The 60,948-nt window shown below is 45.4% G+C and overlaps 1 protein-coding gene and 1 pseudogene across 1 annotated transcript; both read left to right on the top strand.

Annotated features, from left to right (window-relative positions):
- The first annotated feature begins 17,953 nt into the window (after positions 1 to 17,953).
- On the top strand, positions 17,954 to 27,747 carry RIPPLY3 (ripply transcriptional repressor 3). The gene is made up of 4 exons (XM_045902479.2): positions 17,954 to 18,116; positions 19,015 to 19,081; positions 23,337 to 23,404; positions 27,314 to 27,747. The coding sequence occupies exons 1-4, from the start codon at positions 18,013 to 18,015 to the stop codon at positions 27,621 to 27,623; spliced, it is 549 nt and encodes a 182-aa protein (XP_045758435.2). The 5' UTR covers positions 17,954 to 18,012; the 3' UTR covers positions 27,624 to 27,747.
- A 28,363-nt stretch (positions 27,748 to 56,110) lies between these two features.
- LOC123842161 (splicing factor, proline- and glutamine-rich-like) overlaps positions 56,111 to 60,948 on the top strand; it is a 5,142-nt pseudogene continuing 304 nt past the window's right edge.

Here is a 60,948-nt window from a genome sequence, read left to right as displayed (position 1 = left end):
TTTTACACAAACAGTAGCATAATATATGTATTTTGTATTTAACTTTTTTCACTTATTAATATATCCTAGAAATCACTCCATATCAGCTCATAGATATCTTCCTCACGCTCTTTAACAACCACATAGTATTTCATTGTATGAACGTGCCAGTTTATTCAACCCCTTGTCTATGTATTGGCACAAAAATTGTCTCCAAGATTTTGTCATTGCAAGTAATGCTGCAATAGGTAACTTTGTACATATATATACTTTCATGTTGGCGTGTTTCTCGAGGGAGAGTTTCTAGCTGTGAAACTGCTGGGTCAAAGGATAAATACACACCAACTTTTGTTAGATGTTGCCAAATTCCCCTGTGCGGGAGTTGTACCGTCTTGCATTCCCACCAGCAATGTATGAGTGCCTGCGTCCCCACAGCCTGTCCTCTCGCTTTTGACTTTTGCAAACTGGATCAAGTTAGAAATCGTATCTCAGAATAATGTGCTTTTCTCTTACTATAAGAACCTAACTAACATCTTTTCGTTTAAGGACCAGTTTCATACTTTTTTTTTTTTTTTTGCAGATTATCCATTCATGTCTCTCGCCTTCTTTAAAATTGGAATTCTGATCTTTGGTCCCCTCAGTCTTATTTACTTATGTGGGATATTAACCTTGTGTCCGTGATATACGTTGCAGATCTATTTTCCCCATCTTTTACTTTCTTTATGGTAGGTTTTTGTTTGCCTCCGAACCGATTTTTGTTTTTCAAGGTGGGTACACCTATCAATCCTTTCCCCCTTGCCCCTGGACTTGGGTCACTAGCAAGCCGCGGGCGCACCGACGCTGCGGAGAATTCACGCGTATCTTCCGGCCGCGCGTGGGCCCGTCCTGCTTGCTCCCGCTCCCGCTCGCACCTGGCACACACGTGCGTCTGGGACGGCGCCCGGGGGCGGGGGGGGCGGGGGGGGGGGGAGGAACCCAAGAATGTGGTTGGCCAGGCTGCGGAAGGCGGGCCGCGCCTGCGCACTGACAAGCGGGCCGAGCCGGCGGGGTCCCCGCGGGGAGGAGCGCGAGTGCGGTGGCGCTGACATGCGCGAGGTTTCCTCGCGGCCCTTCCGGAAGCGCCGCCCCGCCCCCTCCGTGGTGGGCCCGGGAGGGTCTCCCGCCTTCCCCAGCGGAGGCCTGCGGCCCGGCCTGCGACCCCGCCCTCCCCCGGCGGCGGCCGGCCTGCCCGCCCCGCCTCGCTGCGTCCCCCACCGCCTCCGGAGGGGACGCGCGCCGCGGGGTTTGGGGCCGCGGGAGGGCGTGCGAGCGCCGGGGATGTGGCGGCGGCGCCTGGCGCTTCTCTAACGCTAGTCGCGGGAAACGAAACCGTTCGATGCTTCCCTTCCAGCCTTCTCTCCCCCGCGTTGTCCGCTGCTGACCTTGTTTTTTTTAACCCTCCTTTATGCAGTCCTCCAGTCTGTCACCCCCTTATAACTGCCTTATAGATCCTATCTCAAGGCGCCCAGCAAAAAGAGGGGCTCTCCGCTGGCCTCCTCCGGTCATCCCCTTTACTAAGATGTATCCGGGTCCCAAACACGGGGTGTCTTTTCCAACACCCAAACAAGCGGGTCTCGGGTTCTCTGCCCCCACTTCAGACGCCACCCACATTTCTGCCACGCAGACTACAAATTCGTGGGTGGGTTCCCACCTGCACGCCTCCAGTTTGATGATTCCTGGAACACCCAGAACTCAGGAAGGGGCTTTCCTTACCCGTATTCGGTGAAGGGTACAACTCACCAGGAGCGGGACGATGGAAGAGAAGCACCGAAGGGAGGTCCAGAGCGTCTGTGCCTTTTGCCCGGCCCCACCCTGGCAGCGCCCAGCCCTGAGCCCTTCTCTCTGATGGTTTTTATGATTTCACTGGGTAGGTGGAGGCTGAGTTAACAAGTGAAGTTTACAACCTTCTCATCGCTTGGTTGTTTCCCCAGCTCCCAGCCATGTGGGAGCCCACAGTTACCACCTCATTACCTTAACCTCAGCTGTGGTTGCCCTTACCAGGAGCTTCCAAGGGTTTGGGAGCTATGTGCCAGGCCCTGGGGACAAAGACCAAATATGTTTTTTACTGTGCCACGCTCCCCCAAACCCGTAACTGCATGTAATCATGAGAAAAACATCTGACAAATTCCAACAGAGGATCATTCTACAAAATACTTGACCTGACCTTAGAACTGTCTAGGTCATGAAAGACAAGGAGAAGCGGAAAGGTTTTTCACAACCATAAAGAGCCTAAATTGATGGTTAAATGTAATGTGGTATGCGGATGGGTTCCTGGGACAGAGAAAGAACATTAGGGAAAAACAGAAAATCTGAATAAAGTACAGACAACAGATAATATCTATATAGGTTTATTAACTGTAAGAAATATACTGTAGTAATGTGATATAGTAACAGGAAACTGGTTTATGGGAACTCCACTGTCTTGCAAATTTTCTGTAAAATTATTCTAAAAATAAAGTTTATTAAAAAAAACTTCTGAGGGCGCCTGAGTGGCTCAGTCGTTAAGCGTCTGCCTTCAGCTCAGATCATGATCCCAGGACCCTGGGATCAAGCCCTGCATTGGGCTCCCTGCTCAGCGGGAAGCCTGTTTCTCCCTCTCCCACTCCCCCTGCTTGTGTTTCCTCTCTCGTTGTATCTCTCTCTGTCAAATAAATAAAATCTTTAAAAAAAAAAAAAAAAGAAAATCATTTTAGGGGCGCCTTGGTGACTCAGTCGTTAAGCGTCTGCCTTCGGCTCAGGTCGTGATCCCAGGGTCTTGGGATCGAGCCCCGCATCGGGCTCCCTGCTTGGCGGGAAGCCTGCTTCTCCCTCTCCTACTCCCCCTGCTTGAGTTCCCTCTCTCACTGTGTCTCTCTCAGTCAAATAAATAAATAAAATCTTTTTAAAAATTTTTTTTAAAGATTAAAAAAAACCTTTTGAAACACCCTTCAGTTTTCAGGACACACGTTCTTTAAAAGACAGGGAAAAAATTTGTAAATCACTCTCTTGTCGTATTTATGGTCAGTATGCTGGCAGGTAGGAAGAGAATACTAGAACGGGATCTTCTTTGAGACACCGTGATGCCTGTGTATCAGACACAAAGAGAGGGTGAGGAAGACCCCCACCGGCCAGAGCTGCAAAGGAAGCGATGCTTCCCTGGTCCCCCAGTGCCTCAACCTAAACAAGGAAATACAAGGGGTCAGAGAGGAGGAGTGGGGTGAGAGCCCTGGGCCTGCTGTGAGGTGTCTTCTCCTGGCCCTTCCTTCTACCAGGAATAGCCCAGAGTGTGTTAGTCTGTGTCCCTGCATTTGGAGGACCCGGTGGACATGTGTCTGACATCCCCTAGGAAATCCAGTTGGACTGACCAACTGCTTTGGTGGCAAGGCTGGGAGCATGCAGCTGTCTGCAATTCTTATAGGGGTCCTTGAATCACATGTGGGCCATGGGAGAAAGTAGGGGGCTGGCAATGAATCACTGAGGGTCCTGCCCCTAAAGGGCTGCCTAGGAGCAGAGGGAGGAATGCTGGATTTCTAGGGCTGAAAAAGAAGTTGCAAGTTAATTCCCCAAATCAAGGTGGATGTGCCAGAATTCTCCAAGTTGGAAATCTCCGAAGAAATTCCAAAAATACCCATGAGAGGAAAAGGAGCTGAAGAACAGCCCCTGAGAGTATGGAGCCTCCCAGTGGGTGAAACCTGTCTCATCCTCCCACTTCTCCCATCCTGGCTGGAGACTGAGCCCATGGGTGGTGGGGAGCTAATGGGCAGGGCACCAAGGAAGTCAAAAGAAAGCGGTAACGTCCAACCACACCCCCTCCTGCAGGCAGGCAGTTGCCAACCCCTGACCTGCAGCTGGCCTTGGAATGGATCTTGAAGGACTGATCGATAGCTAGTACTGGAAATACTAGTTTCTGAATTGAGAATGAACTTGTGGCTTAAAGTATCCCCTAACATTGTGTCCTACCTGAAATGAGCAGAAAAGTTTTGGGCCTACATTAGGGGTTGAATTATGCCCTCCCGCGCGAAGATATGTTGAAGTCCTACCCTCCAATACCTTAGAATGTGACCTTATTTGGAAATGCGGTCACTGCAGATGTCATTAGTTAAGACAAGGTCATACTGACAGGAAGGATGGGCATGATGACCAAGGCAGAGACTGGAGGGACCCAGCTAGCCACCAAAGCGGGGAAGTGGCAAGAAGGATTGGGGGGCATGGCCCTGCCAAGACCTGGATTTTGGACTTTTAGCTTTCAGAATTGAAAGACAATAAAATTATTGTTTTCAGCCATCCAGTTTGTGGTACTTTGTTACAAAAGCCTGGGAAACTAATACAGCCTCCTAGAGTTTTCATCTGGGGCGGGCAAGATCATTTCCACTGGATGCATTAAAGAGATGGTAAAAGGTAAAAGGTTGCGCTCATCATGTTCCATGAGTCATGCATACGGTATACCCGTTCCTCCAACTGTCCTGCGGAATAAATCTCTCCCAGGGCCCAAGAGAGTGTGGCGGGCTGCTGGCACAGAGCCAAGGCCCATAGGAGGTACCAAAGGAAAGAGGACCTGGTTTAGTGGTGATCAACTCAGGCACCTCTAACAAGAACGTAGCCTTTGAAAGAGTCACGAATGTCAATAATGGCGTGCATCTGTGTGAGGTTAGTTGTGAGGCATTGCTTTGTAACAGCAGAAGGTTGGAAACCACCTAAATGTCCATCAGGTAGGGATAGTTAAATAAATGTTGGTACTCCACACACTGGCACACTGTACAACTCTTAAACAAAAGATGAGGCAGCTCTCTGTGCATTGATATGGAAATAGAAATATCTGGAATATGGTAATCTACCTTTTATGTAAAGGCAGAGGGGCTGATAAACTGTAAGTGTATTTTGCTTATATTTGCATAAAGAACCCTAAAGCCTTCACAAGAAGCTATGAAAAGTGGGGGACAGGGGAATGGAGTGGAAAGGCGCAGGGGTGGGAAGGAGACTTTCTTACTCTGCCACTTTTTATGCTGGGTTGTTTTTGAGCCATGTGAACACAAGATCTGCTAATGAAATGAAATGAAAAATGAATAGGGAGAACGTCAAGAAAACTGGTTTTCTAGAGTGAGGAGTAAATTGGATATGCAGTTGACCTTTGATAAACACAGGTTCAAACTGCATAGGGGCCCACTTACACACAGATTTTTGTGGATTTTTCTCCATAAATACAGTACAACACTGAACTATATTTTTTCATACAATTTTCCTTTTTTTTTCTTTTAAGATTTTATTTATTTATTTGAGAGAGAGGGAGAGCAGAAGCAGGGGCGTATGCAGAGGGAGAAGGAGAAGCAGACTTCCCACTGATCGGGAGCCCGAAGTAGGGCTCGATCCCAGGACCCTGAGATCACGACCTGAGCCGAAGGCAGACGCTTAACTGACTGAGTCACCCAGGTGCCCCTCTTACTATTTTTTTAGTAACATTTTCCTTTCTCTAGCTTACTTAACTGTAAGAATACAATGTATAATATATAACACAAAATATGTGTTAACCAACTGCTTACGTTCTCAGTAAGGCTTCTGGTCAACAGTAGGCTATTAGTAGTTAAGTTTGGGGGGAATCAAAAGTTATATGCAGATTTTTGACTGGATGGGGCTATGGCACCCCTAACCCCCAAGTTGTTCAATGGTCAACTTGTATTGAATATCAAATAACTATGGAGATTCAGAATATTCAGTCAAAAGTTTAGGAATAACCAGAGAATCATAAAATGTTTGAACCAGTACTTAGCATCAGGAAATTCCCTCAAGGCAGTGTATAGTCTAGATCAAAGGGAGGAGGGACCCACATGGGGAAGGTGTAAAATAATGACCAGGGCCAGTAGGGGCAAAAGGACGGGAGATAGAGGTTTTTTCAGGAAAGATCTAGAAAGATAAATTCCAGCTGAACTTCTTACATAGCAAACACTGCTTGAAATAAATGGGTCATAGTCATAGAAGTTATTTCTGCCATGTGAGTATATTTATGCTAATTTTTCTGGCGTACAAAATACTGCTTAAGTCTGCCTATGCATTAGACCTTTATTTTGAACTAGATTTGGAATATATATTGACACCATCATGTAAATTTCAACTTCCTAAGCTATATGCTAGTTAGTTTGAGGGTTTTTTTCTTTACACCCTTATGTTTAGGTACGCTTTTTTTGAGTTGTTTCCTCAGGTTACAGAATCTGACAATATTTAATGTTGTGTTCAGTGAAAATCTCTGGCTCTCTATGTGGTAAATATTCCAACTTACATTAATCAGAACTTACCTCGTTCTGGTGCATTTTTTTAAAGATTTATTTATTTTAGAGAGAGAGAAAGACGGGGAGGGGTGCGTGTGGAGTGAGAGAGAGTCTTAAGCAGACTCCACACTGAGTGTGGAGCCCGATACAGGGCTCGATCTCACAACCCTGAGATCACGACCTGAGCCAAAACCAAGAGTCAGACACTTAACCAACTGAGCCACCCAGGCACCCCGGTTCTGGTGTATTTTTAAAATTAAAGATCCTCATTGCCCCCTGGAGCATTATTATCACATCCATATATTCTTTTTTTTTTTTTAGGTGAGTTTTATTTTATTTATTTATTTATTTATTTATTTATTTATTTATTTATTTATGATGTAGTGTTCCATGATTCATTGTTTGTGTATAACACCCAGTGCTCCATTCAATATGTGCCCTCTTTAATACCCATCACCAGGCTAATCCCTCCCCCCAACTCCCTCCCCTCTAGAACCCTCATTTTGTTTCTCAGAATCCATAGTCTTTCATTGTTCGTCTCCCCCTCCAATTTCCCCCCTTCATTTTTCCCTTCCTACATCTTTTTTTTTTTTAACATATAATGTATTATTTGTTTCAGAGGTACAGGTCTGTGATTCATCAGCCTTACACAATTCACAGTGCTCACCATAGCACATACCCTTTTCAATGTCTATCACCCAGCCACCTCATCCCTCCCACCCCCCATCACTCCAGCAATAATATTTCATTAATTCAAATATTTATTGAGCATCTATTATGAGACACGGTATAGCAAAGATTTCCAGTTGTCTCTTAGTACCTATTTTCTTCTTCCTCCACAATAACAGAATTTTCAGCTGGATGCCTGGTAGTCCGGAATAATTACTATACTTCCCAGCCTCTCTTGCATTTAGTGGGGCCCTGTGGCCAGGTTCACAATAGGATGTGAGTAGAAGCAATGTGTGCACCATTTGGGTGTTATCCTGAGAGAGAGGAGCAATGCCCTTCCCTGCTCTCTCCATCCTGCTACTCTGAACATGGACGGAGTGACAAGCCCTCTTGGATGGTGAGGATGCTGGCAGCACCTGGGGAAGGTGGAGTAACAAGACAGAAGGAGCCTGGACCCTGCACAAGCTAATGAAGCTGGGCTCCCTCCTAGATCCGGCCCACCTCTGTCCAGACTCTTATGTGAGAAACAGACTTCTATCTTGTGGAAGTCATTATTACTTGGGGTCTCTAAAGCACAGCCAAATATATCCATGCTAATACACGGAGACTGTTCCGGGTTTGCGGAATACAGAGTGAAGAATACAGTCCCACTCTACCTGGGAAGATAGATGCTTTAAAAAGTAATACAATTTGTTCATTTAAAAGTCATGTATTGAGTGTCAGTAATGGACCATGCACCTGTTCCAGCTAAAGGTAAAATAAGGCTGTGAGCAGGAAATGAGACAAAATCAAGAGTCTGCTGCTTAACCGACTGAGCCACCCAGGCACCCCCTAATCTCCTCTTCTTATAAGAACACTGGTCATGGCGCCTGGCTGGCTCAGTTGGAAGAGCATGTGAATCTTGATCTCGGGGTTGCGAGTTCGAGCCCCACATTGGGTGTAGAGATTAAAAAATAAAAAATAAAAACATATTTAAAAAAAAGAGGGGGTGACTGAGTGGCTCAGTTAGTTAAGCCTCTGCCTTCAGCTCAGGTCATGATCTCGGGGTCCTGGGATTGAGCCCCATGTCAGGCTTCCTGCTCAGTGGGGAGTCTGCTTCTCCCCCTCTTTCTGCCCCTCCCCCCATTAGTGCTCTCTCTCTCTTTCAAATAAATAAATAAAATCTTTAAAAAAGGAGAGAGAGAGAGAACAGTCATATTAGAGTGGGGCCCACCCATATGACCTCATTTGGCCTTAATAACTTCTTTAAAAACCCTATCTCCAGGAAAGGAGAACCCCCTTACACTGTTGATGGGAATGCAAACTGGTGCAGCTACTCTGGAAAACAGTATGGAGTTTCTTCAAAAAGTTAAAAATAAAACTCCCCTATGGCTCAGCAATTGCACTACTAGGTATTTACCCAAAGGATACAAAAATACTGATTCAGCGGGGCACATGCACCCCAATGTTTATAGCAGCATTATCAACAATAGCCAAATTATGGAAAGAGCCCACATTTCCATTGACTGATGAATGGAGAAAGAAGATGTGGTATAAGGGTGCCTGGGTGGCTCAGTCAATTAAGCATCTGACTTCAGCTCAGGTCATGATCTTGGGGTCCTGGGATCGAGCCCCACATTGGGCTCTGCACTCATCAGGGAATCTGCTTGTCCCTCTCCCTCTCTCTCTTCCCCTCATCCTGCTTGTGCTCTCTCTCTCTCAAATAAAAAATAAAATAAAAAAGATGTGATATATATATGATGGAATATGATGGATGTGTGTGTGTGTGTGTGTGATGGAATATTACTCAGTCATCAAAAAGAATGAAATCTTGCCATTTGCAATGACATGGGTCGAGCTAAAGGGTATTATGCTAAGCGAAATAAGTCAGTCAAAGAAAGACAAATACCATATGACTTCACTCATGTGGAATTTAAGAAACAAAACAGGTGAACATTGGAGAAGAGAAAAAAGAGGGAGAGAGAGAGGCAAACCATAAGAGACTCTTAACTATAGAGAACAAACAAACTGAGGGTTAAAGGAGGGAGGTGGGGGGGATAGGCTAGATGGGTGATGGGGATTAAGGAGGGCACTTGCTGTGATGAGCACTGAGTGTTATATGTAAGTGATGAATCACTAAATTCTACTCCTGAAACTAACATTACACTATATGTTAAGTAACTAGAATTTTTTTTTCAATTTATTTATTTGAGAGAGAGAGAGAGCTCGCAAATGTGCGCTGGGGGAGGGGCAGAGGGAGAGAATCCCCAAGCAGACTACCTGCTGAGCACAGAGTCCAACGTGGGGCCTGATCTCAGGACCACGAGATCATGACCCTAGCTGAAACCAAGAGTCAGATGCTGAACTGACTGAGTCACTCAGGGGCCCACTAACTAGAATTTAAATAAAAACTTAAAAAAAAAATCAAAACCCTATCTCCAAAAGCAGTTATGTTATGAGGTACTGGGGGGTTAGGTCTTCGACATATGAATTTGGAGGAGGCATGATTCAGCCCCAAACAGACTCCTTTTTATGGGGTCCTGGTTGCAAAGCACAGGGCCATGCCTGTCACCCCATGCAGACCGGACAAGAAGAGATCATCGAAGTGGGCTCTGGTGAGCTATGAAGGCTCTCAGGCGTTGTGTATTCATTCTGCCTCCTGGAGAGCCCAGTGACATGTCGCTGGTTTCACTGTGGAATTCCAGTGGCTGGAGACAGGTGGATGAGCAGGTCCTGGAGCCCCTGGATGGCAATTGAGCCCTGGGGTGAATGTACGACAGTGTTCATAGGAAAGAGCAAAAGAGCAAAGCCAAGGTGCCAAATCAGTCAGATCAGAGGGGCAGGGCTGAAGTTGAGGGCAAGGACAGGAGCAGCAGACGCAATGGGGACATCAGAAAGGACTGGGGCCGGGAGCGGGAGTATTCATCCAGGTTGTAGCCACACCAACAGAAACACGAGCTTTCACGTATAATCAGCTCATATCATGGAGTTGTACGACAATCTCAGGGTCATGTCCTGTGGGACAGAGCCCCCATCTTCATGAGCCCCTATAGACATGCTACACCCGTTCTTGGAGAGACGATCTCCCTGACCATGTGCTTGAGCTTTGGCCAGCCTGGGAAAATAATGGACTGGTGCCTGGTCTAGGTGTGAGCCCCAACCCACCTAACTGAGAGGACCAAGGAGACCACTCAGAAGGTGGCAAGCTCTTTGTTCAAAAGGCTAGCCCATTCTCTGGGAGGTCTTCCCCCGCTCTTCATCAGACAGAATGGGCAATGAGCTGAGTAAGTTTACTTGTCTTTTTTCAAAGGTTAGACAAAAAATTATTGTATATTTCTGGGAGCCATAGATGTCTAAGATTGCCCTGCTTTTTCCTCCTCGTGTTTTCCATACCTCTCTGAGCTCCATCCACAGAAAAGTGTCTTCACTTTTAACACCATAAAAACCCAGAGAGGCGGAGTAGGTCTGAATTTCAACTTCTCAGAATAGTAACAGAGTTTCAGCGTGACCCTGAATGGTTTCGTTTGAGAATGAGCTCGTTGCCATCATCCGCTCAACTCCCCAACACAATTTATCTGTCATATCGCTAGCCCCCCTAGAAGCCAGTGTGACTGCAAGTGGGACACCAATTCTGGCAGATGACAGAGGGAATCCTGTCCTCCCCAGAGCATGCTTGCCAAGCCTCAGACTTGAGTGAGTCTGCCTGGGTTCATGTGCCAGCTCTGATTTTCTGGGTGATCTTGAAGTAATGATTTAACTTCTCCATGCTTTGGTTTCCTTGCCTGCAAAATTTAGATAATGCTCTCTTCCTGGGGCACCTGGCTGGCTTGGTAGGTACAACATGTGATTCTCGATCTCAGGGTTGTGAATTCGAGCCCCAGGTTGGATGTAGAGATTACTTAAAAATGAAATCTTAAAAAAAAAAAGTACTCTCTCCCTTATATGTTTGTGAGGACTGAGTGAATTGATATCCATAAACCATAGTGCCCGACACATAACAAATGCTCAATAAATGTTAGCCAAAGTTAATGTTACTACATTAGCTATTATTAATGTGGTAAGCAGTCATTTCCTGAGCTTCTGTTACTTCATCTGTGAAATGGACAGGAGCCAGGAATGACACCCATGTCACTTCCTGTTCTGGCATCTTGAGTTCTGGCTCTCCTATCTTGCTGGGTCCTTTGGGTTTTTTTAATTGTTGTTGTTTGGTTTTGGTTTTGGTTTTGGTCAGGCAGCACTGCGAACAACCAGGCAAGCTGTGAGTAATAGGAGTTTCTTTGGTCTCCTCTAGATGCAATTGGAAGAGTGAATCTCGTTACAGTCATCAACTCGGGGGCCAGTTTGGAGACGACTCTGGAGGAGGTATTAATGTCTTAGAGCCACTGTAACAAATGACCACAAACTAGGTGGCTTAAAATAACAGAAAGTTATTCTTTTTTTTTTTTAAAGATTTTATTTATTTATTTGAGAGAGAGAATGAGAGACAGAGAGCACGAGAGGGAAGAGGGCAGAGGGAGAAGCAGACCCCCTGCCGAGCAGGGAGCCCGATGCGGGACTCGATCCCGGGACTCCAAGATCATGACCTGAGCCGAAGGCAGTCGCTTAACCAACTGAGCCACCCAGGCGCCCCAACAGAAAGTTATTCTCTCACAATTCTAGAGACCAGAAGCCTGAGATCAAGGTCCTGCAGGGGGTTTCCCCTGGAGGTTCTCTGGGAGAATCCACTGCATGCCTCTCTCCTAGCTTCTGGAGGCTGCCTGCCCTCATCAGCATCCCTTGTCTTGCGGATGTATTATTCTAATCCCTGCCTCTGTCTTCACACCTCCTTCGTCTCCATGTCTTTGTGTTTCAAATCTCCCTTTGCCTTTCACTCATGATTTCTCTGATAAAGATACCTGTCATTGAATTTGGGGTTCACTCTAAATCCAGGATGAGCTCCTCTAGAGATCGTTAATTACATCTGGAAAAAAAAAAAACTTTTTTAAGTAAGGTCATTCATAAGTTCTAGATCAGGACTTGGACATATATTTTTGGGGGACACTATTCAACTCACTATAGGTGAATAGCATCCTGCTTACTTTGGGCCCAGTATGAAGTGAGATCCTGCTACTTATCATGTGCCATAGATGGATAAACGAGGCTGCTTTCGAGATTCTCTCGTTGGGGTGTTAAGTCAAAGTACATAACTAGACAGCTCCAAAGTACTTCTTCCTTTTCATCCAAAGCAAACCACGGGCACAGCCACATACTTGGCAACACCTTCCGGACATCTGCTATGTCAGATGCTGTTCGAGGTAGCGGGATACAGTAGTGAACAAAAGCAGACAAGAGCCCCATCCCCGTGGAGCTGACAGCCTAGTGAGAGAAGCAGAAAATAAATGAAATAAATACATATTAAAATATGACATGTTAGGGGCGCCTGGGCGGCTCAGTCGTTTAGGCGTCTGCCTTTGGCTCAGGTGATGATCCCAGAGTCCTGGGATCGAGCCCCACATCAGGCTCCCTGCTTGGTGGGAAGCCTGCTTCTCCCTCCCTCTGCTGCTCCCCCTGCTTGTGCTCTCTCTCTGTCAAATAAATAAATAAATAATCTTTAAAAAGAATATAATGTGTTAAATGTGATAGGTACTATTGAGAAAAATAAAGCAGAAAAAGAAGGGGGATAGGCAATACCAAGGGGCATGCATCTGTATGTATGTGAGTGTGTGTGCATGAGAGAGAGAGAGATGTTTTAAACAGGTGTCCAGGAATGCCTTCATCCTCAGGGGACACTTGAGTAAAGACCTGAAGAAGGTGACAGACAAGCTGTGTGAGTATATGGAAGAATGCTGTTTTGGGCAGAGGCCCTGAGAGGTGCGTGTGTCTGGGGTATTTCTGGTCCACAAACAGCCCAGAGGCCTAGGGCTCTAGGGGGTGGGCTGGAGGGGGGAGCGGTAGGGGGGATCTGAGAGGTAAAGGGGGTGGGGAGGAGGTCAGGGAGCCCTTGCGATGGTCCTGGCTTAAGCAGGGAGTATCTGGACACGGTTCCAGCACCCAGACATCCGTGATCACGCAGTTAAGCTACGGACATCTGCAGTCACAGGGAGAAGCTTGGTTACTCATGTTTATAGCATCCTCCTCTTTCACGCCTTGAAAACAAATTCCATGTTAAATTTTTTTTTTTCAAAAGCAAACTCAAGGGGCGCCTGGGTGTCTCAGTCGTTAAGTGTCTGCCTTCGGCTCAGGTCATGATCCCAGGAGTCTGGGATCGAGCCCCGCATCGGGCTCCCTGCTCCGCCAGGAAGCCTGCTTCTCCCTCTCCCACTCCCCCTGCTTGTGTTCCCCCTCTCGCTGTCTTTCTCTCTCTGCCAAATAAATAAATAAAAATCTTAAAAAAAAAAAAGCAAACTCAAGCTTTAAGAATTCAAAACCCAATAGATCTCATCTAGCAATTCTACTTCTGAATATATACCAAAAGAATTGAAGGCAGGGACTCATATGAATGCTGTTCTTAGTAGTAGTATTCATAATCACCAAAAGGCTGAAACAACCCGTGTCCAATGAGGGATGAATGGACAAACAAAAGTGATCTATACATACAATGGAATATTATTCAGCCTTGAAAGGGAAGGAAATTCTGACATTCGCTACAAGTAGATGAATGAACACTGAGGACATTGTGCTAAGTGAAACAAAAGGGCAAATACTGCATGATTCCACTTATATGATGTATCTAGATAAACATTCATAGAACAGAAGGTAGACTAGAGGTTATCCGGGCAGAGGGAGAGGACAATGGGAATTACTATTTAATGGATACAAAGTTTCAATTCGGGATGATGAAAAAGTTCCGGAGATGGATGGTGGTGATGGTTGCACAACAACGGGAATGTATTTAATGCCACTTAAAAAAGATTTAAAAATCCAGTTATGGAATAAAAAGCACAGCACAGGGAAAAGAGTCAATGGCATCGTAATAGTGATGTATGGGGACAGATGGTAGCTACACTTCTGGTGAGCACAGCATAATTTACAGAGTTGTTGGATCGCTGTGTTGTACACCTGAAGCTAATGTAACATTGTGTCAACTACACTTCAAGAACAATTACTTGAAGTGTTTAAAATGGTAGATTTTGTTATTTGTATCTTACCATGATTTTAAAAAAATAAAAATCAATTTTTAAAAACAAAAATACCCCAATGCATCTTATTCCCCATGGGAAAACATACTTTTTTTTTTGTCTCCAAAACAATCTCTTAGAAAATAATATCAACCGCAATAATATCTTGTAGCTTCTAAATCAGCTTTGGAAGTTGCGGGGTACTTTGTGGAACAGAGAACAGGAAACAGGGTCTGTCTAAACACAAGGGAAGGAAACAGTCATTTCCCTGCTTGTCTTCAGCACTGTTTATGTAAAAATATTCTGCCCTCTGAGATGTTTTGACTTTTGGTATCCTCCTCCTAGGCAAGCCGGAAACCCTGAGGGTTGACATCTTTACTCTTTGTTTCTAAGCAACGACTGAAAGTCAGCATACGAAAAAGAATTTTTAATTAAAGAGAACAGAGCAAGAAATAGAATCTCAATTTTATCTCTTTCCCACATCACCTCCCAGGCAGGAATTCAGGCACTTGAAGCTATGCAATTTTTCCCAGTTTATAAACCAAGGACTTAATTACATTTCTTAAGATTTCTATACCCTTTGGCAAATTATTTCCTCTGTCATAAACATCTTCCTTGGATCCCAAAAAAGTTTAAGAAATAATTATAACATACTTGATAACACAAAAGTCCTTTGAATTGAAAGCCCTTGAATCAACAGCAGTTTATTTCTGTTACTGTATTTTAATTCTTCTACTTGCAGAAAGAACTCAAATTTAAAACAAACAAACATACACACACTTTTATTCTGTATCACCAATGAATTTTTTTTTTTAAGATTTTATTTATTTATTTTGACACAGAGAGAGAGACAGTGAGAGAGGGAACACAAGCAGGGGGAGTGGGAGAGGGAGAAGCAGGCTTCCCGCTGAGCAGGGAGCCCAATGTGGGCTCAATCCCAGGACCCTGGGAGCATGACCTGAGCCAAAGGCAGACTCTTAACGAGTGAGCGACCCAGGCGCCCCACCAATGAATTTATTTTTCATTAAATATATTTTCAGCAAAAACATGCATAGCTATTAATTTTCATTACAGTTTGTGGGGTTCTACTCCACCTCCTTGAGGGTAGAGTATTTACATAAATCTCTTGGAACTCTTCTGTTAAGGAGAGTTGCTTATGCTCCTCATTCAATAGTTATTGATATCGGTATGAACTCATTGATGTTTATTATATACCTTGGGTTATGATCCAGAACTACTTGATATTGTCGCTCAAATTGTCACTGCTCTGCCAGGCCATGTGTTCTTACATATGCTTGGCAGAAGGAAGAACAAAAGAAAACAAAAAGACAAAACTGAGTGTTTACTGTGTGCAGGCTCTGTCTTGGGTCCTTCTTGTCTTTGAAACTTACTTTAGCAGCATTCAGCGTCTGAATTCCTTGTACCCGCAGGAGCACAAGTTCTAGTTTTCTAACCAGATGGTTACTTTACACCAGTTACCTAACTTCTCCGAGCCCCAGTTTCTTAATCTGTAGGATAAGGATGATGCCTATTTGCAGGGTTGGGATGAGGATTAAATCGATAGTTTATGAAATTATTTGCTCCACAAAAGGAGGAAATGAGTCTAATTATATGAGGTGCCTGGAATAGGCAGCCATAGAAAGGAGAATGGTGGTACCAGGAGCTGCAGGAGAGGGGAATGGGGAGTTTGTGTTTAATGGGACGGAGTTTCACTTTGGGACGATGAAAATGTTCTGGGGGTGGGTAATGGGGATGGATTCACAACAGTGTGAATGTACTTAAGGCTGCTGATTTGTATGTGAAAATGGTTAAAACGGTAAATGTTGTTATGTATATTTTACCACACAGAAATATATGCTCATTGTTGAAAATTTAGAAAACGTTTTTTAAGTGTTTTAAATCCTTACTGGGGCACCTGGCTGGCTCTGTCAGTAGGGCGTGGGACTCTTGATCTCGGGGTTGTAAGTTCGAGCCCCATGGTTGTAGAGATAAAAATAATTTTTTAAAAAATTTATTTACTTGACAGAGAGAGAGAGACAGCGAGAGAGGGAACACAAGAAGGGGGAGTGGGAGAGGGAGAAGCAGGCTTCCCTCTGAGCAGGGAGCCCAATGCGGGACTCGATCCCAGGACCCCGGGATCATGACCCGAGCCGAAGGCAGACGCTTAACAACTGAGCCACCCAGGCGCCTGAGATAAAAATTATTTAAAAAATCTTTTAAAAAAATCCTTGGTCATCCCAGTACTCAAGGGGCCACTTCTGTTTTGTCATTTTTAGCCCAACCTACTCAACCAATTTTGTTCTTTTAACATTATATGTATGTATTTCCCCAGGCTGCTCAAAATTCAACAACCATTTTTATTAGCTGTATGATATTCCACCATCACTGATTAGTCGTTGCCATGTTTTGGCATATTTTTCAGCATTATAAGTAACACTGTAATGAACATCTCTCTGTGAATTAATACATCTTTAATATAGACCCAGAAGGAGAATTACTTAGCCAAGAGGTGATCGTTTTTAAGGCGCGGGGTAACCTGACTACATTGTCACAGGTTACCTTGAAAGACACTCGTTTTAAGGCACTCAAGGGGTTGTCCAACGTTAAATATAGTCCTGTACTGTTGTAATGTTGTCTGCTAATGTTGTTCTTTGACCTGCCCTCCCCCTCTGTTATACTCAGTGTCTTCTTTAATCATTTGTATTAAATTGTATATAGTAAGGTCATTAATTTTCCCTCTCTGCCTTTAACTAGGTTTAATTATTGTCAAACATCTGTTGCTTTTAAGAAAACAAAATGTGGAAATATTTTTATTTCTGAAGTTCGTTGATTTTTTTTTCCCCATAGAGCACATGCAAATTCCCATAAATCACAAACAGCAAGCTCCAGTTCTCAAACGCAGCGTCAGTGGGGCGCGAAGGAACAGATGCTACTTAAGCAAGTCGTCCCCGCCCCCCGGTCCAGGCCCAGGTCTGTCGCCGGGGCAACTGATAAACCAGCATTCCTTCCCCGGACCCTGGGCTGGCTATGGTGGCAGCTGCGCTCGCGCGCCCCCTCGAGCCCTGCAGCCTGGGGACGTGTCCTCGGGGCCGGGCATCGGCGGCTCCCCGCTCATCCAGGCGCTTTCTAAGCGCGGCTCCACGCTAACCGGAGGCAAATCCCTCGCACCCCCACGGGGAGTCATGTTCTTTCCCAAGCCTCGCGACGCGCTCTCCTCTCCGCGGCCTTCCACTGCCTGGAAGCGCAGCCGCGTCTCCACCCTACCCGGTTCGCGCAGCGCCGTCGGGGCGTCCCGGGAGCCCGCGCTCCGGCACCGCAGGCAGAGCAGGGTCCAGAGGGTCCCGAGACGTCTGTAGCCGCGCCCCCAAACCGCGCGGCCGCTTAAAAGGGGTGGACGTGAGAGCCTCCGGAAATCTGGGCACCTAGACGCCCCCGCAGGAACCAGAACGCCTAGGGGCCGCGGGGAGCCCCAGAGGGGCGGGAAGAAGCCAGGGACTCCTTCGCACCCGCGCCAGGCGGGGGAGGCCCCTGGGCAAGCGCCCCGCCACCCCCGGCCCCAGAGGGAGAGTGCCCTACAGAAACACCCCCCGTCCCCGCACGTGTCCTCCTCCCCGCGTTTCCCGAGTCACTTCCCGCCGCCCATTCCCCAAGCTTCCTCGCCCCCGCCCCTGGCGACCCTCCCTGGGTTTCCTTTGTCCCCTCCACACCCTCGCCCCGAGCTTCCTGAGTCCTGTCCACGGATATGTGCCCCCCTCCCCATCTCACCCCCCGCGCTGCGCCCCTTCTGGAGCTTTTCCCGTCCCCTCCCCCTCCCCGGCTTCCCCGTCCCTTCCCGGAGCCTCGCCAGCGCCCTCCCCGCCCCCTCCTCGGTTTCCCTTGTCCCCTCCCGCCCCGCCCCTGTTTTTAAACCTGGCGCCGAGCGCACTGGTAGGTGAGCGCCCTCGCCCGAGCGGTTAGAGGCGCGGCCGTGTCGCTGGCGCCGCCGGAGAGGCGCTGGCTGCGCGGGCACCATGAGACCCGAGGCGGCGGCCGGAGCCCGGGAGGCGCGGGGGCGCGTCTGTCACTGCCCCGCGGACGGTCTCCGGAGGCCACCGCCGCCGCGCGGGCCCGAGAGGTGAGGGTGTCCCCGCGGCCCCCTGGACGCGTCGAGAGGCGCGCGGCGCGTCGGTGCGGCGAGCGCAGAGCCGGACGCTCCAGCGCCGCGGAGCCCCCCGAACCCGGGCGGAGCCCCGGAGCCCGACGGCGACGCCGCGCAAGTTCCTTAGCCTTAGACGGGCATGCACAGTCCTCTCCATTTTCCGCGCACGGTGCCGAAGTGTGGAGGCCCAGGAAGCGCCCCGCGAGCAAATGGGCCAACGCTTCCATTCATAGATCTGAAATTCACTGGGCTGGGAACGTTGGAGTCTCGGGGCCTCTCAGCTAGCCTTGTTTCAGGGGATCCCCTCAGCACGCGGACTGTCACACTCTCGATGACAGTCTTTGTTTGCCCTGCGCTGGGGGCTCAGCCCTTTCAAGGTAGTACAGTTAAAGTGTGGAAGGGGCTGGGTGGCTAGGCAGCCAGAGAGGAGAAACCCATCCCCAACCCCACCCCGCTTTCGCATCGTAGAACCCTGTGGAATCATCTCTGCAGGGTCAAGATCCTTCAACAGCAGAGGGGGTGCGGTTGAAATTAATGAGCAAAAAAGTCGCCAGCTACAGTGGGGAATCAATCGAATAATCCAGTCAGGTTGGGAAAGAAATCTCTCAACTAATGTGTCCCCTGATAATTGCATCAGATTTGGGACTTCTCAAAGCCAGTGAAGGCAGAGAACTGAGAATGTGGCAGGAGGAAAAAAACCCACAAAAAAACAACAAAAAAACAAGCCGCAAATGAACTTGAGAGAACTTTCTGCGGTATCCAGTGACTCTTTCTCAGGCAAACATTGGAATTGATAAGAATGATAACTCTTATGATATACTTTTAAAAGACAGCAGAAAATTCTGGGGTTCACCTCTGGTCCCTGCCTTTCCAGCCCCACACCGTGGAGACCTTGGATCCTCACACCCCAAGAAGCTGAGCTGACCAGAACTGGAAGCCGGGTAAGGTTAAGGTGGGCATTGTGGTATCGAAGGGTTCAGCCAGAAAGTGGCACAACTAAAAAATGACCATGAAAGGCCTCCTCAGCTTGTCCCTCCCTTGGTCCTCTTAATGCAGAAGTGCCTGTGGGCCTGGGAGACGGAACCTGGGTGAGCCTGCTGTTGATCAGACCTGATCACGTGTATAGATTGGGCTCCTGCTTGCTTCTTTCTTGAAAAGCAAAACCACTATGGCGTAGCTCTTTCAAGGGCATTTTGAGAGTTCTAGAAAAGAGCAATTGAGAGCGATTTCTTTATGTTGAGTACCACCCCCCACCCCCCCACCCCCCCGGAAACCAGCAGGTAGAGAGAGGAGGGGAGAAGGCTGCCCCAGTCTCCCTTCTGTGTGCACCATTACTGGTGGGCTCACACCACAGTGCAAATAAGGGCAGAGACCAGTCTGGGGTGCCCAGAAGGTGTGGTTTGAAACCAGCCCCCCCCCCCCCCCCATCTGGCCCTTTCTGAAGCACTTTTGCCCAGTCTGCAAGCGCTCCTGGGGTAATTCATGTTGTCTGAGCAAATACTCTCCAGCCGAGGGCTTTGTGGGTAAAGATTAATCTCCACCACAATTCTTTTGTTTCCTGCACTGGTAACTAAATTGCTTTATACTTTTGAAGTAATGGCTTGCTTTCATAGAATTTACCTTTCCTTTTTTAAAAAATCTTAAATTGTAAGTTGATGTCTTTTATAATGCTGAAGAGCTAATCAGGCTGGGAAGGATCATGCATTTAATTTACCAAACATGTGGTATATGTTATGTGGGCAGTTATTTGTAATATGATAAGAAACTCAGGTGCACGAAAGCTGACCTTTGACTGTATTTTGATATTCAGACTACTTTATATTAAATTAGCCCAGATGACGGAAGTTTTAATTGTTGCTGTTATTTTAAAAACGAAACAATCTATATCAAATTAACAAGGGATATGATTGTGTAGCCCAAGTTACTCTTAAATACGTGCAATATCTAAATAATGGAAAATAATCAACACCTTTTGCATTCAAACTTAAGTTCTTTTTTTTTTTTTTTAAGATTTTATTTATTTATTTGAGAGAGAGAATGAGAGAGAGCACATGAGAGGGGGGAGGGTCAGAGGGAGAAGCAGACTCCCTGCCGAGCAGGGAGCCCTATGCGGGACTCGATCCAGGGACTCCAGGATCATGACCTGAGCCGAAGGCAGTCGCTTAACCAACTGAGCCACCCAGGCGCCCCCAAACTTAAGTTCTTAAACATAAGCCCTTTAAAAGGTGCTTGGGAGAGGGAGAAATGATAGAAGTTCACAATTATCCAATTTTTTGTTAAATGAAATGTATATGGAGCCTATCAGTTGTTGCAAGAATAAAAATACAATAGCACAGTGTAGTATGCAAGGCAGATGGGTTTTTTCCTCTTATGATGAGAAGGATATTTGTGAGAAAAATGATTACTTGCAGAAAAGTGTTCAGCTGTAGGAAGTTGCTAGTTGATCGTCAGCATGGCACAGTTGTGTCCGTGGATTTTGGGAGTGGGGGGTGCTCTGAGGGGGCTGTAGCGCACGCTGCCCCGCTTGCCCGGCTAGCTCTTTGGAGAGCCCAGCGGGCCAGGCGGAAAGGACAGCACCCGGCGACCGCAGGTTCTAGGTACCGCGCACTGTTCCGGGAGCCCGGGCAGGCGGAGCGCAGCCTGGCGCGGGGAGGGAACGCTTCTTGCTCAACAGCGCCCTCTCCCGACAACGCGGGAGAATGCCTTGGCTCTAGAGCCGGGTTGTGTATTTCCCCCGGAAAAATTCGAGGGCTGCGTTCGAGGCCCTGTGCCCTGAGCACTGGGGTCATCCTCACCCATTTGGTACCCCTACCTCCCCTTGGGACCTGTCTCCCTCTCCTGCCTGGGGGAAATGAAGGACAGCCTAAGCCTTTGTTGACCTCTGTTACATTTCGCTCCTGGCCACTTGCCCACCTTGCAAGGGAGGGGATTTCCTAAAAAGAGGTGTCTGCTGGGCTCATCCTCCCATTTTATAGGCTTCCCACACCGTCGCTTTATCGGGGTCAGAAGCTGCATGGGGAGGGGAACGGGCGACTCTAATGATTAAAGTCTGCTTGTATCTCTTCTCTTACTCCTAAGGACACATACACACACACACACCTTTCCTTGTATACATTGCTGATCCCCTTGAATTATCCAAGTGTGAATGTGTAGACATTTCTGTCATCAGAAAATGATCTTTAATTGGAAGACATTTGTGGCATGCCTTTTTTTTTTTTTTAAGATTTTATTTATTTATTTGACAGAGAGAGAGAGAGCGAGAGCAGGAACACAGGCAGGGGGAGTGGGAGAGGGAGAAGCAGGCTTCCCGCTGAGCAGGGAGCCCGATGCGGGCTCGATCCCAGGACCCTGGGACCATGACCTGAGCTGAAGGCAGACGCTTAACCGACTGAGCCACCCAGGCGCCCCGTGGCATACTTTTTTAAAGCTATGTATGTTGGGGGTAAAGTTGTACAGTTTTTAAAGGCATATTGTATGTTTCACAGTGTCTGGTCAGAATTACTCACTTAAAGGAAGCTGTCTTTCTGTGCTAACACTGTCTTTTGGTGTCCACCAAAGTTTGCACCGTGGCATTAGATGCGCTCCCCTCACAGGATATAAAGTCACTCTGACAGCCCAGGATGGCTTACTGTGGTAGTGAGCAATTAGGGGTATTTCATAATTACAAACAGAACCTAACACGGACATGAGTCTCTGGAGTCCTCAAAAAGCGAACTTCATTTTGGAAGAGATTTTGTTCCAAGAGCCTCATTTTCCTTCCCTAACTTCACTCACGCAGGCATATTGTAAAAAATACGGTTGGTAAAATATAATGACATTTACTCACGAAGGCCACACACCTATCACTGCGGGATAGAATGGGTGTGATGATCGTTGGTGACAAACCATCCTCACAGTCCTTCCTTGTCCTGCTCTAGCAGATTTTGTCTCACTCCCGATCTGCTTTCTGCTAGACTCCATGCAAACCCAAGGGCTGGGGTTTCTGATCCATTGCCCCAGGCCATTTCAGCTCGCTTTCAAGCTGTTCCCGGATGGTCTGTCCCAAGACGCCCCACTTTCCGCTTTCCATAATAACTAAAATTTTCAGAGCTCTGAGATCAAATGACAATTACCAGCTTTGCAGCCTCTCAGATCATCTGACCACAGTTCAGGCCAAGTTCACTGAGATTCAGGATCTCACGAATTTGGGTAGAATGGGGTCAGTCCTGGACAGGCAGGTGTGACTGTCCCTTCACCTCCCTAGCGCCGATGCTGGTCACAGCATGGACAAGCCTGGCTCGCTCTCTCTCTCTTTCTGCTTGTATCTTATCTCCATCATTGTTGCCCTTAGTGGCTCGGACTGGCTTCCCTTTCCTCCACTCGTGATATTCAAGTGGTCAAGTGGTTTTTTTAATACTACAGAAGAGCCCTTGGGATCCATCTTTCCTTGCCTTCCTGTCAGTGTTCAGACCTTTATCCCTTCTTGCCCCGTTCCTCTGAGCCCTTACCTCCCCGATCTAGGCTGTGCACTGCTCCCCGGGGCCACCATTATCCTTAAAATACAGATCTGACTGTTGAACTCCTGGCTCAAAAACCAGCAATGGTCTCTAGTGCTGTCTCCAGAATGAAACCCAGGCTCAAAAGTAGGTATTCAAGGTATCCTGTAATCGGGACTCAGCTTCCTGCTGGAGCCCATTAAATAACACAGCTTCTCCTTCATTCCACACTGGGCTCCTCACCTCTCCCCACCTATGCTCTCTGTTTTCTGGCCCCTCAGAATTTGATGTTCCCCTCCACCAGGAATGGTCTCAGACTTGCACACCCAAATGCTGCTGACGTCTCCGCTAGGCCCTCCGTGAAACTTTTCTTCCTCCCTGCCTAGAATCATTGGCATCTTGCTGTACGAGGCTTTGTAGTGTAGTCATTTGCCTACGTGTGTCTTTTCCCGTTAGATTGAAAAAACCTGAACTGCAGGACTGTGTCAGACTCATCTTTCCATCTTTGAATCCCTCACAGTGCCCAGGACATTGCTGACAACAGGAAGAGAAAGAGGGGCTTATCAAATACCGTGAGGGTGTTTAAACTGTCTCTAAAATTGATATTGATACTAAGAAGTACAGACTACTTGGACTTTCTTTTTTAGAATTTCAGGATGCTAAGGTTGTTGACTACGAGGTTCTTGACCATGTCTGTTATTGTACATGTCTGTCTTTACAGCTTGAACCTGAAGGTGACCAACAAACTCCGGGATCAAAGGGGGCCTTTGGGTTTCAGCATCCTGTAAGGTAACATGACCTCACAGTAAGAAATAGATTATTTCCTTTTAATAGAGGCATAAATACACTTTAATGTCTTCAACTGTGCACATTCTCAACAAAGTGGAAAATAATTCAGTATATTCTCTAATATTTAGTTATTATTACCCCAAGAAACTTCAAGGATCTTTTGTTGGATTTCTGGAATCCATTCTGGAATCATTCATTCATTCATTCAGTGTTCTAGTTGCAAATTGGATTGACCGCTTTCCTTTGTCTTTTTTTTTTTTAAAGATTTTATTTATTTGAGAGAGAGAATGAGAGAGAGAGAGAGAGCACATGAGGGAGGAGGGTCAGAGGGAGAAGCAGACTCCCCGCTGAGCAGGGAGCCCGATGCGGGACTCGATCCCGGGACTCCAGGATCATGACCTGAGCCGAAGGCAGTCGCTTAACCAACTGAGCCACCCAGGCGCCCCCTTTGTCTTTTTTTTAAACATTTTTTTAATTTTAATTTTTTTTAAAGATTTTGTTTATTTGACAGAGAGAGAGACAGCCAGAGAGGGAACACAAGCAGGGGGAGTGGGAGAGGGAGAAGCAGGCCTCCCGCTGAGCAGGGAGGCTGATGCGGGGCTCTATCCCAGGACCCTGGGATCATGACCTGAGCTGAAAGCAGATGCTTAACAACTGAGCCACCCAGGCACCCTTTCCTTTGTCTTTTGTTTTTACCTCTCATTACATATTATGTCTTGAGTTAAATTCAACGGAATATGAATTGTATATGTGTGTCTGCTGATCTACTTAAATATTTAAGCCCATTCCGATTTCTCTCCCAGGACATCAGTTAGTCTATCGTCCAGAGCAAAGTAAACCTTCAAAACATGTGTGTGACTGAATGAGGGGCCGGGTGGATGGCTCCACCGCGGTTGGCTCCTCCAGGCTTTCTGAGCTCCCACAGTCCTGGGGGACTGTGTCCTGCTGTGTCCCTCTTACATTTCATCCACTTTGGGCAGGTGGCTCACGCTCAGGATTTGTATCTGTTTCTCGGTCTCTTTCTCTCCCCATCCTGGAAGAGTATTTTTACCCTGGTTATCCTGGAAGACCGAAAGCTTCAGTAAAATCCAAAGATCCTAATTGCTAGAGATAAAATTGAAAGCCCTTCAGACTGGTCAAAGAGTGATTTTTGGAAAAGGGAAACTTTCCTCATGCCCCTGACACCAGTGGTCTTTATTCCCCACAGGATCACTCGGGAAGCTTTAAAAATACAGACTCTGGGCGGCTCCCTGGGGGGTGCTGACGCACTCAGTCTGGGCAAGGCCTACGTGTCTGGATTTTCACAGGCTCCCCGGCTGATCCCAACGTGCATCGGGGTTGAGGGCCACCACCCTCCTTCATGCCCCGTGAGCACCACCTGCCCCGCGCACCCAGGCACCTGCTTACCACAGACACTCTGCTGCCCCCCAATGTTTGGTTCCCTGAAAATGCAGGGACTGGTGAAGCGTGCATTACAAACCAAGGACACAAGTTTATTCTATCTTTTTTTTTTTTTAAAGATTTTATTTATTTATTTGAGAGAGAGAGAATGAGAGAGAGCATGAGAGGGAGGAGGGTCAGAGGGAGAAGCAGACTCCCCGCCGAGCAGGGAGCCCGATGTGGGACTCGATCCTGGGACTCCAGGATCATGACCTGAGCCGAAGGCAGTCGCTTAACCAACTGAGCCACCCAGGCACCCCTTATTCTATCTTTTTATTACAAAAAATTTCAAACTTACACACAAGGGGAGAGAATAGTCACTGACCTCCACATGCCCATCTCCAGCCTCAATAATTATCAACAGACTTCAGATCTGATCGTGTGTATCACCCTCTCCCAATTATGTTTTTATTATTGTTAGAATATTTTATTTTTTTTTTAAAGATTTTATTTATTTATTTGAGAGCGAATGAGAGAGAGAGAGAGAGAGCATGAGAGGGGGAGGGTCAGAGGGAGAAGCAGACTCCCTGCTGAGCAAGGAGCCCGATGCGGGACTCGATCCTGGGACTCCAAGATCATGACCTGAGCCGAAGGCAGTCGCTTAACTAACTGAGCCACCCAGTTGCCGCAGAATATTTTATTTAAGATTTATTTATTTGAGAGAGAGAGAGCACAAGTGGGAGGGGCAGAGGGAGAGGGAGAGAGAGAATCCCAAGCAGACTCCCCACTGAGCACAGAGCCCGACCCTGGGCTCAATCTCACGACCCTGAGATCCTGAACTGAGGTGAAACCAAGAGTTGGATGCTTAACCGACTGTGCGCCCCCAGGCGCCCCTGTTGTTAGAATTTTAGAGCACTTCCAGACAGCCTACAAATTCAAATTCCCCTGTAAATACTTCAGCATTACAGCTAATTTTTAATATGGCCAAACCTAAACTATGTTTATGTTTCTGTCATTACGTGTATTTTATATAATATTCTCTCTATATAATATATATTATATATAATATATAATTATATCATATTCTGTCGTTATTTGTATTTTATATAATATAGAAATATATATAAATTAATATATTTAATATATTTATATATAATAATATATATCCTATATGTAGAAATTATATATATGTATATATAATGGTTTTCTTTTTCTCTGTTTGTTGCAGAGTTCCTCAACCCGAGCACTATTGACACTTGGAGCTGGATAGTTCTTTGTTGTAAGGGGCTGTGGTGGGCATTATGGGATGTTTACCAGCATCCCTGGCCTCTGCGCACTACATGCTAGTGGATTCTTCTCAGTTGAGGCAACCAGAAATGTCTCCAGACATTGCCAAGTGTGCTCTGGAGGTTGAGAATCCCTGGCTTATCAGAAATCCTAGGAAGTTCAGAATTGTCATGCATTATTTATAGTAGGGCATTCTCTCTCCCTCTCTCTCTTTTCTTTTCTATCCAAAGAGAGAGAAGTTGCAATCAGCTTTGCAGGGGTGCACGGCTGGCTCAGTTGGTAGAGTGTGTGACTCTGGATCTCCGGGTTGTAGGTTTAAGCCCCATGTTGGGCATAGAGATTACTTAAAAATAAAAAAGAAATCAGCTTTGCAAATAAGTAGTGGTCAAATGATAATCCCTCTCAGTTCCTCAGAAGACCTCAGGAAAAAATGCAATAAATTAGTGAAAGGCATAAGAATAAGGGGTTATGGGGAGAGTGAAGGGTATTTTAAATACTTTCCATGTATAACTGTAATCCTAAATTCTACAAAACCTGAATTTAGAGTTCCAAGTTTATATATTTAGGTTATTTCCCTTCCTTTCTTCCTCCCTCCCTCCCTTCCTCCCTCCTTTCCTCCCTCCTTTCCTTCCTTCTTTCCTTCTTTCCTTCCTTCCTTCCTTCCTTCCTCCTATTCTTTAGACACATAGTCAGGGTTACCGTTTTCTGTTCTGGCAAAGCTAGGAACCTATCCCTACAGCTTCTCTGTAGCAATGTCCAGAAAAATTAGCTGCTTCTCTAGACTGTGGTTCCAGAGTCATATTTCCTCCAAAGCCCAAAGGTCACAACATTCCCTATCCTTGGGGGTACTAGGGGGAGTGGGGCCTAACCTAAATAGGACATATATTCTCCAGGATAAGTGACATTCTCTGTTTGATCAGAATGAGACTCTTCATCATGAAACTCAGGGTTTTAATTTCCTTTTACCTTCATGGAAGCACATCCTTTTTCCCGTGGTGGTCTAAATCGATCTGCTCACTCCGATTATAGCTTGTTTCTGAACTGGTGTGTAGGGTTCCTTTTGCCAGGTCTCTCCACCTGCCCACGTTTTTGTGTTCTGAGGATTTAGAAAACACTCTGCACAGTGAAGGCAAGATCAGAGAGGGAGATTGGGAGTTAGATGCCTCTAGGGAAGAGGACCCGCTAGATGGAGGTTAGCCTGTTTCAGGGTGATTAATGGTGTATTTGTTTCTTAAATATTAGACTTTATTTACCCATTTCAAAGCGCCAAGAGTATCTGCAGAGTTCTGGGGAAAAAGTGCTGGCCAGTTTCCCAGTGCAAGCCACAATTCACTTCTACAATGACGAATCTGGTTCAGACGATGAAGAACAAGAGGAAGAAACCCAGTCTTCCAACCTTCAGAGTCAGGCGGAGAATGGCCCAGGATGGAAGGACAGAGGTCAGCTGACAGACCCAGGATGGAGTTCTGTAGGACAGAGTGGCCTCGGTGGTAAGGGTCCGCTCCCTCATGGTGACTCTCTGGGGGGCACAGAGCGTGCCTCGCCCAAATAAATGGGGTCTCTCTCCCACACCAGACTTGGCTCACATGCGCTCTTGGGGACAGCTGTGCATTTCCCCTGGTGTACAGGGTTCGGGGACTATCTCTGGCCAACAAGAACTTAGCTTGTAACTTTTCCTGCTCCTGGTGATTCTCTTCAGGGCACTCATGCATACCATTGGGAAAGGAACCAGGAGGTTTGTGTTGACGTGGGTTGTTATCAGATGGTACCAACTTTCAAGGCACATTCACATTTTTACTCTGCCATCCAATGACAGATTATTCCAATATAGATTAATAACCCACCGATGTCTCTCACTTTACCTCAGACTCATTATGTAGCTATTTCTACTTTTGTAAACAAAAGGATTTAGACATTGTCCAAGGGTGGATGTGTTTGCTTAGTGGCATTTCGAAAATATTTATGAAAAATAAACAAAACTGAATAATTTCCATAAGAGTAACAGAAACTTTAAATATGGATTTCTAGGGGGATAATTCCAGTTTAAAATTTATGATCCTTGTCTAAGGGCTGAGTGTATGAAGATATAGAGAAAAGAGCTTTAACTCTTAGTTGGGAACTGGTTCGGGCTTGTTACTTGAATAAAATAACACTGTTTTCAATCAAATTATCTAATATAAAATTATTTTCTTTTTTTATATTTCGATGATCAAATGATTGTGTTCCACAAGTTTGTTACTTAACTATCTTATATGTGATTGTCTTCCTATATATAGTACTTTAATAAGTTTATACTTGAAATAAATATTTTGAAAGACAAAATGTTTGATAATCACCTTTTTTGTTTAAGACAATTTTATTTATTTATTTATTTAGATTTTATTTTTTTAAGTAACCTCCACACCCAACGTGGGGCTCGAACTCACAACCCCGAGATGAAGAGTCACACATGCTCTACCTGAGCCAGCCAGGCGCCCCATGTTTAAGGCAATTTTAGAATTAATTAGTGCCTGCTTTAAAGTTTTTATAAGTTTGTTTGGATGTTTTCATATTTAACTCTTTAAATGATATTTTTTTAAAATAAAAAAATGTATAAAAAGAAAGCAAAAGGGATTATAACCTCAATGCCCAAAAAGTCCATTAATAGTAAAAAAAATTGGAGTAATACATGCAAATATTTTAACAATCCAAACAGCATAGAAAAGTATACATTTGCAAAGTAAAAGTCACCTTCTCCTGTTTTCCTCTTTCTCTGTGCAAAGGTGCCTAACATCAATTGTTTCTGATTGCTCTGCCCCTTTAAAAATTACTATTTATGGGGCATCTGGGTGGCTCAGTCGTTAAGCGTCTGCCTTCAGCTCAGGTCATGATCCCAGGGTCCTGGGATCGAGCCCCGCATCGGGCTCCCTGCTCCGCGGGAAGCCTGTTTCTCCCTCTCCCACTCCCCCTGCTTCTGTTCCCTCTCTCGCTGTGTCTCTTTCTCTTTCTGTCAAATAAATAAATAAGATCTTTAAAAAAAATTTAAAAATTAAAAAAATAAAAATTACTATTTGTTTTTTTCTTTCTTTTTTTTTTTTAAATAACTGGAAATTTGTACCTCTTTATCCCCTTTATCTGTCTCACCCACCCCCCACCTTCCTACCATCTGGGGACCACCATTTTATTCTCTGTATTTAAGAGTCTGTTTTGTTTGTTTGTTCATTTGTTTTGTTTTTGAGATTCCGCATGTGAGTGAAATCATATGGTATTTGTCTTTCTCTGACTTACTTCACTTAGCTTAATGCCCTCTAGTTCTTTTTTTTTTTTAAGATTTTATTTATTTATTTGAGAGAGAGACTGAGATAGAGAGAGCATGAGAGGGGGGAGGGTCAGAGGGAGAAGCAGACTCCCCGCCGAGCAGGGAGCCCGATGTGGGACTCGATCCCGGGACTCGATCCCGGGACTCCAGGATCATGACCTGAGCCGAAGGCAGTCGCTTAACCAACTGAGCCACCCAGGCGCCCTTAATGCCCTCTAGTTCTGTCCATGTTGTTGTAAATGGCAAGATCGCATTCTTTTTTTTATGGCCGAGTAATATTCCATTGTGCGTGTGTGCGTGTGTGCTCACATACACACACCTAGACCACATCTTTATCCATTTATCTATCAATGGACACTTGCATTGCTTCCATAGCTTGGCTGTTGTAAATAATCCTGCAATAAATATAGAAGCGTGCAAGTCTTTTCGAATTAGCGTTTTTGCTCTCTTTGGGTAAATACCCAGTTGTGCCATTACTGGATCATATGGTAATTCTACTTTCAATTTTTTGAGGATCTTCCATAATGGTTTTCCATGGTGGCTCACCAGTTTACATTCGCACCAACAGTGCACAAGGGTTCCTTTTTCTCCACATCCTCACCCATACTTCTTATTTCTTGTCTTTTTTTTTAAGGTGTTATTTTTATTTTTATTTTATTTTATTTTATTTTTTTATTCTTATGTTAATCCCCATACATTACATCATTAATTTTAGATGAAGTGTTCCATGATTCATTGTTTGTGCATAACACCCAGTGCTCCATGCAGAACGTGCCCTCCTCAATACCCACCACCAGGCTAACCCATCCTCCCACCCCACTCCCCTCTAGAACCCTGTTTGTTTTTCAGAGTCCATCGTCTCTCATGGTTCGTCTACCCCTCCGATTTCCCCTATTTTTTTTATTTTGAAGGAGAGAGAGAGTGTGGGACAGGGGCAGAGGGAGAGGGAGAGAGAGAATCTTAAGCAGGCTCCATGCCCAGCACGGAGCCCCACATGGGGCTCGATCTCACAACCCTGAGATCATGACCTGAGCCTAAATCAAGAGTCAGACGCTTCACCAACTGAGTCATCCAGGTGCCCTGTTTTGAGATTCTTTTTAAGTAAATCTCTACACCCAACGTGGGGCTCAGACTTAGAACGCTGAGATCAGGTCTCATGCTCTACCAACTAGGCCAGCAGGCGCCCCTATTTCTTGTCTTTTTGATACTAGCCATTCTTACAGGTGTAAGTTGATATCTCATTGTAGTTTTGATTTGTGTTTCCCTGATGATGAGGGATGCTGAGCATCTTTTCATGTGCCTGCTGGCCATCTCCAAGTCTTCTTTGGAAAAATGTCTATTCAGATCCTCTGCTCATGTTTTAATTGGATTGGTTTTTTTTGTTTTGTTTTCAGATTTTTTCCTAAAAATTTTTTTTTTTAAAGATTTTATTTATTTATTTGAGAGAGAGAGAATGAGAGACAGAGAGCACAAGCGGGAAGAGGGTCAGAGGGAGAAGCAGGCTCCCTGCAGAGCAGGGAGCCCCATGCGGGACTCGATCCCGGGACTCCAGGATCATGACCTGAGCCGAAGGCAGTCGCTTAACCAACTGAGCCACCCAGGCGCCCCTAAAAATTTTTTTAATCGGTTAATTTTATCGTTTCATTTACTTGTTTAAAGTACCTTTTTTCAGACTTAAAAACAATTCTACCTGGGCTTATTTCAGAAAGGATTTAAGATGGCCTTCTGTTTTGCTGGGTCTTAACAGAAAAATATTAGAAGTCTCATCCTTACTGTCCCTCCATGTGATGCTTCAGGTGAAGCTTCAGTCATCACATTTAGCTTTGTTTAGTGTTTCTTTTTTTTTTTTTTTAAGATTTTATTTATTTATTTGAGACAGAGAGAATGAGAGAGAGAGAGCATGAGAGGGAGGAGGATCAGGGGGAGAAGCAGACTTCCTGCCGAGCAGGGAGCCTGATGCGGGACTCGATCCCGGGACTCCAGGATCATGACCTGAGCCGAAGGCAGTCGCTTAACCAACTGAGCCACCCAGGCGCCCTGTTTAGTGTTTCTTGATAAATCACTTTTTCTGAGAAAAAAGAAAAAAGATTTGGTCCAATCTCCAAGTTCCCGTCAAGAAAGCAAACTTGGTCCATCGTATATTCACTTATAAACTGTACATTATATGGAACCATTTGAAGTTGCTGATGTTTGGCTAGTTTGATGTCCATTTCCAGTCATTTACAAAAAGAAAAAAAATCACCTTGGTGGTATTTTCTTTCTTTCTTTCTTTTTTTTTTTTTTTTTAAGATTTTATTTATTTATTTGACAGAGAGAGAGAGAACACAAGCAGGAGGAGCTGCAGATAGAGGGAGAGGGAGAAGCAGGCTCTCCGCTGAGCAGGGAGCCTGATGTGGGGCTCGATCCCAGGACCCTGGAATCATGACCCAAGCTGAAGGCAGCTGCTTAACTGATTGAGCCACCCAGGCACCTCTTGATGGTATTTTCTACAACCTGCATTTCTCCTTCATTTTCTGCAGTAGCTTGCCTAAGAATGATGCAGAAAGTGGATTTCACATGTGGTGCCATCTACATACCTTTTCTCTGAAATCTTTTACAAATTTGAATCAAATCAGCCACTCCAACAAAGGGTATAATTAGCCAGGATTCCATTAAATATATTATTTCGAATAAGTAATGTGTGGTTCAGGCTGACTTCTGTGAGCCATCTTTTAGGGATTCACAAAAAATAGCTCCTAATGAATGTGATTATTGAAACAGAATCTTGCAAATACTACAAGCTGAAGCATGTTAGGAACATTTGTACTTTCATCCAGCTGCATGGCAAACCTCCCACACTGGGTAATTTGTTGTAATATTTGTTTCTGCACATCTCCAGCTTTTCATGGAGTCTTCCAGCTGATGTGCTAACAAAAGCAGTTCAATGTGTTGACCAAATTGCTTCCTGTTCGCTATTTTAACCACTTTCACTGTGGTAGGAAGAGAAAGTGTTTTCCCAGTGCTGTTTCTTTGTGAACTTCTGTATTAAACAAGAAATTGCAAAATAATCTGCCAAACAACATTAAGTTTGGTGACATTTTGTAGAATACTAGATTGAGGATCACATGGTTTTAAACGAATCAGTAATATCTGAGGTATCATCTATGCTTTGCTTGAGGTTCAATGATAATGTGTTAATAATTATTTTTCTTGAGAATTTCAATTATTTTTTGCTCACTTCCTATTGGATCTTTTCACTTATTATGTGGCTAAAGATGAGCTTGTAAGCAAAGCAGAGGTTCAGCCTTACCATTTTTTTGTGGTTCACTTGTACTCGGATGACCTGTATTATTTTCAACCCAATTTCTTGGGCAGGAATTGTTTTGTTTTTTTTTTTAAAGATTTTATTTTATTTATTTATTTGAGACAGAGAGAATGAGAGACAGAGAGCATGAGAGGGAGGAGGGTCAGAGGGAGAAGCAGACTCCCCGCTGAGCAGGGAGCCCGATGCGGGACTCGATCCCGGGACTCCAGGATCATGACCTGAGCCAAAGGCAGTCGCTTAACCAACTGAGCCACCCAGGCGCCCCAGAAATTGTTTTTTAAGTTATAATTCACGTACTATAAAATTCACACTTAAAGAGTATACAATTCAGGACATCTGGGTGGCTCAGTTGGTTAAGCAACTGCCTTCCGTTCAGGTCATGATCCTGGAATCCCGGGATGGAGTCCTGTGACGGGTTCCCTGCTCAGCAGGGAGTCTGCTTCTTCCTCTGACTCTCCCCCCTCTCATCCTCTCTCTCTCTCTCATTCTCTCAAGTAAATAAATAAAATCTTAAAAAAAAAAAAAGAGTATACAATTCAGGAGTTTTGTGCATATTCACAGAGTTGCATAACCATCCCCACTACCTAGTTCCAGAATTTTTTTTTTTAATGTAGGCTCCACACCCAGCATGGAGCCCAACACGAAGCTTGAACTCACGACCCTGAGATCAAGACCCAAGCTGAGATCAAGAGTCGGATGCTCAACTGACTGAGTCATCCAGGTGTTCCCAGAATATTTTCATCACTCCGAAAAACCCACCACACACATTATTCCTTAATAGTCACTCTCATTGCTCCCTCCCCCCAGTCCCTGTCAACAACTGATCTACTTTCTGTCCATCTGGATTTCCTATCATGGACATTTCATATAAATAGAATCATACAACATGTGGCCTTTTGTGTCTGCCTTCTTCCACTCGGCGTGTTTCCAAGGTTCATCCATGGTGTAGTTTATGTCAGAGCTTCATCCCATGTAAATTAACAGAGCTTAAATTAAATTATCTCTTAAAATTTTTAGGTTTTCAGAAGTTCCAATATTCCCTATGAATCCCTTTGTACCGTCCCCTGGGCTGTGTGCACCCATTGAGCAGACCCCCCACCCCCGGCACCTTGGTGAGAGCACAGAGCTAATGCCGTCACCAATTCAGTCTTGATTTCTGAATGATTCAGTTACACTGGCTCAGAAAATTTCATTCTGAATAAGGAAATAAGCAAGTCCTTGTTTTGCAAATTCCTGTTATTGGCGGGCCTTGCAGCACCTGACCCACTGCTCCCCAGTGGAATATCCTGCTGTGTGGCTTAGAGTGCATTTTCATTAGCATTGTCTTCCTTCAGAGGAAATAGAACATTTGTGGTCAAAGAAGACTACAAAGAAATAAAATATGTACCACCCACAAGCCAATAGGCACCCGTACTTTAGGTGATTTTAAAGTAAGGCATGGGGTGGCTGGGTGGCTCAGTCAGTTAAGCATCCGACTCTTGATTTCAACTCAGGTCATGGTCTCAGGGTCGTGAGATGGAGCCCCAGCAAGCCTTGAGATTCTCTCTCCTGCCTCCGCTCATGCTCGCTCGCTCTCTCAAATAAATAAATAAATCTTAAAAATAAATAAAGTAAGGCATAAAACTGCTCTCTGAAATTTATATGAAAGGTTATCATTTCTTTTTATATTCCAGAGCTCGATTTGAAGAATATATTGGAATACCTATTTTTAGAGGCAATTTCTTAGCAATTTTATTATAAATACTAACATAAAGAAAATAAAACCATCCTTTCTTCCCTCTAGGTTAATTTTTCATTGGAAACTTTATTCTTTATTTTATTATTTTTTAAAGATCTTATTTATTTATTTGACACAGCGAGAGAGGGAACACAAGCAGGGGGAGTGGGAGAGGGAGAAGAAGGCTTCCCGCCGAGCAGGGAGCCAGATGCGGGGCTCGATCCCAGGACCCTGGGATCATGACCTGAGCTGAAGGCAGACGCTTAACTGACTGAGCCACCCAGGCGCCCCCACTGTAAACTTTTTATTGAAGAATAACACACCTATGAAAACATACAGTATAAGCATGTTATATATTTGTAAGGTTAATACACTCATGCAAACAGCACTGCAGATCGGGCGCCTGGGTGGCTCAGTTGGCTAAGCGACTGCCTTTGGCTCAAGTCATGATCCTGGAGTCCCGGGATCGAGTCCCGCATCGGGCTCCCTGCTCACCGGGGGGTCTGCTTCTCCCTCTGACCCTCCCCCCTCTCATGTGCTCTCTCTCTCTCATTCTCTCTGTCTCAAATAAATAAATAAAAAATCTTGAAGAAAAAAAAAAACAGCACTGCAGATCAAAAAGAAAACACAAATAGCCCCCTACAATAACCCCATGTGCTCCCTTCCAGTCACTACCCCTTCCTACACTACAGATTCCATCTGACTGGTTTTGAACTTGGGGTCAGTAGGATCACAGGACATGTGCTCTTTCGTGTGTGTCTTCTTTCCTTAACATTCGTTTGTGAGATTCTTTCATATTGTGTGGGCAGTTGTAGGTGGCTCATTCTCTGCCGGATAGACCCCCACTGTGTGACTACACAGCCATTTATTCATCCTTTCTCCTGGTGAGTATTTGGTTAGTTTCCAGCTTGGGGCAATGAGGAATAATACTGTTTTGACCATACCTTGTCCTATAGGTGGACTTGGGCCCCTGTATATGTCTGGTCTCCTCCAAGCAGAAACGAAGGACTGGGGAGAGGGGGTATGGGCCAGAAAGTTCTGGAAGAAAAGAATGAGGTTACGAGCAAGGCCATTCTTTTCTTTGAGATCTTTATAAATGGGCGAGAGCTCAGAAGTGTCACGGCGTCCAGTGAGTGAACATGGGCAGTGGGCTCTTGGTTCTTTCTGAGTTGGGATTTTTGTAACAGGGTTTAGGAGCTTACTTCATTAGGATTGTGAAATGGAAATACGAAAGGGGACCTGGGACATTTGATCCCTTAAGATCCTGGAGAAGAAAGTCTAAGAACTCTTCTCTGTAGGTTCCAAGAAGTTTCCAGGAAATTAGTAAGGTTTCCACCAAGCGCTTGAACTCGTCTGATGCTTTGACCTACAGAGAAAATCCAGTTACAGGAAGAGTCAAATCTGAGAATAGAATCCATATGCTCTAGGGGAGCCTGGGTGGCTCAGTCGGTTAAGCGTCTGCCTTTGGCTTAGGTCATGATCCCAGGGTCTTGGGATCAAGTCCCACACCGGGCTCCTTGCTCAGTGGGGAGCCTGCTTCTCCCTCTGCCCCTTCCCCCTGCTTGTGCTCTCTATCTCTCTCTATGACATAATAAATAAATAAAATCTTTAAAAAAAAAAGTATCCAGGGTGCCTGGGTGGCTCAGTTGGTAAAGCGACTGCCTTCAGCTCAGGTCATGATCCTGGAGTCCTGGGATCAAGTCCCACATCAGGCTCCCTGCTCAGCAGGGAGTCTGCTTCTCCCTCTGACCCTCTTCCCTCTCGTGCTCTCTATCTTTCATTCCCTCTCAAATAAATAAATAAAATCTTAAAAAAAAAAAAAAGTATCCGTATGCCCCAAAATGCCCCCTTCCCAGCAATGAGCCCAGGCCCCTTCCCCACCTCCCTGTCCCGGTGACTGGGCTGCTTCGCTCAATGGGAATTATTTACACTGACCACGGGCCACATGACACTATTCTTACCTGTTTCTTAGCACGTCCTGCCATGCTAATTATATAGACTCTACTAAGATATTTCCATTACTTTATTTTGGACCCTGCATAATTAACTGAAATCAGAGGGATTTTTTTGTTTGTTTGGGCAACTTAGTTTTAATCACCTTTTCCTCCTTGTAATAGCTCATTAAAGAGGAAAACTACCTGTTTTTCTGTGTCTGCATGAGTCATTTTTGTAGAATTACTGGTGAAAATCTAATGCATAAATAGGTAATTTTTTATGATGCTTATGAAAACGATGGATATTTATATTTTGGTTTTTTTTGTTTGTTTTTTTTTAAAGATTTTATTTATTTATTTATTTGAGAGAGAGAAACAGCATGAGAGGGGATAAGGTCAGAGGGAGAAGCAGGCTCCCCGCTGAGCCGGGAGCCCGATGTGGGACTCGATCCCAGGACCCCGGGATCATGACCTGAGCCGAAGGCAGTCGCTTAACCAACTGAGCCACCCAGGCGCCCGAAAATGATGGATATTTATAAAAACAACTTCAACTCCCTTGGAATTTGCTGGGCAAATCTAAAATATGATATCATTATAATATTCCATTATACCATTACATGGCAACTTTTACAAGCAGATTTTATTTTTATTTTATAGTTTGAAACATCTCAAAAAGATGCTCAGCATCATTAGCTGTTACAGAAATGAAAAATTAGAACCATAGATATTGTCAAACACCTACTAGAATGATTATAATTTTTTTTTTAAAGATTTTATTTATTTGACAGAGAGAGACAGCGAGAGCAGGAACACAAGCAGGGGGAGTGGGAGAGGGAGAAGCAGGCCTCCTGCCGAGCAGGGAGCCCGATGTGGGACTCGATCCTGGGACTCCAGGATCATGACCTGAGCCGAAGGCAGACGCCCAACGACTGAGCCACCCTAGAATGATTATAATTTTTAAAAGACAGACAATGTGGAATAACTAGAAGCCTCATACATCACTGGTGGGAATGTAAAATGGTTAAGAGTTTGGAAAACATTTTGTTAATTTCATTAAAAAGTTAAATACAGGGGCGCCTGGGTGGCTTAGATGGCTAAGTGTCTGCCTTCGGCTCAGGTCATGGTCCCAGGGTCCTGGGATCGAGCCCCACATCAGGCTCTTGGCTCGGTGGGAAGCCTGCTTCTCCCTCTCCCTCTGCCTCTCTCCCTGCTAATGCTCTCTCTCTCTCTGTCTCTCTGTATCTCTGAGTCTCAAATGAATAAATAAAAATCTTTACAACACAGCCAGCAATTCCATTTGTAGGAGTCTACCCAGGAGAAATGAAAACATCTGTCCACAGAAAAACATGTACACCAATGTTCATAGCACCTTTATTTGTAATAATCCCAAACTGAAAACAATCCAAATGCACATCAGCTGGTGAATGGATAAATAAAATGTGGTCTATCCGTTCGATGGCATAAAATTCAGTAATAAGAAGGGATGAAATGTAATATTAGTGCATGCTAAAACATGAGTGGACCATGAAAACATGATGCTAAGTGAAAGAATCCAGATGCCACAGACTACACTGCATGATTCCTTTGTATGAAATGTCAAGAAAAGGCTTGCAGTACGCTTGGAAAGAGAGTCGTTGTCCAGGAACCAGGTTGTGGGGTCTTGTGTGGCAAGCTCGGGGCACCTGCCTATCTAGGGGACAGCGGAGAAGAGCATGACGGAGTTTTGAACAGGAGAGTGATATGATCAGGTATGTGTTCTGAGCAGTCTTTCCATACTGAGGCAGGTCTGGGTACAAGAAAACCAGACAGGAAGCTGTCACAGTGATGAGAGATGCTGACTTGAACCCCGGGAGGAAGGCAAGAGAGGAGGACACCTACTTGAGGATGTACATTTCTGTATGTCCATTTCTGAGCACTCTTTGTTGGGGTTGCTGAACTGCAGAAGACGCACCTGCTCACTAGATAACTAACTGCCCGTTGCTCTCCAAATTCATGCTGGCCATTCATGCAGGCGATGTTCTTTAGAACACCCCAGCTAACTCCCTATTCTCTCTGTCTTCCTATAGTGCAATTTCCTATCACCTGCTCCATGAAGGAGATCTATTCTCTGATTGTGGATAAAGAAAATCAAAAGCTTCATGTTAAGCATGTGATTTCCCCTCTCCTCTCCCACTGTGCCCGAGCTCCTCAGCAGATTGGAAGGCATGCTGCTTCCTTCTTAATAGTCCTAGACCATAAATCTAAGTATGCAAGAAAAAACAAAGGGAACAAAAAGAGACAAAAGGCAAATCTATAACAACAATTATATATAAAAATGCATTATATATAATTATATCATATATAGTTATATATTGTATATAATTATAATTGTAATATATATTACCTAATGCATTATATATAGTATGTATATGCATATAATGCATAATGGTGGCTTAGCACTGGGACTGGGTGCCCTTCCATGACAGGGATTGACTGCTGATGGGTGCAGAGAAGCTTCTTGGGGTGATGGGAATGTTCTAAAACTGGATTATGGTGATGGTTGCACAGTTCTAGAAATTTACCAAAATTATTTTTTTTTAAATAAATATTTTATTTATTTATTTGACAGAGAAAGACACAGCGAGAGAGGGAACACAAGTGGGGGAGTGGGAGAGGGAGAAGCAGGCTTCCCACCGAGCAGGGAGCCCAATGCGGGACTCGATCCAGGGACTCCAGGATCATGACCTGAGCCGAAGGCAGTCGCTTAACCAACTGAGCCACCCAGGCGCCCCGTACCAAAATTATTGAATCGTGCCGTGCCGTGAATGGGTAAGTATATAGTACATAAGCTACACCCCCAATAAAGCTGTTTAAAAAAAGCTTAGACTTTTCTACTAAAATAATATTTGAATTTTTTTTAGTCACTGAACCAATAAACGAACAATGCAATCTTTTTTTGTCATGAAAAAAATTTATATTTAAAAAAAATTATTTTATTTTATTTTATTTATTTATTTGACAGAGAGAGACACAGCGAGAGAGGAAACACAAGCAGGGGGAGTGGGAGAGGGAGAAGCAGGCCTCCTGTTGAGCAGGGAGCCCGATGCGGGGCTCGATCCCAGGACCCTGGGGTCACGAGCTGAGCCGAAGGCAGACGCTTAATGACTGAGCCACCCAGGAGCCCCTATTTTTTTTTAAAAAGTAATCCAAAGGAGAAAGCTCTAAGTAAATTGTTTGGTTTCTTAGTTTTTGACTCTCTGGGTTTCTCAAGGCCCTGTCTTCTGCACACTTGCAGTGACCTCTGAGCCATCCGTCACAAAAAGGTGAAGAGGTCTTAGGTGTATGTTCGAGATGATGGCTTCAGTTCCAAAGGAAGACACTATGGGAGACCGTTTGCTGAGACCCAGGTCATCATAAAGCTAGATCTTTCTGTGAGCATCTTAAATTACTTTAAACTCCAAGATTGCATTGTTGATCAATGTGGAAGGACTCTGACCCAGATTTAAGTTAGGTGTAAGACTTGGGGCTCATTACCAACAATACCAAACAATAATGGTCACCAGCTGTTGTAATTTGGGGTATCTCCAAGTACATCAACTACACCTGCAAATGCAGAAGTTTTACAGAGTTTTCTATGATATACTGATCCTAGCAACATTTAAAGCTACAATCTAGCTCATTAAAAGGTATTTTTAAAAAAATTTATTTAAAAATATATTTCTTGGGGTGCCTGGGTGGCTCAGTCGGTTGGGCGTCTGACTCTTTATCTCAGCTCAGGTCTTGATCTCAGGGTCATGAGTTCAGGCCCCACGTTAGGCTCCATGCTAGGTGTGGAGCCTACTTAAAAAAAGAAAAACATTTATCAACATACAATAGATACAGAAAAGTGAGCAAATCATAAGTGCTTGATGTATTTTATGTTATTAAAGATTTTATTTTTAAATAATCTCTCCACCCGATGTGGGGCTCAAGCTCATAACCCCTAGATCAAGAGTCACATTCTCTGCCAACTGAGCCACCCAGGCACTCCAATATTTGAGGAATTTAAAAATAGAACACACAAGACAAGTTAAGAAATAGATTACCATCACCCCAGAAGCTCTTCTTATGCACCCTCCCAGCTAACACACTCACTCTCTTCCCCAAGGATAGCCACTATTCTGACTTCTTTTTTTTTTTAGGAGAAAGAGAGAGAGCGGGGTTGGGGCATGGGGCAGAGGGAGAGGGAGAGAGAGAGAATCCTAAGCAGGCTCCATGCCCAGTGTGGAGCCCAATGTAGGGCTCCATCTCACAACCCTGGGATCGTGACCTGAGCCGAAATCAAGAGTCAGAGTTTTTTAACCGACTGAGCCACACAAACGCCCCATGACTTCTAATACCATTGATTTTTGTTGCCCACTTTTGAAATTTATACAAATGGAATCATACTAGTATGTGCTTATTTGTGTCCGGTTTCTTTTAGTCAACATTGTGTACCTAAGAGTCACTCATTGTTCTATGGTATTCTATTGTAGGAATATATCACTATTTATCCATTCTATTGCCAATGGGCATTTGGATTACTTCCAGGTTTTTGGCTATCATGAACAATTCTGCTAAGAACTCTTTTGAATATGCCTTTTGTGCATATATGTATGCATTTCTGTTGAGTAGGTACCTAGGAGTGGTTGCTGGGTCATAGGGAATGTGTACGGCCAGCTTTAGTATAAATCATTTTATTTTGCTAAAATCTAGAAAGCCACTTGAAGTGATTTAAGAGTAAACACACCCAAATGCAGAAATTATCTAAATATAAACACACGTTCATTCTTCTTCAGAGTTGACCTGAGCAAACACTGTCATAGGCAGGACAATCGAATATCCGTCACGAAGTTACTGGAGTGTGATGTCTCACAAACATGACTTCTGAAGACACCATCTCCTGTGAGTTTCAGCCCTCAGGAAATGAGGTCGACGTGAGCTTTCTGGCATTCCTGCCTGCTCCTGGGTTGGAATCTGGATGAGCACGGCTTGTATCCCTGCTTTGGCTTTGATCCCAGAGAAAAGCACTACGCTTGTTCAATTTCCCCCCACAATCTGGAAATAAATTTATTTTGGGGTTAGCAAAAAAAAAGTCCAAGGTGGTTATTAGCACAGGATACCAGGCTGAGTCTCTCGGTTCCTAGACAACACTTCTGTGTTTTTTCCTGGGGCTCTGTGATTGTTTCCCAGGAGGGACTATAGGCTTTGCCTCCAACCAGTTCTTCTGGGGTGGCCTTGGGCTCATAAATGACCCCTGTCATAGCCCATCCCTGACGTGCCACCTTGAAATTTGAATTCAAGCCAAGGGAACCCTGATTCAACCCACAGTCCGTCCAGTCGGATGTTCTCATGGCACAGAAATCCAGAAGATCTGCCCCCAATAAAGAAAACCTCCCAGGGAGCATCCACATCAGTTTCATTTCCTGGTCTCTGGACCGGTTGTCCTACCGGGGTTTGGAGAAAACTTTCTCTCAAAACAAGAGACCTTCTTGCTTCCTGCCTGCCCTTAGGAATTTGAGGGGCTCACCAGAATTTCCGGGCCTCGGGGTCTTTATGCGCTAATGGACCAGGCTGTCGGGAGGTCTCCGTTTTATTTTCTTTCTATCTGGATTCCTTCTGTTGCTGCCTGATCTTTCCCAGATCTCTGAAGTACGTCGTACATAGAAGGAGCAGCTTTTGGAATAGTGTCGGCTTTGTCTTTGTGTTTAGATGGCAAGCGGTGACCACATCTTTTATTTCTTTTCTACAACACGCTAGTGCCCCAAAGAGACCAGCTTCAGCATAAAGAGAATTTACCGTATGCTCTTCACTGTGTGCTTTGGTTTGCTTTAAAAATTGCCACAATTTTTGACTTTCTCATTTGTCAGTGGCAGAACAGAAATTATATTCTCTAAGTCAGATGGGCTTCCTGAATTCCGTCATACTTTTCGTGTTTTTGATAAACTGTGGCCATGTTCTAAAAAGCTCTACCCAGAACATGTTTTGTGGAAAACCTGTTATTTGTAAAATGGCAAATATTTAATACAATGAGATACAGGACAACTAATGATCTACTTGCTTAGGTTTATGAAATGGAAAGTAACTGTTTGGGATCCCATATTTTGGGGTAACTTAACATTTTAAAATAATTATTTACTGCCTAAGAATATATATTCTTATATTCTAATAACATATAAGAATGGAGTGAATATAAATTCACTCACCGTTAGAAAGATGGTTCAGCAAGACAAGAGGAAAAGTCTGTATCAAAAGACCAAGTTAGTCAACCAGCCCTTCTCAGTTTCCCATATTTGGGATGATCTAAATGTGGATGACTTAGTTTTTTTTTTTAAACCAGTTTTCATCCATCTATCCAACAATCCATTAATTTTTTTAGCAGCTTTATTGAGATGGAATTCACACACACTGTAATTCAACCATTTCAAGGGTACAATTCAATGGTTTTTAGCATATTCATAAATATGTACAACCTTCGGGCGCCTGGCTGGCTCAGTCACTTAAGCATCTGCCTTCAGCTCAGGTCATGATCTCAGGGTCCTGGGATCGAGGCCCGCATTGGGCTCCCTGCTCAGTGGGGAGTCTGCTTCTCCCTCTGCTGCTCCCACTTCCCCTGCTCGTGCTCTCTCTCTCAAACAAATAAATAAAATCTTTAAAAAAAAAAATACGTACAACCATCACCATAGTCAATTCTAGAACATTTCATCAAAGAAACCCCATACTCTTTAGCTATCAGCTCCCTACTGTCCCACCCCAGCCCTAAGCAACCACAAATCTGCTTTTGGTTTCTATAGATTTTCCTTTTTTCTTTTTCCAAGTTTTTATCTAAATTCCAGCTAGTTAACATACAATGCAGTATTAGTTTCTGTTTCCATAGATTTTCCTATTTTAAAGTTTCATACGGATGGAATCATAAAGTATGTGGATTTTTGTGACTAGCTTCTTTCACTTAGCATCATGTTTCAAGGTTCATCATATGTTCTAGCAGGTGAAGTGCTGCCTTCCTTTTTATGGCTGAAACATATTCCATTGTAGGGACAGACCATATTTGTTTATTGTGGATATTTGGGTTGGTCCTCTGCATAGCTTCTTAAAGTTCATCCTAGCCTTGTAATCCTATTATTCTTAGACATGAGACCATCGTTTTCAAGAGTGGCATAGATTCAGGAGAATTGTGAACAGGGTCTGTGATTGTATGTTTATCTGATGTTTGCCAAAGACAAGCATTCTGGCCCAACATTAGCTGCTCCGTGTGTATTCCTCTGTTCCTTGTTGAATCCTAAATGGAAAAAAAGGGCACCTGTTCCCGGGTTTAAATGAATTGCTAAAACCATTACTCTTTCTCCCTCTTCCATTTTCTCCTCAGCTAGCTTTTTCAAATAAAACTAAAATAGGAGATGCATGGAGGATTTCCTTAATCCACCAGGAAAATGAGCACAATTATTCTTCTGTGCACAAGGGAAGTCACAAGGCTCACCCGAATAGCTGTTTCACTTGTCAGTTATCTTGATCACCCTGAATACTTTTCAGTATGGTTTGACCTTCTCCGGCCATGTCACTTCAGAAAAGCTATCATGATGGTCGTTCTCATCTTCACCCCCTACATTCAACGGAATATTTAAGATGTGAGAGGAAGGTAACAGTAGATCAGTAAAATAACATAAGAAATTTCAAAATAGTTTCCAAATATACAGGTCCCAGGGATCAGGGCTGTGCTTTTTCTTTTTTTCTTTTTTAAGATTTTATTTATTTGAGAGAGAGAGAGAAAGAGCACACAGCTGGGGGGAGGGCCAGAGGCAGAGGGAGAAGCAGACTCCCCACTGAGCAGGGAGCCCGATGTGGGGCTTGATCCCAGGACCTTGGGATCATGAGCTGAGCCGAAGGCAGATGCGTAACCGACTGAGCCACCCAGGCGCCCCATTTCCCTCTTCTTTGGGGACCTTCCCTCAGTTCACCGAGGAAGCCAACTTCGGAACAAGGCTGAGCCTGCACCATGAGCATTTCGGAGCTGCGAGCGGACGTGTCTGGCCCTGTGGACTGGTGAGTGGAGAAGGCTGGGCTGTAGAGTGATAAGAAATGGAACAGATGTGCTTGGAGGAGCGGAGATGAGCAGCTGCTGGTTAGGAGAGGCCTGCTGGTTAGGTAGTTCTTGGTTCTGCTACATTCCTGACACCCAGCTGCATTCCTGCCCCGAGTTGCATGAAAAAGTCTTGTGCTGTCTCAACAATAGTAATACTTACATAATCACGTAACACTGATAGAATCCTTACCACGTGCCAGGTGCTGTTCTATGTACTTCTGTTATGATAGTCTCACAAGACTTATGAGGTCATGACCGTTATTATCCCCACTTGTCAGCTGAGGGAACTGAAGGGCAAGTAAATAATCACCTATTCAATCCTCATAGGGGACACTTGGGGGCAGTATCCAAGTCCCCGGGGCTTTGCTGGTGGCATGCGGTTGGGGGGGGGGGGCTCCCAGAGGATGCTGAGGGAGGAGCCAGGAACCCACAGCCCCAGATTGGCCTGAGGAAGGACCCCAAGCGTGGAACAAGAGAGTGTCCTTCCGTCTCCAGGTGAATGAGCAATTCCCCAAGGAAGCCTTAGTGACCCTGTTCTCTACCTCTGCCACCTGCCATCCTGACGTCAGTGGGGGAGAAAGGGAAGATCTGGAGCTCGCGAGGCATGTGAGGTTACAGCCTCTCCCCCCTCAGGGAGGGTGAGGGCTCCTGGCATAGGGAATGGGGGCCGAGGGTGCTGTCCCTCCGAGAGCTGGCACTCTCCCACCGGGCACTTCCAGTGCCAAGTCTCAGCAGACGGAGCAGCAGCTGAGGGTCTGGTGACTGCCCTGTTGCCTCAGGGGGTGCTGGCGTGGCGACCCTGGGCAGTCCTTCCTCTGGTGGTGCTGAGTGTCGTTGATTCTATTTTGCACAGTGGCCGGAGCAGGGCATCCCCAACACACCGGGGTGGACTTAGCATAGGGCTGCCCGGGGACACAGAGTTCAGAGCATTCGAGACTTACACTCGGGCCATTGTGGACAGAGCATGGGGGCGAAGGTTACAGCGCTGTGTTCACCATCCAGCCGCATGGGCCATTGTGACACCCGAGCACCTGGATTCTCAGCCCGGAAGGACCTGGCCCGGGGTGCAGACCGCCGGGAGCCCACCCTCTTGCCAAAGAAGACCCTGTCCTATTTGCCAGCTCCCCTTGTCCTGTCGCTTCTTCCCTCTGCTCTGGGCAAAGCAGCCGCGTTCCCTCTTCTTCTTTTTTTTTTTTTTAAAGATTTTATTTATTTATTTGACAGAGAGAGACACAGCGAGAGAGGGAACACAAGCAGGGGGAGCGGGAGAGGGAGAAGCAGGCTTCCTGCGGAGCAGGGAGCCCGATACGGGGCTCGATCCCAGGACCCTGTGATCATGACCTGAGCCGAAGGCAGACGCTTAACGACTGAGCCACCCAGGCGCCCCCCCAGGCGTTCCCTCTTCTTAGCTGCGTGGCTTGTGTGGCCTCTGAGGCATGGCTGGACCCAGTGAGGACACAGTCTGTCTCCCCAGCTCCCCACCGCTTTCTGTCCTGGACTCACATACCTTAGGCGGAATCATATGAAATGGGTGGTTTTGACCCACTTTGACCTACAGAAATTTGATGTTCTCACAGGTCAACCTAAATGTAGGCCTTTGATATTTGAAACATCTTGCTGCTCGTCGTGGTAGGGAAATAAACAGAAAGAAACACAACAGGAACTATTGGGCACATAACAGACTCCCTAGAGATGGGGCAGGATAGTTTTCCCGGCCTGTCTGCCTTTCCCAGGGGCCTTCTTGACAAGTGAGCTGTGAGGCTGTCTCCCGAGGTGACCGCGTGGCCTGATTCGAATGTCAGACCAGACAGCTCAGCTCAGACGGTAGGGGGGCCAAGCCCCGCCTCATAGATTCCCCAGTGCCTTCCCATCCTCACCCTCACATCTCTGCTCCCCCTCTTCTCTCCTTCCTGCTGCCTTTCATTCTGCAGCCGCCTCTTGGTCCTGCCCTGGCTCCCCAACCCCCGTGAGAAAGAGTCCTGGCAGCTCAGGCTTCTTCTTAGCTCCTCCTCCTGTCCTAGAGGCCCCTGGGTCCAGCCCCCTGCTCCTTCCCCATTTCTCTCTGTACTGGGTGTTCTGCCCGCAACATTTCTCCCGCCAGGCTGAGAAGTCCAGAGAAGTTCAGTTTCCTTATCTCCACTGTGGGTTTATATCTGAGCGGGCTCTCTCCTCAAGTCATGTGTCCCTGAACATCAGGGGCCAACCTCTGGAAGCCCACCAGCTGCCTCTAGTCTCCCTGCTCCTCCCCAGGCCCTGCAGATTCTGTCTGTCTTTCAGGCCTGAGTCCCTGCTGGCCTCCCTTTGGGATCCTGTGTTGAGGCTGCATGGTGTTTAGATACCCACTGCCTAGGAGAGGGCCGATGACCACCAGCTGACTCTACCTAAACCTGACTCCCCAGACTCTCTCTGCATCTCCCGTCAGGGAGCCCGTTGCCCCCACCCAGTTCATGTCTATGCACCTGGAATGGACTTTCCACTCAGGGTCCTCAGAGGGAGTCTGATCAGAGATCAGAGGGTTGCCAGTCAGAGCATGGGGGCCAGGCTGAGCTGAGCTGCTCTGGATAAAACATGGCCACTGCATTGGCAAAGGCCTTGCCCAAGGCTTCCCATGGGCCTGGGTGGTGAGAGTGCCACTGAGTCATCTCTGGGCCCCTGCTGGTCCGCCATGATGTTTGCAGACTTCAGCACCTGCGTCCAGCCACTTCGCCAACAGTGACCAACCCAGCCAAAGTGCCCAGCGGCGCCCTCTTTTCTACACACCCTCTTTTATAGCGACTGGTGGCTCATTCCACCACTCACATCATTCAATAGAAACGTCTTGAACACCTACCACCTGCCAGGTACTATTCTAGGCCTTGGAGACATGAGGTGAATAAGATGAGGTACCTTCCCCCATGGAGCTCAGAGTCTATTGGGGACAAACCACTGATCGTCACAGTTGGGTCTGTGGACTAGAGCTGGGCCACAGATCTGTGTTGCCAGGTTGGGATGAGTTAACACTGAAGTTGAGAGAAGGGTTTAGAAACTTCTATAGCAATTTGACAGAATAACTTGTTTGTTGAGTCTAGTTAAAAAAATCCAGCTTCTAAAATGACATAAAATATTCTTTTTTATCATATTTTATAAAAATATAGATCTCCAATGGTCTGGAAATTTAGAAAAATTAATTCTATACTCCAGAAACATTGAGAAGCCTTGCCCTAAACTACACATTGCAATTCGTGCCATGAAAAACAGGATGGAGAAAAATGGGAAAAACTTGGTCTAAGGAGGGTGGTATTTGATATGACCTGAAGGGTGGGGAGGAACCAGCCAGGCAAAGAGCTGGGGAAGGAGCTTTGCAGACAAAGGAACAGCATATGCAAAGGCCCTGAGGTGAGTGAGAACCTGGAAGGCTAAAATAGAAAGGAAGCCAGTGGAAGCAGAAGGAGCAAGGGGAGAGAGAGTGGGGGGCAGGCAGGGTGCACAGGCAGAGGCCCGATCATGTGAGTGCATTCTAAAGGCAAGGAGAAGCTAGTAAAGTGCTTGAAGTGGGCACGTGGCCTTCAGCACTTCTACCTGCCCCTTTCCAGTAACACATGCAAAGCAGAAAAGGGACAGCTTCATCCTGGACTCATTGGGAGGCCTATGTGTCAGATCCAGAAGGACATCATCATAGCAATATCTCTCCTGAAGTCTAATCCTGAGACAGGGGTTTTCAGAACACCTTTCTTGCAAAGGTCTGCAAACCTTTTTAAAGATTTTTATTTATTTATTTGAGAGAGAGAGAGAGCACGAGCAGGGGGAGGGATAGAGGGAGAAGCAGACTCCCCGCTGAGCAAGGAGCCCGATGTGGGGCTAAATCCCAGGACTCCAGGATCATGACCCGAGCAGAAGACAGATGCTTAACCGACTGAGCCACCCAGGTGCCCTAGGTGAGTTTAAAGTTTGAACCAGCCCCATAACCATTTCTCTCTCTAGCTCTTTTTTTTTTTTTTTTTTAAGATTTTATTTACTTGAGAGGGAGAGAGAGAGAGCAAGCAAGAGCACAAGAGCAGGGGGAGGGAAAAGCAGACTTCTTGCTGGGCAGGGAGCGCGATGACAGACGGGTGGCTCCATCCCAGGACGCTGAGCCAACGGCAGACACTTAACAGACTGAGCCACTCAGGTGCCCCCATAATCATTTTCCTTATTGCAAAATAATTACTTTGTATGTGAAGAGGATTTTCTACATGAGTTTGAAATTTTAAGTTATGCTATACAGATAAGTCATTTCTACCTCCTAGACCTGCCGGGAAGCTCTTAGTTCTGGCTTACAAGTTAAATAAGTCTTGACAAATTCCTAAGAAATCACGCCTTGAAATTTCTTTGAACTTACTTCATTATTCTGAAAATGATCATGGAAGACCCACTGTTGTTTTCTTGAATAAAGCTTAAAATGCATATTAAATAAATAAATAAATACATAAATAAATAGGTTATCAATACATGATGTTGATGAGTGAACAGTCATGCTTTGCCGGTGCGAGTGGAAAGTGGAGGTCACCTTCCTGGCAATTTGGCCATAGGTAGTCAGAGCTCTTAGAAGTTTTATATCCCCCACCCTTCTGTAAATATTTCCTAGGGATATGAGCAGAGATAAAAACAAAGATTTTTATATAGGGATATTTGTTATGGTGACATTTAAAAAATAAAACTCAGGACCATCCTCAAAGTCCAATATTAGAGAATTTGTGAAATTATGGTGTATCCATATGTCACAATATTATGCAATTGTTAACCACTCATAGTGTTATTTGAAAAATGAGGCACACAAAGTTATATTTACAGTGTTTTTGATTTTTTGTTAAACACACACATCCTTAGAAGGGCTTACATGACTATTAAGAATAATTATCTTTGAGTCACGGCTTATGGCCATGATTTTAATTCTTTTTTTTTTCTATAGTTTAAAAGTTCTCTATGATGCATGCATATTACTTTTTTAAAAATAATTGATACTGATTAAAAAACAATGAAAATATTTAAAGCATCAGTCATTATAATGATACCATCCCATATCCGTTACTTACGTAGATTTAAAATTCTATAATCATGAAGCGACCTTAGCCAAAATCTTACAGACTTTAATCAAGGGTATTTCCGATGTAGTCTGTTCATCCATAGACTGTGTGGCTGATGGGCTCTTCAGCACCTTTCAATCACATCAGTTATTTGGTTCATGGCATTTTCATGATGAAAAATCTGATTTAGCCCAATGCACTACCACTAATCTTATTGGTGACAAGCAGCTTCTGATAAGGATGGGTTAGAGAGGTGAGAATGAGGGCAAGTTTGGGGATTTGACTTCACTGAAACCATTTTCTTTGAGGGATTGGATATCTGATCTGATGTCGTTTACCTCAGATCTTTGAACAAATCATTACACAGGTATTTTGGGTGGGAAGGAGTTAAGTCGAGGAGCAGTGCTCGATTTAACATTGTTTTGAAACTGCTTACCTATTGGGTTGCTGACAGCAATAAACATTTTCTGAATACCTCAAGGAATGAAAGTAGACTGTCTTCCCCTAAGAAGAGTGGCAGATGAAAGTTGGTTATTTCTCTATATTCATTCTGATGAATGTTTGAGTAAAAACAAAACAAAACAAAACACACACACACAAAAACCCCGAAACCAAAACAAAACAGATGAAAGTGACCTCTTAAATTTGTCAGACATCTGTCCGAGGTGTGTGGCCCTCTCTAACTTCCAAGATGGCCTAGGACAGATATTTATTTTGTAAAATAAAGTTCAGAAAGGCAAGGATATCATCCATTTAGGCCAAACATTCGATAGCTCCTGCAAATGGATTGTCAATAGGGCCTTGACATACATTCCTTATTCTGGCCGGGAAGGGGTAGAGTTATTCTCAAGGTTAAGTAAAGGTCATCTCTCTCTGCCAACTGCCACTCAGCAGTGATGGAAAGCACTGGCCACAGCTAGGTGCCTGGAAATTTCACGTAAGAAACAAATGGCCCCGGTCTGTCTGTTCACTCAGGTCATTTCTGTTAGTTTTCCCATAATTGTACTGGATCCGTAGTCAAGTAAAGCGACAGATCCGTCACTGATAGAATCTCTGTCTTGGGTTGACAATTCTTTAATTTGTGGACCTTCGTGGTCAGAGGCCATTATTTCTAATTGCCTTTTCGTCCTGCAGCAGTTCATCTATCTTTCACACACAGTAACTTTAATCTTCTCGTTCAAGGAGGACAGCGAATTTGGTCTTTCAGACTGGTTTCCTTAACTTTAGTAAATTCAAGGGGGAAACAATCTTAGAAGACACAAAAATGTGAAAGTAGAATACAAATAATGATGGCTTTGTGGTACTTTAGGGCTGTTACCAAGATCTCCACGTCGATAATTCTAAATATTTAGGGACTTAAATGATTTGAGTCCTTAAAACATGAAAAAAGTTTACAGCTCCCTCATTGCACCGTCAAAACTATTTAATTGTACTGCTTCTGATGATTCCAGAGAGGGGCCTCTGAACTTCTCCTTTTCCACTCAACGACTATATACTTTGCTCCTCCATGGTAGGAACTGGGGACCCAAGATGAATCAGACAGGTTCCCAGGAAGAAAAGTAAAATCAAAGTGTGTGTGTGTGTGTGTGTGTGTGTGTGTAGCATAGAGGACATTCAGAGAGAGATGGACATGCTCTGGGGTATTGGGGTATGGATGGGGAGCAGCAGGGACAACCCTCACGACCTCATCACCTCCCAAAGGCCCCACCTCCGTATTGGTGGTCAGGGGTTGGGATTTCAACAGACGAGTTTTGGGGGGACATAAACATTCAGTCCACAGCACTGTGTGCACCACCGAGGCAGAGATCGGAGTAATAGGGCTGCAAACCAAGGAAGGCTATGGCAGTCACCACAGTGCAGATGAGTCAAGGGAAGGATTCTCCCGCGGAGCCTCAGGACAGAGCTCAACCCTGACGACCCCTTGACTCCGGCCCAGGAAAACTGCTTTCAGACTCCTGACCTCCAGAACAGCGAGACAATACATGGCTGTTGATTTAAGCCGCTATGTTTCAGGCGATCTGTAATGGCGGCCCCAGGAAAGTAAGAGAGTGATCAGAATTGGTGGAAAAGCAGCACAGATTCGAGGCAGTGGTCCCCATGAAGACTAGTGTGAGATACAATGATGATTACCATAACCTGTTTCCCTATATCCTATCAACTGGGTGTTGTTTGACAGATGAAGCAACTGAAGGTCAGAGTGGTCAAGTAACCTGCCCAAGGTCATGCTGGCAGGAAGTGGTAGAGCTGGGACTGGGACTCAGGAGGCGTTGATGCCAAAGCCCTCCTCTTTTTACTGTGCTTCTTGGAAGTTAGCCGCTGTAACGTATATGTATTCACTATTTGTATAAAATATTGAACCCTATTGGTATTCAAAAGTACAGATTAAAACTGCATGCCATTCCTTTACTTACTGTTTTAGCAAAAGTGGGACAAGCGTGGCTTAGGGAGCCACATTGTGGCCGCTTGCTCATTTTTTGCAGCTATAGAAAAACAACAAAAACAACCAATGTCTTCCCTTCCCACACAAGCAAGGACAGACTGACAGAGGGTTCAGGTTTCTTTTAGGGGGTGACATGTGTGTGTTGTCTGGAGGAAGAACAGTGAGTAGAACTTTCTGTGCAGATCAAGGAGACTTTGCCGAGGCTTGTGGTTTCCAAGGCCCACTATCAACCTGTGGTCTGTGGCCTATTTCCTGCAGAGTCTTCAAGGAGGCCTGTTAAAAGTGCAGATTCCAGGGCCTTCCAAGCTGGAAACCTGCATTTTAACAGCTCCCCAGGTGGTTCTTGGCCACTTCAAAGTTGAAAATAGACACCCAAGGCCATTCTGGCAATCAGCAGGACGAAGACGATGGCTTTGTGCCTGAACACTGAAGGGAACTGTATTGTTGGGCTTAGGTTTGGCTGGGATTGGAAAACCCCCAAATTACAGTGGCTGAAACAAGATAGAAGGACAGTTCTCTGTCCAAGTCCAGAGGTAAGCCATTCAGGTCTGGTACAATGTCAGGATTTATAATGTCAGGATTTGGGCTCGCTCTTTTATTTTCTTTCTTTCTTACTTTCTTCTTTCTTTCTCTCTCTCTCTTTTTTTTTTAAAGATTTTATTTATTTGACAGAGAGATACAGCGAGAGAGGGAACACAGGCAGGGGGAGTGGGAGAGGGAGAAGCAGACTTCCCGCGGAGCAGGGAGCCCGATGAGGGGCTCGATCCCAGGGCCCTGGGATCACGACCTGAGCTGAAGGCAGACGCTTAACAACTGAGCCACCCAGGCGCCCCTCTCTTTCTTTCTTGGAGAGCATAGAGTGAGAGGGAGAAGCAGACTCCCCACTGAGCAGAGAGCCCAATGTGGGGCTCGATCCCAGGACCCCGAGACGATGACCCGAGCTGAAGGCAGACGCTGAACTGATTGAACCATCCAGGTGCCCCATCGGGCACTTGCAATCCTTTTGCTCTGCTACTGTGTGGCTTGTATTCCTAAGGTTACTGCATGGCCTAAGGGACACCTGGACTTCCAGTCATTAAATCCACATGCCAGGCAGCAGAAATGAGAAGGGCTGAAGCAGGGCGTGATCTTTCCTTGAAAGGCACTTTACAAAACTGTCCCCCCCCATCCAATGTACTGCCCAGAAGGAACTGAGGTCGCACTGTCCTGCTGTGAGGGAGAGAGAGCTTTATTCCAGGTCACCGCGTACCTCACTGAAAGTGGGGAACCACTTCAGGGGAGGCTGAGAGATGGAACACTAGGAGGCTGAGAGATGGAACACTTCTCAGGCAGAAGCTTCTGCCTCCCCTAGTGTTCCATCTCTCAGCCTCCCCTGAAGTGGTTCCCCACTTTCAATGAGGTACGCAGTGACCTGGAATATACACACACACACACACACACAATGGAATATTATGCAGCCATCAAAAAGAATGAAATCTTGCCATTTGCAACGCTGTGGATGGAACTGGAGGTTATTATGCTGAGCGAAATAAGTCATTCAGAGAAAGACATGTATCATATGACCTCACTGATATGAGGAATTCTTAATCTCAGGAAACAAACTGAGGATTGCTGGAGTGGTGGGCAGTGGGAGGGATGGGGTGGCTGGGTGATAGACATTGGGGAGGGTAGGTACTATGGTGAGCACTGTGAATTGTGTAAGACTGTTGAATCACAGACCTGTAACCTCTGAAACAAATAATACATTATATGTTTAAAAAAAAGAGAGAGAGAAGAAGAAGATAGCAGGAGGAGAAGAATGAAGGGGGGAAATCGGAGGGGGAGACGAACCATGAGAGACTATGGACTCTAGAAACAAACTGAGGGTTCTAGAGGGGAGGAGGTGAGGGGTTGGGTTAGCCTGGTGATGGGTATTAAAGAGGGCACGTTCTGCATGGAAAAAAAAAGTTGAAAAGAGAGCTACCCTATTGACCCAGCAATTGCACTACTGGGTATTTACCCCAAAGATACAAATGTAGTGATCCGAAGGGGCACATGCACCTCAATGTTTATAGCAGGAAGGTCCACAATAGCCAAACTATGGAAAGAGCCTAGATGTCCATCAACAGATGAATGGATAAAGAAGATTTGTGATGTATATACAATGTAATATTATGCAGCCATCAAAAAATGAAATCTTGCCATTTGCAACAATGTGGATGGAACTAGAGCATATTATGCTAAGCCAACCAAATAAGTCAATCAGAGAACGACAATTATCGTACGATCTCACTGATATGAGGAATTTGAGAAACAAGACAGAGGATCATAGGGGAAGGGAGGGAAAAATGAAACAAGATGAAACCAGAGAGGGAGACAAACCAAAAGAGACTCTTAATCTCAGGAAACAAACTGAGGGTTGCTGGAGTGGAGGGGGGTGGGAGGGATGGGGCGGCTGGGTGATGGACATTGGGGAGGGTATGTGCTATGGTGAACACTGTGAATCGTGTAAGACTGATGAACCACAGACCTGTACCCCTGAAACAAATAATACATTATATGTTAATTTAAAAAAAGAATGCTGGATCCTATAGTAACAGTATGTTTAGTGTTATAAAAACAAAATGAACAACAACAAAAAAACACCACCAACTGTCTTCCAGAGTGGCTATATCATTTCGCATTCCCACCCCAAAGAGTGAGAGTTCCTCTTGCTCCACATCCTCAACAGCATTTGGTGTTGACAGCGTTCTGGGTTTTTGACATTCTAATAAGCATATAGTGGTATCTCACTATTGTCTTTTTTTAAAGATTCTATTTATTTTTTGAGAGAGAGAGGGCATGAGTGAGGGGAGGGGGAAGAAGGGGTACAGGGACAAGCAGACTCCCTGCTGAGTGGGAAGCCCAATGTGGGGCTCCATCCCAGGACCCCAAGATCATGACTTGAGCCGAAGTCACTCACTCAATTGACTGAGCCACGCAGGTGCCCCCTATTGTCTTAACTTCCATTTCCCTGAAGGCATATGACGTGGAGCATCTTTTCATATACATATTTGCTATCTGCAGATTTACTTTGGTGAAATATCTGTTAAGATCTTTGGCCCCATTTTTTAATCAAGTCATTTGTTTTCTTATTGTTGAACTTTAAAATTTTTTCATTGTTGAAATATACATGTGTGTGTGTATATATATATATATATATACACACACACATATATATGTACATAAAAGAGAGCAAGATGTCATTTTTTTTCCAGAAAAGAATGTCATTTTTTTATTTTAAAAAGTTTTTTAATCGAAGTACAGTGTTATATTAGTCTCAGGTGTACAATATATTGATTCAACAATTCTGTACATTGTTCAGTGCTCCTCACAGTAAGTGTGCTATTAATCCCGTTTATCTATTTTGCCCATCGCCCCCACAAGCACACAAACCTCCCGTCTGGCAACCATCAGTTTATTCTTTGTATTTAAGAGTCTGGTTTTCGTTTGTTTGTTTGTTTGTCTCTTTTTTCTGTTTGTTTTGTTTCTTAAATCAAAATACACATGAATAAAATCATATGGTATTTGTCTTTGTCTGACTTATTTCACTTAGCAAATACCCTCTAGGTCCATCCATGTTGTGTAAGTGACAAGATCTCATTCTTTTTTATGGCTGAGTAATATTCCATTGTATATATGCACCACATCTTCTTTATCCTTTCATCTATTGGGTTGTTTCCATATCTTGGTTATTGTAAACAATGCTGCAGTAAACACAGGGGTACATATATCTTTTTGAATTAGTGTTTTAATTTTCTTTGGGTAAATACCGAGTAGTGGAATTTATGGCAAAAAATTTTGATCATATGACAATTCTATTTTTAATTTTTTGAGGAGCTTTCATACTGTTCTGCACTGTGGCTGCACCAGCTTGCTTTCCCACCAGCAGTGCACGAGGGTTCCTTTTTCTCCCTATCCTTGCCAACACTCGTTATTTCTTGTCTTTTTTACTCAAAGGGTTCTTTGTATATTTTGGATAACAGTCAGAGATGTCTTTGCAAATGTTTTCTCCCCAGTCTGTGGCTTGTCTTCTAACCTGATACTATCTTTCACAGACCGAAGTTCTCAATTTAATAAAGTCCAGCTTATTGATTCTTTATTAAATGGATCACACCTTTGGTGGTATATCTAAAAAGTCATCACCGTGACCAGGCCAGTGCTTTCTAGAGTGTAGTTTGTAGACAACTCAGGTGTGGACCTTGCCAAATGCACATTCTGATTGAGAAGATCACATACAAGGACCGAGATTTAGCATTTCTAACAGGCTCCCAGATGATGCTGATGCTGCTGAAAGCCACAGATGACACTTTACTGCTCAGGTTCAAGGAAGAAGACAAGTCCCACCAATACTATTAACCATAAGTTGTTACGTACTTGCCGTTCTTCAGATACTGTGCTAATTAAGCACTTAACAAATACAGCAATTAATTTAATGCTCACAACTCTATAAAGCAGATATTTTATCTAGCCAGGACTTTTTTTAGTTCTAGTTTCCAGTGCTAGAAACCCAACCAAAACTAATACCAACAAAAAAGAAAATTTGAAGAAACACATTAAGAGGGAAGTCTGGAGGTAACTGTGGCCTTGGGGATGATGACAAGGGAGAGGGTCTCTCCTGGAGTGATATGACCCTGGTACCCCTCCCCCTCTCTTCCCTCTCCTCCCCCCACTTACGTTTGGCTCTCTTTGGTTTATTCTCTCCTACTCCAGGCAGGCTTTGCCCTATGTAATAGGAAACATGGCTTCAGCAGCTCCCTTTAGTTCTTGATGCAAGGAGAAAGACAGGGTTGGCCTCTGTCGTTAGAATAAATAAGATCCCAGAGAAGGATTCCAATTGACCTCACTCAAGTCATTTTCCCAGCTTTGGGCTGCTCTCTGTGGTCAAGAGAGTGGGTCACTATTGTTGGCCAGGCCTGAGTTCCATGTCCAGCCCTGTGGACAGAGATGTGGGGCTGGTGAATGGCAGCCCCTCCAGCACCAGATGGTGTTGGACCATTCCCCAGAGAAAGAGACACCTAGCAGACAAAACAACAGAAACCAACAATACAGTCAGCATCTCTACTTCATCAGTGAGAAAACTGAGATTGGCAAAGTTTCATCAACCTGCTCAAGTTACACATCTAGTAAGAGAATGAGCCAGGTTTTCCCAAAAGTGCTATTCAGACATGCACTGGAGGGCCTGAAACCAAGCCCACCTCTCACTTACGAGATTAGGCTAACATGGCAGAGTCAGCTGGTCACTGCTGCATGAATCTGACTCTGGCTCTGTTGGAAGAATGTTCCTCTCACCTGCAATCAAAGGGCCTCACTATTATACCACATATTTTATTGAAGAAGCTTATCTTAGCCTCCTGCAAGTGGTAATGAGAGCAGAAAACCCCTCTCCTCTCCCCTGTTGAAAAAGGACCTGACACTGGAGCTATGTCTAAAAGAAAAGAATGCATAATAGGACAGAGATTCAGGGGCACATGAACAGGGAGTCTGGACCGCACAGTGAAGAAGGCTTGGAGCCCGACTCATGGATCTCAAGGCTCCTCCCTCAATAAAGAGGAGTAAAGGGAGCAGGAGAGAGAGAAGGGGGCTTTCTAACTCTACTGAGACTGTAGCAAGGTCGGTGACACAGCACCTGAGGTGTGAAGGTAAGTGGGAGATTACCACTGTCTTGACCAGCTCGCTGTCCCACAACATTCCCTTCCTCACAGGGAACCTCTTTGACCCTCCCAATTACACCAGCCTCTTATCATACCCTCTGTGCTTCCTGCACATAATGATCACAGTTTGTAACAACATATGGCATGGTCCTTCATGAATGACTATCTCCTCCACTAAACTAAGTTTGGGGAGAGCACATCTGTCCCCCATTCTGTGCCCAGTATCTCACATGCTGAGTACATAATAGGTGCTCGGTTGATAAATATGGAATTATTAATTATTTTAAAAAGACTGTCCTATGATATTTTCATCAGTATCTCACATGCTGAGTACATAATAGGTGCTCGGTTGATAAATATGGAATTATTAATTATTTTAAAAAGACTGTCCTATGATATTTTCATCAGTGAACTAAACAGATTAAAAAGTGCAGAATGTGATCCTATTTTAACTAATCGTATAGAAATAGAAACCAAATAACTTATAATGGTCATTGATGAGTGGTAGAATTGGGGCATGTTATTTTGATACTTTAATGTTTTCTAATTTCTCTACAGTGAAAACTTCATTACACAATGTCTACTGTAATAAAAATGACAAAGAAAAAAACTGTCATGTTCTAAGTCATTGTGTTTGAAAATAATCAGAAGTTCCCAGACCTGGGGCAGTTAAGCCTCCAGCTCCTGATTTCAGCTCAGGTCATGATCTCAGGGTCATGAGACTGAACCCTGCAGGGCTCTGAGCTCAGTGTGGAGTCTGCATGGGATTCTCTCTCCCTCTCCCTCAGCACCCCCTCCCCACTCTATCTCAATAAATAAATAAAATCTTAAAAAAAAGAAGTTCCCAGACCTTTCCCCAACACAGTTACCAGCATTCCATCTTCAACAATATCCATTATATTCCCAGAGATGGATGCTTCTTTGGGGGAACGCAGATGGTCAAGGACTCCCTCATCCTGATGCTCGTATTTGTGTGCATCCTTTGCACTTGCGCATGGAAAGCATAAGTTTTCTAAAATGTTCCTATAATTTCAGCAAAATCTAAATTGGCCCTGGAGTCACCCCACCAAGTGGAAGGAGTCAGACCAAATTCCTCCCAGGTTTGCACTTCCTAAGAGGCTGGGTTCCAACTGCAACATGTCATTAAAAAGAGATCACTCTGGCCTGTGCCATCCGCCACCTCGTGTGAAGCAAGGGGGCCTCCAGGGTCCCCGAGCGTCTTCCCCGGGTCTGCCTCGACCGCCCCGTGATCACAGACCTGTCTCGGGACCCGCGGCGGCCTCCGCGACTTCGCTCCCCGCCACCCGGCGCGGGCCTCAATCAGAAGCGCGGACCCGTGGGTCCCGGCCCGGGCCAGGGTGGCCCCGCGCCCCCGATCCCGCCGCCGCCCCAGGCCTCGCCCAAGCCCGTCGTTCCTCGGCCCCGGCCCGGCGGCCGGAGTGGGCAGCGCCCCGCCGGCCTCGGGCTCCGCACCGCCTGCTACTCCTCCGACCTCGGGCGCCCCGACGGGGCCTGGCCCCACCCCGCCCCCGCCGCCCGCTGTCACCTGGGCGCCGCCGAGCAGCGGGGTCCCCAGCACCCCGCCTCAGGCCGGGGGCCCGCCACCTCCCCCCGCAGGGGGCCCGGGCCCCGAGGCCCGAAAGGCGGCAGAATGCCAGGCGCCCGAAGCCGGGCGGCGGGCCGAAGCCGGGCGGCGGGCCGGGCCGCAGCGCTCCTGGCGGCGGGGAGCCCCGCGGAGGCCGGCAGCGCCACCCGCCCGCCCCCCGGCAGCACCAGCGGGGCCCCCAGCCGGCGGGCCGGCGGCCGCAGCGACAGACGAGAAGCTCAGCGACTCCGGGGGGTTGGACGCCACCTCGTCTCTCTCGGGGAGGCCTGGAGAGAAAACCTCCACGCAGCGCGGGCGGCTGTTTGTTGGGAATCCACCTGCTGGCACCACAGAGGAGGGATTCAAAAGACTGTCTGCGAAATATGAGAACCAGGAGCAGCTTTTATCGACCAAGGCCAAGGATTTGGGCTCATTAAACTTGAATCTGGGCATTGGCTGAAACTGCCAAAGCTGCACTTGCTGATACACCCAGGAGAGGTAGGCAGCTTCGGGCTCGCTTTGCCACACAAGCCGCTGCCCTCTCCCTTCGAAATCTTTCACCTTGTGTTTCCAGTGAACCGTTGGAAGAAGCCTTTCGCCAACTGGGTCCTATTGAAAGGGCTGCTGTGATTGTGGATGATCGGGGCAGATCTACAGGGAAAAGCATTGTGGATCTACAGGGAAAGGCATTGTGGATCTACAGGGAAAGGCATTGTGGAATTGGCTTCTAAACCAGCAGCAAGAAAAGCCTTTGAAAGATGCAGCGAAGGTGTTTCTTCCTGACAACAACTCCTCGTCCAGTCATTGTGGAACCACTTGAACAACTAGATGATGAAGATGGCCTTCCTGAAAAACTTGCACAGAAGAATCCAATGTATCAAAAGGAGAGAGAAACGCCTCCTCGTTTTGCCCAGCATGGCACATTTGAGTACAAATATTCTCAGCGATGGAAATCCCTGGATGAAATGGAAAAACAGCAAAGGGAACAAGTTGAAAAAAACATGAAAGATAGGGGTGCCTGGGTGGCTCAGTTGGTTGAGCGACTGCCTTCAGCTCAGGTCATGATCCTGGAGTCCCTGGATCGAGTCCCGCATCGGGCTCCCTGCTCGGCAGGGAGTCTGCTTCTCCCTCTGACCCTCCCCCGTCTCCTGTGCTCTCCTCTCTCATTCTCTCTCTAAAATAAATAAATAAAATCTTAAAAAAAAAAAAAAACATGAAAGATGCAAAAGACAAATTGGAAAGTGAAATGGAAGATGCCTATCATGAGCATCAGGCAAATCTTTTGCGTCAAGATCTGATGAGACGCCAGGAAGAATGAAGACGCATGGAAGAACTTCACAATCAAGAAATGCAGAAACGTAAAGAGATGCAACCAAGGCAAGAAGAAGAACGACGTAGAAGGGAAGAAGAGATGATGATTCGTCAGCGTGAAATGGAAGAGCAAATGAGACGCCAAAGAGAGGAAAGTTATAGCCGGATGGGCTGCATGGATCCAAGAGAAAGAGACATGAGAATGGGTGGTGGAGGAGCAATGAACATGGGAGATCCCTATGGCTCAGGAGGCCAGAAATTTCCAGCTCTGGGTGGTGGTGGTGGGCATAGGTTATGAAGCTAATCCTGGAGTCCCACCAGCAACCATGAGTGGTTCCATGATGGGAAGCGACATGCATACTGAGCGCTTTGGGCAGGGAGGTGCGGGACCTGTGGGTGGACAGGGTCCTAGAGGAATGGGGCCTGGAACTCCAGCAGGATATGGGAGAGGGAGAGAAGAGTATGAAGGCCCAAACAAAAAGCCCCGATTTTAGATG

This window comes from Mirounga angustirostris, unplaced genomic scaffold (genome assembly GCF_029215605.1).
Source record: "Mirounga angustirostris isolate CCGP_5_RB_7025 unplaced genomic scaffold, mMirAng1.0.hap1 SCAF_1, whole genome shotgun sequence".
Lineage (NCBI taxonomy): Eukaryota > Metazoa > Chordata > Mammalia > Carnivora > Phocidae > Mirounga > Mirounga angustirostris.
The sequence above is the reverse complement of the archived record's forward strand: the minus strand, read 5'-3'. Positions and strand labels throughout refer to the sequence as shown.

What these genes read in the sequence shown, in the direction of transcription:
- RIPPLY3 (XM_045902479.2), top strand. Translation starts at nt 18,013, where the DNA reads ATGAGACCCGAGGCGGCGGCCGGAGCCCGGGAGGCGCGGGGGCGCGTC. An exon ending in CCGCCGCGCGGGCCCGAGAG is followed by an intron (nt 18,117 to 19,014) that starts GTGAGGGTGTCC and finishes CTGCCTTTCCAG; the next exon opens with CCCCACACCGTGGAGACCTT. An exon ending in GGGTTTCAGCATCCTGTAAG is followed by an intron (nt 23,405 to 27,313) that starts GTAACATGACCT and finishes CTTAAATATTAG; the next exon opens with ACTTTATTTACCCATTTCAA.